At 44.5% G+C, this 72089-nt stretch overlaps 4 protein-coding genes across 4 annotated transcripts in view; 3 read left to right on the top strand and 1 right to left on the bottom strand.

The window, feature by feature from the left end:
• Positions 1-6927, top strand: part of LOC120019065 (zinc finger protein 239-like) — a 12522-nt gene extending 5595 nt beyond the window's left edge. The window contains exon 2 of the mRNA XM_038962302.1: positions 6017-6927. Coding sequence (XP_038818230.1) covers positions 6017-6795 — 779 coding nt within the window. The 3' untranslated portion in view covers positions 6796-6927. The remainder of the gene's footprint in view (positions 1-6016) is intronic.
• Positions 6928-26039: 19112 nt separating this feature from the next.
• Positions 26040-27996, top strand: LOC120023605 (zinc finger protein 239-like). The gene is made up of 2 exons (XM_038967649.1): positions 26040-26103; positions 27086-27996. Exons 1-2 carry the CDS (start codon positions 26040-26042, stop codon positions 27862-27864), a joined length of 843 nt encoding a protein of 280 aa, XP_038823577.1. The 3' UTR covers positions 27865-27996.
• A 19081-nt stretch (positions 27997-47077) lies between these two features.
• Positions 47078-49034, top strand: LOC120023613 (zinc finger protein 239-like). Its single transcript, XM_038967660.1, has 2 exons — positions 47078-47141; positions 48124-49034. The coding sequence occupies exons 1-2, from the start codon at positions 47078-47080 to the stop codon at positions 48900-48902; spliced, it is 843 nt and encodes a 280-aa protein (XP_038823588.1). The 3' UTR covers positions 48903-49034.
• Positions 49035-67603: 18569 nt separating this feature from the next.
• LOC120019092 (adhesion G protein-coupled receptor E5-like) overlaps positions 67604-72089 on the bottom strand; it is a 19253-nt gene continuing 14767 nt past the window's right edge. Inside the window, exons 7-9 of the mRNA XM_038962347.1 lie at positions 68278-68449; positions 68014-68115; positions 67604-67776 (exon numbers count right to left, since the gene is read on the bottom strand). Of these exons, the coding sequence (XP_038818275.1) occupies positions 67735-67776; positions 68014-68115; positions 68278-68449 (316 nt within the window). The 3' untranslated portion in view covers positions 67604-67734. The remainder of the gene's footprint in view (positions 67777-68013; positions 68116-68277; positions 68450-72089) is intronic.

Raw genomic sequence — 72089 nt, forward strand, 5'->3', positions numbered from 1 at the left:
GACTCTGTACCGGTACCCCCTGTATATAGCCTCCACATTGACTCTGTACCGGTACCCCCTGTATATAGCCTCCACATTGACTCTATACCGGTTCCCCCTGTATATAGCCTCCACATTGACTCTGTACCGGTACCCCCTGTATATAGCCTCCACATTGACTCTGTACCGGTTCCCCCTGTATATAGTCTCCACATTGACTCTGTACTGGTACCCCCTGTATATAGCCTCCACATTGACTCTGTACCGGTACCCCCTGTATATAGCCTCCACATTGACTCTGTATCGGTACCCCCTGTATATAGCCTCCACATTGACTCTGTACTGGTACCCCCTGTATATAGCCTCCACATTGACTCTGTACTGGTACCCCCTGTATATAGCCTCCACATTGACTCTGTATCGGTACCCCCTGTATATAGCCTCCACATTGACTCTGTACCGGTACCCCCTGTATATAGCCTCCACATTGACTCTGTACCGGTACCCCCTGTATATAGCCTCCACATTGACTCTGTACAGGTACCCCCTGTATATAGCCTCCACATTGACTCTGTATCGGTACCCCCTGTATATAGCCTCCACATTGACTCTGTACTGGTACCCCTGTATATAGCCTCCACATTGACTCTGTACCGGTACCCCCTGTATATAGCCTCCACATTGACTCTGTACAGGTACCCCCTGTATATAGCCTCCACATTGACTCTGTATCGGTACCCCCTGTATATAGCCTCCACATTGACTCTGTACTGGTACCCCCTGTATATAGCCTCCACATTGACTCTGTACTGGTACCCCCTGTATATAGCCTCCACATTGACTCTGTACCGGTACCCCCTGTATATAGCCTCCACATTGACTCTGTACAGGTACCCCCTGTATATAGCCTCCACATTGACTCTGTATCGGTACCCCCTGTATATAGCCTCCACATTGACTCTGTATCGGTACCCCCTGTATATAGCCTCCACATTGACTCTGTACTGGTACCCCCTGTATATAGCCTCCACATTGACTCTGTACTGGCACCCCCTGTATATAGCCTCCACATTGACTCTGTACTGGTACCCCCTGTATATAGCCTCCACATTGACTCTGTACCGGTACCCCCTGTATATAGCCTCCACATTGACTCTGTATCGGTACCCCCTGTATATAGCCTCCACATTGACTCTGTATCGGTACCCCCTGTATATAGCCTCCACATTGACTCTGTACTGGTACCCCCTGTATATAGCCTCCACATTGACTCTGTATCGGTACCCCCTGTATATAGTCTCCACATTGACTCTGTACCGGTACCCCCTGTATATAGCCTCCACATTGACTCTGTACCGGTACCCCCTGTATATAGCCTCCACATTGACTCTGTACCGGTGCCTCCTGTATATAGCCTCCACATTGACTCTGTACCGGTACCCCCTGTATATAGTCTCCACATTGACTCTGTACCCCCTGTATATAGTCTCCACATTGACTCTGTACCGGTACCCCTTGTATATAGCCTCCACATTGACTCTGTACCGGTACCCCTTGTATATAGCCTCCACATTGACTCTGTACCGGTACCCCCTGTATATAGCCTCCACATTGACTCTGTACCGGTACCCCCTGTATATAGCCTCCACATTGCTTCTGTATCGGTACCCCCTGTATATAGCCTCCACATTGACTCTGTACTGGTACCCCCTGTATATAGCCTCCACATTGACTCTGTACTGGTACCCCCTGTATATAGCCTCCACATTGACTCTGTATCGGTACCCCCTGTATATAGCCTCCACATTGACTCTGTACCGGTACCCCCTGTATATAGCCTCCACATTGACTCTGTACCGGTACCCCCTGTATATAGCCTCCACATTGACTCTGTACAGGTACCCCCTGTATATAGCCTCCACATTGACTCTGTATCGGTACCCCCTGTATATAGCCTCCACATTGACTCTGTACTGGTACCCCCTGTATATAGCCTCCACATTGACTCTGTATCGGTACCCCCTGTATATAGCCTCCACATTGACTCTGTACTGGTACCCCCTGTATATAGCCTCCACATTGACTCTGTACTGGTACCCCCTGTATATAGCCTCCACATTGACTCTGTACCGGTACCCCCTGTATATAGCCTCCACATTGACTCTGTACAGGTACCCCCTGTATATAGCCTCCACATTGACTCTGTATCGGTACCCCCTGTATATAGCCTCCACATTGACTCTGTATCGGTACCCCCTGTATATAGCCTCCACATTGACTCTGTACTGGTACCCCCTGTATATAGCCTCCACATTGACTCTGTACCGGTGCCTCCTGTATATAGCCTCCACATTGACTCTGTACCGGTACCCCCTGTATATAGTCTCCACATTGACTCTGTACCCCCTGTATATAGTCTCCACATTGACTCTGTACCGGTACCCCTTGTATATAGCCTCCACATTGACTCTGTACCGGTACCCCTTGTATATAGCCTCCACATTGACTGGGTACCGGTACCCCCTGTATATAGCCTCCACATTGACTCTGTACCGGTACCCCCTGTATATAGCCTCCACATTGACTCTGTACCGGAACCCCCTGTATATAGCCTCCACATTGACTCTGTACCGGTACCCCCTGTATATAGCCTCCACATTGACTGGGTACCGGTACCCCCTGTATATAGCCTCCACATTGACTCTGTACCGGTACCCCCTGTATATAGCCTCCACATTGACTGGGTACCGGTACCCCCTGTATATAGCCTCCACATTGACTCTGTACCGGTACCCCCTGTATATAGCCTCCACATTGACTGGGTACCGGTACCCCCTGTATATAGCCTCCACATTGACTGGGTACCGGTACCGACTGTATATAGCCTCCACATTGACTCTGTACCGGTACCCCCTGTATATAGCCTCCACATTGACTGGGTACCGGTACCCCCTGTATATAGCCTCCACATTGACTCTGTACCGGTACCCCCTGTATATAGCCTCCACATTGACTGGGTACCGGTACCCCCTGTATATAGCCTCCACATTGACTCTGTACCGGTACCCCCTGTATATAGCCTCCACATTGACTGGGTACCGGTACCCCCTGTATATAGCCTCCACATTGACTCTGTACCGGTACCCCCTGTATATAGCCTCCACATTGACTGGGTACCGGTACCCCCTGTATATAGCCTCCACATTGACTCTGTACCGGTACCCCCTGTATATAGCCTCCACATTGACTGGGTACCGGTACCCCCTGTATATAGCCTCCACATTGACTGGGTACCGGTACCCCCTGTATATAGCCTCCACATTGACTGGGTACCGGTACCCCCTGTATATAGCCTCCACATTGACTGGGTACCGGTACCCCCTGTATATAGCCTCCACATTGACTCTGTACCGGTACCCCCTGTATATAGCCTCCACATTGACTGGGTACCGGTACCCCCTGTACATAGCCTCCACATTGTTATTTACTGCTGCGCTTTAATTATGTGTTGTTCTTATCTCTTACTTTTTTTGTTGGTATTTTCTTAAACCTGCATTGTTGTTAAGGGCTTGTAAGTAAGCATTTCAATGTAAGGTCTACACCTGTTGTATTCGGTGCCTGTGACAAATAAAATGTTTATTTTCATTTTATTTGCAAAAAAGTTAGGGGTCAAAATTTTGGACACCTCTGTTTTCATTACCTTTCAATACCTCACATTGTGAGAATAACGGCATTGAGCCTGTTTCTAAAATGTGTTTCTAAAAAGTGTTATTGGGAGGGATCTTGGACTATTCCTCCGTACAGAAACCTTCCAGATGTTTGAAATCTTTTTGTCTCTTATGGACAGTTCTTTTCAATTCAAACCACAGGTTTTCAATAGCTTTCAAGTCATTGAGATGAATTGAAACATTTTAGGTTTTTGTGGCCAATTCTACATGTATTTTCAGATGTTGATATACGCTTGGAGTTATTGTCTTGCTGGAAGATCCACTTGCAGCCAAGTGTCAGCCTCCTGGCCGAGGCAACAAGGTTTCTGGCTAAAATGTCCTGGTAATATGTGAAGTACCAGGATATGATGGCGTTGACCTTAACAAAGGACCCAGGACCAGTAGAAGCAAAACAGCCCCATAACATCAAATATCCACCACCATATTTTACAGTAGCTATGGGGTTATTTTCTGCTCATGCATTCTAATTTCGACGCCTAACCCACCGCTGGCGTACGTGGCCAAACGGCTCTGTCTTCATGTCATTCATTACATGTAAACGCCTGGAGTTTTTAACCAGCATTGGCACTTGTATTGGAATCGGTGCTTTGGTCAGATGACAGGAAAATAGAGCTCTTTGGCCACGCCCACCAGTGGTATTGAGAACAGAGGTGTCCATTTCAGGAATTGAAAACCGAGATGTCCATAATTTTAACCCCTTCCTTTTGGAGAATGTGTTATTATTTGTTAAACAAAATCTCTTTCTCTGAGCAATTGTAATTAGTATAAAATAATATAATTTCCCAAATTTCTCTCAGTATTTTAATGATTTATTGTAGACAGTCATTATTGTTCATCTCTGTCAGCGGTGTACACACTTTAACAGCGGCACAAACTCTGCAGTTTGCCCACGAGAGCAAAATTCATATTTTTTAAAACATGATTTAATTCATTTGTTTTTAAAATCTCAATGGTGTTAATAGTTTTTTAGTTATCAGGTAAGACGGTCTGTCCTACTTCTGAGGTTGAGAGACGAAAGCTTCTGTAAGCATAGTTTCTAGCCAACCACACTGGTTGTCCATTCTAAACAGAAATTGTTTCTATGCTGGCAGTCTAATTTTCTTTTCCCTTGCTAGCTCGCCAACTAAAGCTAACACAGTCGCATCAAGTTCACCTTTGTTTATTTGTTATATACACATGATGAACGACGGGGTAAACAGTGCCATTAATTTTTTATTTAACCTTTAACTAGGCAAGTCAGTTAAGAACAAATTCTTATTTACAATGACGGCCTACACCGGCAATAAGATGCTTCGTTACAAGTTTATCTCTGGACAGTGCAACAACAGTACACAATTAAATGAGAGAGAAACAGGATTCTGCAAGAATAAATATAATAGAAGATAGTCAACTAATTACAACTGATATTCCCAACCTGTGCTGGGGAATTGTGCAGTAGACCGTGTTAGTTGTGGGACATTGATCAGTATAATGAAGGAAAATACCATTCACTTATGCATGTTGATCGATGTACGGACCAATTATGTTCATGTCTTATCATAATCTTTAGCAAATCAATACATTTTTAATTAGTTCAATACATTTAGTTGATTTCCTACTATGATCAATACATTTTCTAATATTGCTGAATTCTGTTTTAATGTCTGGAATCTGTGATTCCGTTCTGCACATCGGATATTTTATTGGGTCTTACAAATGGCAAGGTTTATACAATTCCCCTCTGTTACAAACCAAATGTTAGGCAAGAAGCATGGGGTAAAAATGGAGATTAGTTTATTAATTGCCAGGCTGGGCTATGGGACAGTGGATGCATAGGGATAATTCAAATGGAACTATTAAAGCGATGCATCAGGATTTTATCAACGAGGCCCTGTATCTACTTCCCTAGAGGCAGATGAACTTGTGAATACCATTTTTATGTCTCTGTGTCAAGTATGAAGGAAGTTACAGTTAGTTTCTGCTAGCATGCTAGCAGATACTATAGACTTCCAGTGATTATGCTAATGCTAGTTAGCAATTGCGCTACGGCTAGTTAGAAACTTACGTCAAACTGCACGCATAGACATACAAATGGTATCCATGAGTTCATCTGAGTCTGGGGAAGTAGATATTGTGAAAATTCTGAAATATCCCTTTAACAGGCATTACCTGTGGATTATTGTGGATGACTAACAGCTGTCAACCAATCAGCATCCAGGATCCAAATGTACCGTTTGGGATCTAGTCTGGATTAAACCTCATAGGAAGACGGTTTAATCATGTGGAGGTTTCATTTCTGTTGAACTAAATACTCTGTTTGTTTTTGGCAGGAGAGAGGCCAGACAGCGGGAAGAGTCCCTCAGGGGAACCAGACCCAGAGACACCCAAACCAGTGAGACCACACCACTGCTCCCACTGTGGAAAGAGTTTTACCTGGTTATCAAAGCTGAAAGAGCATGAGAGAACACACACTGGAGAAAAGCCTTACCAATGTGCCATTTGTGGAAAAACTTTTACCCAGTTAGGGGGCTTTCAATATCATGAGCGGACACACAGAGAAAAAAATACCTACCACTGCTCTCAGAATGGAAAGACATTTACCCAGTTAGGGAACCTGAAAAAGAATGAGAGAATACTCACACAGGGAGAGAAGACAAACCACTGCTCCCAGTGCGGAAAGAGTTTTAAATGGTTATCAAAGCTGAAAGAGCACGAGAGGACCCACACAGGAGAAAAGCCTTTTCAATGCTCCCATTGTGACAAGAAATTTAACCAGTCATCGCATCTGAAAGAGCATGAGAGAACACACACAGGAGAGAAGCCTTTCCGATGTTCCCAGTGTGGAAAGGGTTTTACCTGGTTATGGAACCTGAAAACACACGAGAGGACACACACAGGAGAAAAGCCGTACCAATGCTCCCTGTGTGGAAAGACTTTTACCCAGTTAGGGGGCTTTAAATATCACGAGAGAACACACACAGAAAAAAAGACCTATCACTGCTCTCATTGTGAAAAGACATTTACCCGGTTAGGGAACCTAAAAAAGCATGAGACAATACACACACAGGAGGAGAAGGCTCCCAGTGCGGACATACTTTTAGTCAGTTAGGGAACCTGAAAAAGAAATAACACATACAGGATAGAAGCCAGGGGCGAATTCGCCATCCGAGACATGAAAGAGACATGAAAATAGCTGTGCAGCAACGCTCCCCATCCAACCTGACAGAGCTTGAGAGGATCTGCAGAGAAAAATGGGAGCAACTTCCCAAATACAGGTGTGCCAAGCTTGTATCATCATACCCAAGAAGACTCAAGGTTGTAATCGCTGCCAAAGGTGCTTCAACAAAGTACTGAGTAAAGTGTCTGAATACTTATGTAAATGTAATATTTCAGTTTTTTTTTATTTTAATAAATGAGTAAACATTTCTAAAAACCTGTTTCTGCTTTGTCTTTATGGGGTATTGTGATGTCATTATGGGGTATTGTGATGTCATTATGGGGTATTGTGTATAGATTGATGAGGGGATAAAAAAAAAATAAAAAAAAAAATGTAGAATAAGGCTGGAATGTAACAAAATGTGGAAAAAGTCAAGGGGTCTGAATACTTTCCGAACTCACTGTATCTAGGATATATAAGCAAGCTCAGAAGTCAAAAAAAGTTGGGGACAAATATTTAACCCCTTTAGTTGTTGGCACAAAACTCCCATACATGATTTAAATCGGTTACCTTCAGACGAGTCCCATGACAGCCTCCACTGATCTCCAGTGGTGTTTTTCCATATTGTATTAGTTTTAAACATGAGCTGGTTAGAAAAGAGAAGGACCGTGTCTCGCCAGTCACTGGTACAGAAATGGTTGAGAAACGCTGTACTGTACCGCCCGCTCAAGTGACTGTGCGAAATCGTTGAGGGAGGCGCCCCATGGTCAAATGGAACAGTCATCTGCCCTGCTGTCATTTTGTCAACAATCCAGCATGGGTAAATGGCTGTATAAAGAATAAACAAAACCATCGATCACGTGACTCCATTCATTCCTATAGGAAGAGTCAATAGCGCATGACACGCTCAGTTTGAGCTACTCCAGGAAGTGACGTTGCAGGCTAGCTCAGTGCTGCCCCCTCTGAGGAACTGAAGTTGAAGGCCGACCGGGGTACTGCAGGATGCCAGTACGATTTTAAAATAGTCGGTTAAAGGACATACATCTGGTGTATTAGAAGCAATTATTGGTACTATGATTGTATTCGATTTTTTTTTGTGGGGGGGGGGGGGGGGTTGCCATTTCCCCATTCCTATAATGAGGGATCCTGTTTTCTGCTAACAACGTCTGCAGTACCGCGGTCGGCATTGACTTCCGTGGCTTCAATGAGAGGGAATCGTTCTCCCCTGAGTATGCTGCGTCGTTAAGAAACATACAAACATCTCTTTTCCACAAAATATATGTTGACATTTTTTTTAAACTATTTTGCATTGTGGAGGTAGATAAAGTGTTTATCATAGTCAATCATGTAAGAAATTGTAATAGATAATGGTAACTTGTTTTACAACTTCTCAACACAAGCTATACTTGACACAACAGGCACCCATCCCCTCTCCTCCCCACACATGTTGTTCTCATCAGATAACAGCCACAGACCCACACACACTCCCCTCCCCCATGAATAGGGCCCTGTGAAAACAAACGCACATGGAAGGATGCTTTTGGATGAGACTAAGACAAAGAACTGTGTGAAGAGCCAATGGAATGTCGACATCAGGCCCGGACAGGACTACCCACGACCCAGATCGACCAATCGGAAGGCCAGACTACAAGATCAACCTACTTTGCTTGTTGCCTATATAATCTGTATGAACTGTTTAGAGCGCTCTCTTTTCCGACGATTCCATACGAATCAGACAGAAGGGGCCGTGCTGCACGATTTACTAAGATATTTTTACATGTGATTAAACGGCCTTATTATACAAATATCCACCTCGTCCTATGTCTCCACTTGATCTCCTGTCTCCAGTAAACGTTTTATCAACAATCACCTTTGTATTTTTTTTATTTGATTTATTTGGATTGGGGACAAACACATTGACACATTGAACAACAATCGTCTGATGCACTGAAGTATTACTAGCAAATGTTCAACACCAGACCCAATGGGCTTTTATGGAAACAAACATAAAGAATGAAAAATAAAGTTTACATCTATTGTATTGTGATACGCTGGTTGTCATTCTTCCTGCTGCCCACCAGGGGGAGCTGAACTCTTCACTGGGGAAGCTGCTAGGGAAGAGCAGGAGGTTTGAGAAGGTTACACGGATCTTTGAACACGCCTCCCAACACAACCAGGTACGACTTGCATTGTCGGTCTGTCAATGAATCAATCACAATTAAACAATCAATGTATTTATAAAGCCCCTTTTACATGAGTTGTCACAAATCAGGTGTCACAAAGTTATCAGATCTGTGCACCCTCCCTCCCTGACTCCCCACTCCGTTCCTCCCTTCCTCCCCCAGAGCCATGCCCAGCAGACAGAGAGACAGATAAAGGAGGAGTTTGAGAAGCTGCACCAGTTCCTGAGAGAGGAGGAAGAGGCCAGGCTAGCCAGGCTGAGGGAGGAAGAGGAGGAGAGGAATAGAGTGATGAAGGAGAAGAAAGAGAGATTGGGGAAAGAGATGGAGCTGCTGGCTAAAACCATCCGAGAGATAGAGGAAGAGATGAAGGAAGACAGAGATGACATCGCCTTTCTGCAGGTGTGTGTGTGTGTGTGTGTGTGTGTGTGTGTGTGTGTGTGTGTGTGTGTGTGTGTGTGTGTGTGTGTGTGTGTGTGTGTGTGTGTGTGTGTGTGTGTGTGTGTGTGTGTGTGATGGCATACTGTGCATTGGCATAAATGTGATAAGACATTGCTTTGTCTTCCAGAATTACCAGGAGACAGTAAAGAGGTATGCAGACTCTCCTTCTCTCTCTCTCTCTCTCTCTCTCTCTCTCTCTCTCTGTCTCTCTCTCTCTCTCTCTCTCTCTCTCTCTCTCTCTCTCTCTCTCTCTCTCTCTCTCTCTCTCTGTCTCTCTCTCTCTCCTCTCTCTCTCTCTCTCTCTCTCTCTCTCTCTCTCTCTGTGTGTTTCTCTCTCTCTCTGTTTCTCTCTCTCTCTCTCTCTCTCTCTCTCTCTCTCTCTCTCTCTCTGTGTGTTTCTCTCTCTCTCTGTTTCTCTCTCTCTCTCTCTGTTTCTCTCTCTCTCGCTCTGTGCTTCTCTTTTTGTTTTATTTTTTGGCACAAATCACACACAGACACACACAGAGCCCTGTAACAGAATAGAGTTTGTGTGTGTGTGTGTAGGACGTGGCAGAGTCATGAGGAGCCAGAGGAGGTGTGTGGTCCTCTGATAGACGTGTCCAAACACCTGACCAACCTCCTCTACACCGTCTGGAACGACATGCTGCACATAGCCCCTTACAGTGAGTCTGGGGGAGGGACGGAGTGTGTCCTATCTCCCCCTCTCACTTTCCCTCCCCCTGTCCCCCTCTTCCCCCAACCCCTCCCTTCCAGCTCCGGTAACCCTGGACCCGACCACGTCCTGCCCATCTCTGGTCCTCTCCCCTGGGCTAACCTCTGTCCAGCTGGGAAAGGAGAGGATCCAGATCCAGCCCGCTAACCCGGAGAGATTTGACCCGATCGACTGCACTCTGGGCTGGGAAGGATTCAGCGCCGGCACCCACTGCTGGACCGTGGAGGTGGGGCACTCACTGACTGAGGATGGGTTACAAATGGCACACTGTTCACTATTTGGTGCTTTTGACCAGGGCCCATAAACACACTCTGATGGAGGTTCTTGGTGCTTTTGACCAGGGCCCATACACACACACTGATGGAGGAATATTATATATATATCTGTCTTTCAGGAATGTTACTTTTGTCGGTACAATTCAAAATATTATTTTAACTATACATGAGTATAATAATAACACATTTATCCTGCTTCAAGGTTGGAGAGAGCAGCAACTGGACAGTTGGTGTGGCCAGCCAATCGGTGCGTAGGTGCGAGGAGTTTGAGGCGTGTCCGGAGGAGGGGCTATGGACCCTCAGCCTACGGAATGGGACGTACCGTGCCATGACCACACCCTGTACCACCCTCCCTCTGGACTGGTCCCGCCCCTTTCACAGGATCAAGGTGGGGCAATAGTTAGCTAAGAGGGTGTACTTGAGAGAGGGGGAGGCACACCCACAAGTATTAGAATAGAATGAAATAGATTTAATGAATTAACTGTTGACCCTGTGTGTCTAACTTAGTCTTCTGTTTCTGTAGTTTTACCCTGTAGGACAGAGCGCCAACAACAGATTTCCTTTATTCTTCATTGATCATTTGTTACAGATAATCCATCTTCTCCTCTCGCCTGAAGGGCTACAAGAAAAAATAACCAATTTCCGTTTAGTGCCTAATGGACAATGACGTTTTATGTTATTTCTTTAGGTGTTTCTGGATTGGGAGAAGGGTCAGGTGGAATTCTGGGACGCGATGAGGGACAAACTCCTGTTCACCTTCACGCACCGCTTCACAGAGACGCTGTATCCGTACTTCCAGAGCAGCTGTTCTAAGTGCTGGCTAGTGGTGTTACCCAAGAGAGTGTGTGTGGAGGTAGAGCTAGATCCTATCCCTGGGGATGACGATGGAGACCAGATCCCACACGACGGATCATCCAATGAGGGAGAGGATACCAAGACTAGATCCACTGATGACAGCGAGCTGACAGAAACCGGATCCCCTGTCGAAGCCCAGATCCCAATGACCGGATCTCCCAATATCTCAACCACAGACCAGAACAAAGAGACAAGCTGCCCTGACAAAACGTCAAACACCGGATCCGCTCAAAGGATGGGCCGGATCCCAAAGACAAAATCCACCGGAAAGGGAAAGATCCCACAGACTGGATCCGCTGTTCAGAAGCAGATCAAAAACACCAGATCCAATGGAAGCTACCACATCACGAAGGATAGGCCGCTAGTCCAGGTCAGGAGGACAGAATCCACTGAGTGATCCACTGAGAGATCCACTGAGAGATCCACAAGCAACAACACAGAGATCAAGTTGCCCTGCAGCCCAGCCCAGATCATCCAACACACAAGAGATCACCCAACACAGACTAGATCCCGTACCTCCACAGACTAGATCCCCTACCTCCACAGACAAGATCTCCTACCTCCACAGACTAGATTCCCTACCTCCACAGACTAGATTCCCTACCTCCACAGACTAGATTCCTTACCTCCACAGACTAGATCCCCTACCTCCATAGACTAGATCTTCTACGTCCACAGACTAGATCCCCTACCTCCACAGACTAGATCCCCTACCTCCACAGACTAGATCTCCTACCTCCACAGACTAGATCCCCTACCTCCACAGACTAGATCCCCTACCTCCACAGACTAGATCCCCTACCTCCACAGACTAGATCCCCTACCTCCACAGACTAGATCCCCTACCTCCACAGACTAGATCCCCCACCTCCACAGACTAGATCTCCTACCTCCACAGACTAGATCCCCTACCCCACAGACTAGATCCCCTACCTCCACAGACTAGATCCCCTACCTCCACAGACTAGATCTCCTAGATCTGCTGTCATTGACTAGATCACCTAACACACAATATTTTATATCTCTTACAGGCATTTCTGTGTAATGTTGTAATACACAGTGTATTATAGTGGAGGTAATGTTGTAATATACAGTGTATTATAGTGGAGGTAATGTTGTAATACACAGTGTATTATAGTGGAGGTAATGTTGTAATACAGGGTGTATTATAGTGGAGGTAATGTTGTAATACACAGTGTATTATAGTGGAGGTAATGTTGTAATACACAGTGTATTATAGTGGAGGTAATGTTGTAATACACAGTGTATTATAGTGGAGGTAATGTTGTAATACACAGTGTATTATAGTGGAGGTAATGTTGTAATACACAGTGTATTATAGTGGAGGTAATGTTGTAATACACAGTGTATTATAGTGGAGGTCATGTTGTAATACACAGTGTATTATAGTGGAGGTAATGTTGTAATACACATTGTATTATAGTGGAGGTAATGTTGTAATACACAGTGTATTATAGTGGAGGTAATGTTGTAATACACAGTGTATTATAGTGGAGGTAATGCTGTAATACACAGTGTATTATAGTGGAGGTAATGTTGTAACACACAGTGTATTATAGTGGAGGTAATGTTGTAACACACAGTGTATTATAGTGGAGGTAATGTTGTAATACAATTAAAATTTTAGGTTAAAATTGCAACAATTGTGTTCCAATAAAAATTATTAAACTATTTTATTTTGTATTATTAATTAATTAATTATCAAAAAATTAGTAAGTAGTTGAAAAGTTGCTAATTAGCTAAATGTTCCATGATGAGATTCGAACTCGCAACCTTGGGGTTTATACCTGGATGTTTATAGATGCCCTGGAGCCAGTGGGTCTGGCGACGAATATGTAGCGAGGGCCAGCCGACTAGAGCATACAGGTCACAGTGGTGGGTGGTATAAGGGGCTTTGGTAACAAAACGGATGGCACTGTGATAGACTACATCCAATTTGCTCAGTAGAGTATTGGAAGCTATTTTGTAGATGACATCGCCGAAGTCGAGGATCAGTAGGATGGTCAGTTTTACTAGGGTAAGTTTTGCGGCGTGAGCGAAGGAGGCTTTGTTGCGAAATAGAAAGCCGATTCTAGATTTGATTTTGGATTGGAGATGTTTGATATGAGTCTGGAAGGAGAGTTTACAGTCTAGCCAGACACTTAGGTATTTGTAGTTGTCCACGTATTCTAGGTCAGAACCGTCCAGGGTAGTGATGCTAGTCGGGCGGGCGGGTTGCGGGCAGCGAACGGTTGAAAAGCATGCATTTGGTTTTACTAGCGTTGAAGAGCAGTTGGAGGCCACGGAAGGAGTGTTGTATGGCATTGAAGCTCGTTTGGAGGTTACTCCGCCTGTCTGCCTCCCTTTCTGTCTTGACTTGAACTAGTGAAGTGCAACATTGTATCAAATCAATCAACCGGCAACGGCCCCAACATGAATGTCCAGCAGAAGTTGTCGCTAACGAACTTGCAACATTGTATCAACTAGCCTATTCCGGGCCCTCAGAGTTTCCTGCCTCTATTCCGGGCCCTCAGAGTTTCCTGCACCTATTCCGGCCATCAGAGTTTCCTGCCTCTATAGGCCCTCAGAGTTTCCTGCCCCTATTCCGGGCCCTCAGAGTTTCCTGCCCCTACAGGTGAGCACCACTATTCATAAACATTGGGGGTAGACCAGTAGTAGAGCCAAATTCATGATATTAATAATAAACATTTACATTTGGATATTGTTTTTTTTTAACAGTGACATGTATAGACCATTTGGAGCAGGGATGGGCAACTTTGATGGCGGTGGGGCCACAAAATATCAGTGGAGAGAACATTTTATCGTTCTAGAGAACATTTTATCGTTCTCGAGTTCATTTCATGCAATTCTACACATTTTGCCATTGGGTGTACAGAAAATGTTACAGTTTTAAAGCAAGTTTGTTGCAATTCTACACATTTTACCATGGGTCAGAGAGAAGATTTAGCAATTTAATTTCCTGAAATTCTACACATTTTGGTGTGAAGAGAAATGTTTGCAGTTTATAATATTATATCTGAGTGAGACTAACAAAATCAATGGGAGCCCAGCAGTTAATTCAACCAGTATAACAAGTTTAGATAGCTGGCCGCAAAACTAACTTAGCAATCTAAAAAAATGTTAGCCTACATGCCATGAGCTAATACTGTAACAGGATAAACACTGCTGATGCACAGCCACATTTAGAAATGTCACCTTGTGTAGTATTCCACTATTCTAATTCACAACAGTAAGTTGAGACCCTGACAAGCCTTAACCACACCGAGAGTGTTTTCACAACAGTAAGTTGAGACCCTGACAAGCCTTAACCCCACCGAGAGTGTCTTCACAACAGTAAGTTGAGACCCTGACAAGCCTTAACCACACCGAGAGTGTTTTCACAACAGTAAGTTGAGACCCTGACAAGCCTTAACCACACCGAGAGTGTTTTCACAACAGTAAGTTGAGACCCTGACAAGCCTTAAACCACACCGAGAGTGTTTTCACAACAGTAAGTTGAGACCCTGACAAGCCTTAACCCCACCGAGAGTGTTTTCACAACAGTAAGTTGAGACCCTGACAAGCCTTAACCCCACCGAGAGTGTTTTCACAACAGTAAGTTGAGACCCTGACAAGCCTTAACCACACCGAGAGTGTTTTCACAACAGTAAGTTGAGACCCTGACAAGCCTTAACCACACCGAGAGTGTTTTCACAACAGTAAGTTGAGACCCTGACAAGCCTTAACCACACCGAGAGTGTTTTCACAACAGTAAGTTGAGACCCTGACAAGCCTTAACCACACCGAGAGTGTTTTCACAACAGTAAGTTGAGACCCTGACAAGCCTTAACCACACCGAGAGTGTTTTCACAACAGTAAGTTGAGACCCTGACAAGCCTTAACCACACCGAGAGTGTTTTCACAACAGTAAGTTGAGACCCTGACAAGCCTTAACCACACCGAGAGTGTTTTCACAACAGTAAGTTGAGACCCTGACAAGCCTTAACCACACCGAGAGTGTTTTCACAACAGTAAGTTGAGACCCTGACAAGCCTTAACCCCACCGAGAGTGTTTACCCTAAATGTTACACAGCATCATCTGGATATGTATGAAACCAAAGTTTAACATTCACCTTCTGCTACCATTTCTGTCAAACCGTCTACACATACTGTTCTGACGCATACATTCGATAAATCCAACGTATGCACCACACCGAACGCACTGCCACTGCCTCTGCAACGCAATGCTGCAAGGCAAACGCAGCATTCCATAGGAAGTGAATGTACTTCTGGTGTACCAAAACACAATGAGGTGATCAAAGCGTAAGTTCCCCCCCCCCCCAAAAAAGAGCGTTGCACGTCCCTGATTCAGAGCTACTGTGGGGGTTGATATTGTTATAATCTATGGGATAATAGTCTGTCTGGGTGACCTGTGTACCATATGGATAGTTATTGGATATGATGGTGGTTTTTAATCCTCTATGATGTTTTTAATGTGTGATTAGTTGTAGGCTAATCTGTCTACTGGAAATGTGTCATAAACAGTTAGTGTATAGACAGTCAGTGTATAGACAGTTAGTGTATAGACAGTCAGTGTATAGACAGTTAGTGTATAGACAGTCATTCATAGACAGTTAGTGTATAGACAGTTAGTGTATAGACAGTTAGTGTATAGACAGTCAGTGTATAGACAGTCAGTGTATAGACAGTCATTCATAGACAGTTAGTGTATAGACAGTTAGTGTATAGACAGTTAGTGTATAGACAGTCAGTGTATAGACAGTCAGTGTATAGACAGTCATTCATAGACAGTCAGTGTATAGACAGTCAGTGTATAGACAGTTAGTGTATAGACAGTCAGTGTATAGACAGTTAGTGTATAGACAGTTAGTGTATAGACAGTTAGTGTATAGACAGTCAGTGTATAGACAGTTAGTGTATAGACAGTCAGTCATTCATAGACAGTTAGTGCACTAGACCAGAGTGCACTAACTAATTTTAACCTCCTATAGCTCCCCCCACCAGCCTCCACTGCTGTACACTGTTTTAATTGTTTTAACCATAGAGAATGATAGAGGCCTCTAGTGGCCAGAAGACTGTACTAGCATGGGGCAGCGTCATTGAAGGCTTCCATCATTTTAATGTAGTCAACTGGGTGGGACTTCCAACTTCATTGGCTGAGCCCTCCTGGTGACCCAGTTGGAGTCACGTCCAACCGGGTTATCAGGAGGGATCAGCCAATCGTAAAGAAGAAAATGGACTACTTCAAATGGAGATAGCCTCAATGGCGCTGCCCATAAAGCTGCCACAGACACTATAATGGCACAGATACAATGAGGAATACTCTCTCTCTATAAAGCTGTCACAGACACCATAATGGCACAGATACAATGAGGAATACTCTCTCTCTATAAAGGTGTCACAGACAGCATAATGGCACAGATACAATGAGGAATACTCTATCTCTATAAAGGTGCCACAGACAGCATAATGGCACAGATACAATGAGGAATACTCTCTCTCTATAAAGCTGTCACAGACAGCATAATGGCACAGATACAATGAGGAATACTCTCTCTCTATAAAGCTGTCACAGACAGCATAATGGCACAGATACAATGAGGAATACTCTCTCTATAAAGCTGTCACAGACAGCATAATGGCACAGATACAATGAGGAATACTCTCTCTCTATAAAGGTGCCACAGACAGCATAATGGCACAGATACAATGAGGAATACTCTCTCTCTATAAAGCTGTCACAGACAGCATAATGGCACAGATACAATGAGGAATACTCTCTCTATAAAGGTGTCACAGACACTATAATGGCACAGATACAATGAGGAATACTCTCTCTCTATAAAGCTGTCACAGACAGCATAATGGCACAGATACAATGAGGAATACTCTCTCTATAAAGGTGTCACAGACAGCATAATGGCACAGATACAATGAGGAATACTCTCTCTATAAAGGTGTGTCACTGTAACCTTTTTTCATTTTGTATTTAATTTCTTGCTGATATGAAAAACAAGGTCCTCATGCTTCCAAAACCGTACCTTAACAAGCGATGCGTGTTAATGTTCAGACCGAGCGTCTGGCCTCTTAACAAAACTCCCCCGTACAGAAGACGCCTCCATCCAATGACTCTTATCACATTTTATTGGTCACACATTTAGCAGATGTTATTGGTCACACATTTAGTAGATGTTATTGGTCACATACACATATTTAGCAGATGTTATTGGTCACATACACATATTTAGAAGATGTTATTGCGGGTGTAGCGAAATGCTTGTGTTTCTAGCTCCAACAGTGGAGTAGTATCTAACTATTCACAACAACAATAATACACACACATATCTAAAATAATGGAATTCTGTGTAACATAATGGAACTGAGAGTCATGATCAAGTCCCTGACGGTTGATGAAAAAAACAATACATTATTCAAATACTGAGCTAGCCTATAGTGTATGCTCACAAAGGGGAGGAATTATATTTCTCAAAGGTAATATGTACCGGAGCACCAAGTCTAGGTCCAAGAGGCTTCTTAACAGCTTCTACCCTCAAGCCATACGACTCCTGAACAGCTAATCAAATAGCTACCCAGACTATTTGCATTGCCCAGACCCCCCACCCCACCCCCTCTTCTACACGGCTGCTACTCTCTGTTAGTATCTATGCATAGTCACTTTAATACCTCTACCTACATGTACATATTACCTCAATTACCTCAACACCCGTGCCCCCGCACATTGACTCTGTACCGGTACCTCCTGTATATAGCCTCCACATTGACTCTGTACTGGTACCCCCTGTATATAGCCTCCACATTGACTCTGTACCGGTACCCCCTGTATATAGCCTCCACATTGACTCTGTACCGGTACCCCCTGTATATAGCCTCCACATTGACTCTGTACCGGTACCCCCTGTATATAGCCTCCACATTGATTCTGTACCGGTACCCCCTGTATATAGCCTCCACATTGACTCTGTACCGGTACCCCCTGTATATAGCCTCCACATTGACTGGGTACCGGTACCCCCTGTATATCGCCTCCACATTGACTCTGTACCGGTTCCCCCTGTATATAGCCTCCACATTGACTGGGTACCGGTACCCCCTGTATATAGCCTCCACATTGACTCTGTACCGGTACCCCCTGTATATAGCCTCCACATTGACTGGGTATCGGTACCCCCTGTATATAGCCTCCACATTGACTCTGTACCGGTACCCCCTGTATATAGCCTCCACATTGACTGGGTACCGGTACCCCCTGTATTTAGCCTCCACATTGACTCTGTATCGGTACCCCCTGTATATAGCCTCCACATTGACTGGGTACCGGTACCCCCTGTATATAGCCTCCACATTGACTCTGTACTGGTACCCCCTGTATATAGCCTCCACATTGACTGGGTACCGGTACCCCCTGTATATAGCCTCCACATTGACCCAGTACTGGTACCCCCTGTATATAGCCTCCACATTGACTCTGTACCGGTACCCCCTGTATATAGCCTCCACATTGACTCTGTACCGGTACCCCCTGTATATAGCCTCCACATTGACTCTGTACTGGTACCCCCTGTATATAGCCTCCACATTGACTGGGTATCGGTACCCCCTGTATATAGCCTCCACATTGACTCTGTACCGGTACCCCCTGTATATAGCCTCCACATTGACTCTGTACTGGTACCCCCTGTATATAGCCTCCACATTGACTGGGTATCGGTACCCCCTGTATATAGCCTCCACATTGACTGGGTATCGGTACCCCCTGTATATAGCCTCCACATTGACTCTGTACCGGTACCCCCTGTATATAGTCTCCACATTGACTCTGTACCGGTACCCCTTGTATACAGTCTCCACATTGACTCTGTACTGGTACCCCTTGTATATAGTCTCCACATTGACTCTGTACCGGTACCCCCTGTATATAGCCTCCACATTGACTCTGTACCGGTACCCCCTGTATATAGCCTCCACATTGACTCTGTACTGGTACCCCCTGTATATAGCCTCCACATTGACTGGGTATCGGTACCCCCTGTATATAGCCTCCACATTGATTCTGTACTGGTACCCCCTGTATATAGCCTCCACATTGACTCTGTACCGGTACCCCCTGTATATAGTCTCCACATTGACTCTGTACCGGTACCCCTTGTATACAGTCTCTACATTGACTCTGTACCGGTACCCCTTGTATATAGTCTCCACATTGACTCTGTACCGGTACCCCTGTATATAGCCTCCACATTGACTCTGTAGTGGTACCCCCTGTATATATCCTCCACATTGACTCTGTACCGGTACCCCCCTGTATATAGTCTCCACATTGACTCTGTACCGGTACCCCTTGTATACAGTCTCCACATTGACTCTGTACCGGTACCCCTTGTATACAGTCTCCACATTGACTCTGTACCGGTACCCCCTGTATATAGTCTCCACATTGACTCTGTACCGGTACCCCCTGTATATAGCCTCCACATTGACTCTGTACCGGTACCCCCTGTATATAGCCTCCACATTGACTCTGTACCGGTACCCCTTGTATACAGTCTCCACATTGACTCTGTACGGTACCCCTTGTATACAGTCTCCACATTGACTCTGTACGGTACCCCCTGTATATAGCCTCCACATTGACTCTGTACCGGTACCCCCTGTATATAGCCTCCACATTGACTCTGTACCGGTACCCCCTGTATATAACCTCCACATTGACTGGGTACCGGTACCCCCCTGTATATAGCCTCCACATTGACTCTGTACTGGTACCCCCTGTATATAGCCTCCACATTGACTCTGTACTGGTACCCCCTGTATATAGCCTCCACATTGACTCTGTACCGGTACCCCCTGTATATAACCTCCACATTGACTGGGTACCGGTACCCCCTGTATATAGCCTCCACATTGACTCTGTACTGGTACCCCCTGTATATAGCCTCCACATTGACTCTGTACCGGTACCCCCTGTATATAGCCTCCACATTGACTCTGTACCGGTACCCCCTGTATATAGCCTCCACATTGACTCTGTACCGGTACCCCCTTGTATATAGCCTCCACATTGACTGGGTACTGGTACCCCCTGTATATAGCCTCCACATTGACTCTGTACCGGTACCCCCTGTATATAGCCTCCACATTGACTCTGTACTGGTACCCCCTGTATATAGCCTCCACATTGACTCTGTACCGGTACCTCCTGTATATAGCCTCCACATTGACTGGGTACCGGTACCTCCTGTATATAGCCTCCACATTGACTCTGTACCGGTACCCCCTGTATATAGCCTCCACATTGACTCTGTACCGGTACCCCCTGTATATAGCCTCCACATTGACTCTGTACCGGTACCCCCTGTATAATAGCCTCCACATTGACTCTGTACCGGTACCCCCTGTATATAGCCTCCACATTGACTCTGTACCGGTACCCCCTGTATATAGCCTCCACATTGACTCTGTACCGGTACCCCCTGTATATAGCCTCCACATTGACTCTGTACCGGTACCTCCTGTATATAGCCTCCACATTGACTCTGTACCGGTACCCCCTGTATATAGCCTCCACATTGACTCTGTACCGGTACCCCCTGTATATAGCCTCCACATTGACTCTGTACTGGTACCCCCTGTATATAGCCTCCACATTGACTCTGTACCGGTACCCCCTGTATATAGCCTCCACATTGACTCTGTACCGGTACCCCCTGTATATAGCCTCCACATTGACTCTGTACCGGTACCCCCTGTATATAGCCTCCACATTGACTCTGTACCGGTACCCCCTGTATATAGCCTCCACATTGACTCTATACCGGTTCCCCCTGTATATAGCCTCCACATTGACTCTGTACCGGTACCCCTGTATATAGCCTCCACATTGACTCTGTACCGGTTCCCCCTGTATATAGTCTCCACATTGACTCTGTACTGGTACCCCCTGTATATAGCCTCCACATTGACTCTGTACCGGTACCCCCCTGTATATAGCCTCCACATTGACTCTGTATCGGTACCCCCTGTATATAGCCTCCACATTGACTCTGTACTGGTACCCCCTGTATATAGCCTCCACATTGACTCTGTACTGGTACCCCCTGTATATAGCCTCCACATTGACTCTGTATCGGTACCCCCCTGTATATAGCCTCCACATTGACTCTGTACCGGTACCCCCTGTATATAGCCTCCACATTGACTCTGTACCGGTACCCCCTGTATATAGCCTCCACATTGACTCTGTACAGGTACCCCCTGTATATAGCCTCCACATTGACTCTGTATCGGTACCCCCTGTATATAGCCTCCACATTGACTCTGTACTGGTACCCCTGTATATAGCCTCCACATTGACTCTGTACCGGTACCCCCTGTATATAGCCTCCACATTGACTCTGTACAGGTACCCCCTGTATATAGCCTCCACATTGACTCTGTATCGGTACCCCCTGTATATAGCCTCCACATTGACTCTGTACTGGTACCCCCTGTATATAGCCTCCACATTGACTCTGTACTGGTACCCCCTGTATATAGCCTCCACATTGACTCTGTACCGGTACCCCCTGTATATAGCCTCCACATTGACTCTGTACAGGTACCCCCTGTATATAGCCTCCACATTGACTCTGTATCGGTACCCCCTGTATATAGCCTCCACATTGACTCTGTATCGGTACCCCCTGTATATAGCCTCCACATTGACTCTGTACTGGTACCCCTGTATATAGCCTCCACATTGACTCTGTACTGGCACCCCCTGTATATAGCCTCCACATTGACTCTGTACTGGTACCCCCTGTATATAGCCTCCACATTGACTCTGTACCGGTACCCCCTGTATATAGCCTCCACATTGACTCTGTATCGGTACCCCCTGTATATAGCCTCCACATTGACTCTGTATCGGTACCCCCTGTATATAGCCTCCACATTGACTCTGTACTGGTACCCCCTGTATATAGCCTCCACATTGACTCTGTATCGGTACCCCCTGTATATAGTCTCCACATTGACTCTGTACCGGTACCCCCTGTATATAGCCTCCACATTGACTCTGTACCGGTACCCCCTGTATATAGCCTCCACATTGACTCTGTACCGGTGCCTCCTGTATATAGCCTCCACATTGACTCTGTACCGGTACCCCCTGTATATAGTCTCCACATTGACTCTGTACCCCCTGTATATAGTCTCCACATTGACTCTGTACCGGTACCCCTTGTATATAGCCTCCACATTGACTCTGTACCGGTACCCCTTGTATATAGCCTCCACATTGACTCTGTACCGGTACCCCCTGTATATAGCCTCCACATTGACTCTGTACCGGTACCCCCTGTATATAGCCTCCACATTGCTTCTGTATCGGTACCCCCTGTATATAGCCTCCACATTGACTCTGTACTGGTACCCCCTGTATATAGCCTCCACATTGACTCTGTACTGGTACCCCCTGTATATAGCCTCCACATTGACTCTGTATCGGTACCCCCTGTATATAGCCTCCACATTGACTCTGTACCGGTACCCCCTGTATATAGCCTCCACATTGACTCTGTACCGGTACCCCCTGTATATAGCCTCCACATTGACTCTGTACAGGTACCCCCTGTATATAGCCTCCACATTGACTCTGTATCGGTACCCCCTGTATATAGCCTCCACATTGACTCTGTACTGGTACCCCCTGTATATAGCCTCCACATTGACTCTGTATCGGTACCCCCTGTATATAGCCTCCACATTGACTCTGTACTGGTACCCCCTGTATATAGCCTCCACATTGACTCTGTACTGGTACCCCCTGTATATAGCCTCCACATTGACTCTGTACCGGTACCCCCTGTATATAGCCTCCACATTGACTCTGTACAGGTACCCCCTGTATATAGCCCCACATTGACTCTGTATCGGTACCCCCCTGTATATAGCCTCCACATTGACTCTGTATCGGTACCCCCTGTATATAGCCTCCACATTGACTCTGTACTGGTACCCCCTGTATATAGCCTCCACATTGACTCTGTACCGGTGCCTCCTGTATATAGCCTCCACATTGACTCTGTACCGGTACCCCCTGTATATAGTCTCCACATTGACTCTGTACCCCCTGTATATAGTCTCCACATTGACTCTGTACCGGTACCCCTTGTATATAGCCTCCACATTGACTCTGTACCGGTACCCCTTGTATATAGCCTCCACATTGACTGGGTACCGGTACCCCCTGTATATAGCCTCCACATTGACTCTGTACCGGTACCCCCTGTATATAGCCTCCACATTGACTCTGTACCGGAACCCCCTGTATATAGCCTCCACATTGACTCTGTACCGGTACCCCCTGTATATAGCCTCCACATTGACTGGGTACCGGTACCCCCTGTATATAGCCTCCACATTGACTCTGTACCGGTACCCCCTGTATATAGCCTCCACATTGACTGGGTACCGGTACCCCCTGTATATAGCCTCCACATTGACTCTGTACCGGTACCCCTGTATATAGCCTCCACATTGACTGGGTACCGGTACCCCCTGTATATAGCCTCCACATTGACTGGGTACCGGTACCGACTGTATATAGCCTCCACATTGACTCTGTACCGGTACCCCCTGTATATAGCCTCCACATTGACTGGGTACCGGTACCCCCTGTATATAGCCTCCACATTGACTCTGTACCGGTACCCCCTGTATATAGCCTCCACATTGACTGGGTACCGGTACCCCCTGTATATAGCCTCCACATTGACTCTGTACCGGTACCCCCTGTATATAGCCTCCACATTGACTGGGTACCGGTACCCCCTGTATATAGCCTCCACATTGACTCTGTACCGGTACCCCCTGTATATAGCCTCCACATTGACTGGGTACCGGTACCCCTGTATATAGCCTCCACATTGACTCTGTACCGGTACCCCCTGTATATAGCCTCCACATTGACTGGGTACCGGTACCCCCTGTATATAGCCTCCACATTGACTGGGTACCGGTACCCCCTGTATATAGCCTCCACATTGACTGGGTACCGGTACCCCCTGTATATAGCCTCCACATTGACTGGGTACCGGTACCCCCTGTATATAGCCTCCACATTGACTCTGTACCGGTACCCCTGTATATAGCCTCCACATTGACTGGGTACCGGTACCCCCTGTACATAGCCTCCACATTGTTATTTACTGCTGCGCTTTAATTATGTGTTGTTCTTATCTCTTACTTTTTTTGTTGGTATTTTCTTAAACCTGCATTGTTGTTAAGGGCTTGTAAGTAAGCATTTCAATGTAAGGTCTACACCTGTTGTATTCGGTGCCTGTGACAAATAAAATGTTTATTTTCATTTTATTTGCAAAAAAGTTAGGGGTCAAAATTTTGGACACCTCTGTTTTCATTACCTTTCAATACCTCACATTGTGAGAATAACGGCATTGAGCCTGTTTCTAAAATGTGTTTCTAAAAAGTGTTATTGGGAGGGATCTTGGACTATTCCTCCGTACAGAAACCTTCCAGATGTTTGAAATCTTTTTGTCTCTTATGGACAGTTCTTTTCAATTCAAACCACAGGTTTTCAATAGCTTTCAAGTCATTGAGATGAATTGAAACATTTTAGGTTTTTGTGGCCAATTCTACATGTATTTTCAGATGTTGATATACGCTTGGAGTTATTGTCTTGCTGGAAGATCCACTTGCAGCCAAGTGTCAGCCTCCTGGCCGAGGCAACAAGGTTTCTGGCTAAAATGTCCTGGTAATATGTGAAGTACCAGGATATGATGGCGTTGACCTTAACAAAGGACCCAGGACCAGTAGAAGCAAAACAGCCCCATAACATCAAATATCCACCACCATATTTTACAGTAGCTATGGGGTTATTTTCTGCTCATGCATTCTAATTTCGACGCCTAACCCACCGCTGGCGTACGTGGCCAAACGGCTCTGTCTTCATGTCATTCATTACATGTAAACGCCTGGAGTTTTTAACCAGCATTGGCACTTGTATTGGAATCGGTGCTTTGGTCAGATGACAGGAAAATAGAGCTCTTTGGCCACGCCCACCAGTGGTATTGAGAACAGAGGTGTCCATTTCAGGAATTGAAAACCGAGATGTCCATAATTTTAACCCCTTCCTTTTGGAGAATGTGTTATTATTTGTTAAACAAAATCTCTTTCTCTGAGCAATTGTAATTAGTATAAAATAATATAATTTCCCAAATTTCTCTCAGTATTTTAATGATTTATTGTAGACAGTCATTATTGTTCATCTCTGTCAGCGGTGTACACACTTTAACAGCGGCACAAACTCTGCAGTTTGCCCACGAGAGCAAAATTCATATTTTTTAAAACATGATTTAATTCATTTGTTTTTAAAATCTCAATGGTGTTAATAGTTTTTTAGTTATCAGGTAAGACGGTCTGTCCTACTTCTGAGGTTGAGAGACGAAAGCTTCTGTAAGCATAGTTTCTAGCCAACCACACTGGTTGTCCATTCTAAACAGAAATTGTTTCTATGCTGGCAGTCTAATTTTCTTTTCCCTTGCTAGCTCGCCAACTAAAGCTAACACAGTCGCATCAAGTTCACCTTTGTTTATTTGTTATATACACATGATGAACGACGGGGTAAACAGTGCCATTAATTTTTTATTTAACCTTTAACTAGGCAAGTCAGTTAAGAACAAATTCTTATTTACAATGACGGCCTACACCGGCAATAAGATGCTTCGTTACAAGTTTATCTCTGGACAGTGCAACAACAGTACACAATTAAATGAGAGAGAAACAGGATTCTGCAAGAATAAATATAATAGAAGATAGTCAACTAATTACAACTGATATTCCCAACCTGTGCTGGGGAATTGTGCAGTAGACCGTGTTAGTTGTGGGACATTGATCAGTATAATGAAGGAAAATACCATTCACTTATGCATGTTGATCGATGTACGGACCAATTATGTTCATGTCTTATCATAATCTTTAGCAAATCAATACATTTTTAATTAGTTCAATACATTTAGTTGATTTCCTACTATGATCAATACATTTTCTAATATTGCTGAATTCTGTTTTAATGTCTGGAATCTGTGATTCCGTTCTGCACATCGGATATTTTATTGGGTCTTACAAATGGCAAGGTTTATACAATTCCCCTCTGTTACAAACCAAATGTTAGGCAAGAAGCATGGGGTAAAAATGGAGATTAGTTTATTAATTGCCAGGCTGGGCTATGGGACAGTGGATGCATAGGGATAATTCAAATGGAACTATTAAAGCGATGCATCAGGATTTTATCAACGAGGCCCTGTATCTACTTCCCTAGAGGCAGATGAACTTGTGAATACCATTTTTATGTCTCTGTGTCAAGTATGAAGGAAGTTACAGTTAGTTTCTGCTAGCATGCTAGCAGATACTATAGACTTCCAGTGATTATGCTAATGCTAGTTAGCAATTGCGCTACGGCTAGTTAGAAACTTACGTCAAACTGCACGCATAGACATACAAATGGTATCCATGAGTTCATCTGAGTCTGGGGAAGTAGATATTGTGAAAATTCTGAAATATCCCTTTAACAGGCATTACCTGTGGATTATTGTGGATGACTAACAGCTGTCAACCAATCAGCATCCAGGATCCAAATGTACCGTTTGGGATCTAGTCTGGATTAAACCTCATAGGAAGACGGTTTAATCATGTGGAGGTTTCATTTCTGTTGAACTAAATACTCTGTTTGTTTTTGGCAGGAGAGAGGCCAGACAGCGGGAAGAGTCCCTCAGGGGAACCAGACCCAGAGACACCCAAACCAGTGAGACCACACCACTGCTCCCACTGTGGAAAGAGTTTTACCTGGTTATCAAAGCTGAAAGAGCATGAGAGAACACACACTGGAGAAAAGCCTTACCAATGTGCCATTTGTGGAAAAACTTTTACCCAGTTAGGGGGCTTTCAATATCATGAGCGGACACACAGAGAAAAAAATACCTACCACTGCTCTCAGAATGGAAAGACATTTACCCAGTTAGGGAACCTGAAAAAGAATGAGAGAATACTCACACAGGGAGAGAAGACAAACCACTGCTCCCAGTGCGGAAAGAGTTTTAAATGGTTATCAAAGCTGAAAGAGCACGAGAGGACCCACACAGGAGAAAAGCCTTTTCAATGCTCCCATTGTGACAAGAAATTTAACCAGTCATCGCATCTGAAAGAGCATGAGAGAACACACACAGGAGAGAAGCCTTTCCGATGTTCCCAGTGTGGAAAGGGTTTTACCTGGTTATGGAACCTGAAAACACACGAGAGGACACACACAGGAGAAAAGCCGTACCAATGCTCCCTGTGTGGAAAGACTTTTACCCAGTTAGGGGGCTTTAAATATCACGAGAGAACACACACAGAAAAAAAGACCTATCACTGCTCTCATTGTGAAAAGACATTTACCCGGTTAGGGAACCTAAAAAAGCATGAGACAATACACACACAGGAGGAGAAGGCTCCCAGTGCGGACATACTTTTAGTCAGTTAGGGAACCTGAAAAAGAAATAACACATACAGGATAGAAGCCAGGGGCGAATTCGCCATCCGAGACATGAAAGAGACATGAAAATAGCTGTGCAGCAACGCTCCCCATCCAACCTGACAGAGCTTGAGAGGATCTGCAGAGAAAAATGGGAGCAACTTCCCAAATACAGGTGTGCCAAGCTTGTATCATCATACCCAAGAAGACTCAAGGTTGTAATCGCTGCCAAAGGTGCTTCAACAAAGTACTGAGTAAAGTGTCTGAATACTTATGTAAATGTAATATTTCAGTTTTTTTTTATTTTAATAAATGAGTAAACATTTCTAAAAACCTGTTTCTGCTTTGTCTTTATGGGGTATTGTGATGTCATTATGGGGTATTGTGATGTCATTATGGGGTATTGTGTATAGATTGATGAGGGGATAAAAAAAAAATAAAAAAAAAAAATGTAGAATAAGGCTGGAATGTAACAAAATGTGGAAAAAGTCAAGGGGTCTGAATACTTTCCGAACTCACTGTATCTAGGATATATAAGCAAGCTCAGAAGTCAAAAAAAGTTGGGGACAAATATTTAACCCCTTTAGTTGTTGGCACAAAACTCCCATACATGATTTAAATCGGTTACCTTCAGACGAGTCCCATGACAGCCTCCACTGATCTCCAGTGGTGTTTTTCCATATTGTATTAGTTTTAAACATGAGCTGGTTAGAAAAGAGAAGGACCGTGTCTCGCCAGTCACTGGTACAGAAATGGTTGAGAAACGCTGTACTGTACCGCCCGCTCAAGTGACTGTGCGAAATCGTTGAGGGAGGCGCCCCATGGTCAAATGGAACAGTCATCTGCCCTGCTGTCATTTTGTCAACAATCCAGCATGGGTAAATGGCTGTATAAAGAATAAACAAAACCATCGATCACGTGACTCCATTCATTCCTATAGGAAGAGTCAATAGCGCATGACACGCTCAGTTTGAGCTACTCCAGGAAGTGACGTTGCAGGCTAGCTCAGTGCTGCCCCCTCTGAGGAACTGAAGTTGAAGGCCGACCGGGGTACTGCAGGATGCCAGTACGATTTTAAAATAGTCGGTTAAAGGACATACATCTGGTGTATTAGAAGCAATTATTGGTACTATGATTGTATTCGATTTTTTTTGTGGGGGGGGGGGGGGGGGTTGCCATTTCCCCATTCCTATAATGAGGGATCCTGTTTTCTGCTAACAACGTCTGCAGTACCGCGGTCGGCATTGACTTCCGTGGCTTCAATGAGAGGGAATCGTTCTCCCCTGAGTATGCTGCGTCGTTAAGAAACATACAAACATCTCTTTTCCACAAAATATATGTTGACATTTTTTTTAAACTATTTTGCATTGTGGAGGTAGATAAAGTGTTTATCATAGTCAATCATGTAAGAAATTGTAATAGATAATGGTAACTTGTTTTACAACTTCTCAACACAAGCTATACTTGACACAACAGGCACCCATCCCCTCTCCTCCCCACACATGTTGTTCTCATCAGATAACAGCCACAGACCCACACACACTCCCCTCCCCCATGAATAGGGCCCTGTGAAAACAAACGCACATGGAAGGATGCTTTTGGATGAGACTAAGACAAAGAACTGTGTGAAGAGCCAATGGAATGTCGACATCAGGCCCGGACAGGACTACCCACGACCCAGATCGACCAATCGGAAGGCCAGACTACAAGATCAACCTACTTTGCTTGTTGCCTATATAATCTGTATGAACTGTTTAGAGCGCTCTCTTTTCCGACGATTCCATACGAATCAGACAGAAGGGGCCGTGCTGCACGATTTACTAAGATATTTTTACATGTGATTAAACGGCCTTATTATACAAATATCCACCTCGTCCTATGTCTCCACTTGATCTCCTGTCTCCAGTAAACGTTTTATCAACAATCACCTTTGTATTTTTTTTATTTGATTTATTTGGATTGGGGACAAACACATTGACACATTGAACAACAATCGTCTGATGCACTGAAGTATTACTAGCAAATGTTCAACACCAGACCCAATGGGCTTTTATGGAAACAAACATAAAGAATGAAAAATAAAGTTTACATCTATTGTATTGTGATACGCTGGTTGTCATTCTTCCTGCTGCCCACCAGGGGGAGCTGAACTCTTCACTGGGGAAGCTGCTAGGGAAGAGCAGGAGGTTTGAGAAGGTTACACGGATCTTTGAACACGCCTCCCAACACAACCAGGTACGACTTGCATTGTCGGTCTGTCAATGAATCAATCACAATTAAACAATCAATGTATTTATAAAGCCCCTTTTACATGAGTTGTCACAAATCAGGTGTCACAAAGTTATCAGATCTGTGCACCCTCCCTCCCTGACTCCCCACTCCGTTCCTCCCTTCCTCCCCCAGAGCCATGCCCAGCAGACAGAGAGACAGATAAAGGAGGAGTTTGAGAAGCTGCACCAGTTCCTGAGAGAGGAGGAAGAGGCCAGGCTAGCCAGGCTGAGGGAGGAAGAGGAGGAGAGGAATAGAGTGATGAAGGAGAAGAAAGAGAGATTGGGGAAAGAGATGGAGCTGCTGGCTAAAACCATCCGAGAGATAGAGGAAGAGATGAAGGAAGACAGAGATGACATCGCCTTTCTGCAGGTGTGTGTGTGTGTGTGTGTGTGTGTGTGTGTGTGTGTGTGTGTGTGTGTGTGTGTGTGTGTGTGTGTGTGTGTGTGTGTGTGTGTGTGTGTGTGTGTGTGTGTGTGTGTGTGTGTGTGTGTGATGGCATACTGTGCATTGGCATAAATGTGATAAGACATTGCTTTGTCTTCCAGAATTACCAGGAGACAGTAAAGAGGTATGCAGACTCTCCTTCTCTCTCTCTCTCTCTCTCTCTCTCTCTCTCTCTGTCTCTCTCTCTCTCTCTCTCTCTCTCTCTCTCTCTCTCTCTCTCTCTCTCTCTCTCTCTCTCTGTCTCTCTCTCTCTCTCTCTCTCTCTCTCTCTCTCTCTCTCTCTCTCTCTGTGTGTTTCTCTCTCTCTCTGTTTCTCTCTCTCTCTCTCTCTCTCTCTCTCTCTCTCTCTCTCTCTCTCTCTGTGTGTTTCTCTCTCTCTCTGTTTCTCTCTCTCTCTCTCTGTTTCTCTCTCTCTCGCTCTGTGCTTCTCTTTTTGTTTTATTTTTTGGCACAAATCACACACAGACACACACAGAGCCCTGTAACAGAATAGAGTTTGTGTGTGTGTGTGTAGGACGTGGCAGAGTCATGAGGAGCCAGAGGAGGTGTGTGGTCCTCTGATAGACGTGTCCAAACACCTGACCAACCTCCTCTACACCGTCTGGAACGACATGCTGCACATAGCCCCTTACAGTGAGTCTGGGGGGAGGGACGGAGTGTGTCCTATCTCCCCCTCTCACTTTCCCTCCCCCTGTCCCCCTCTTCCCCCAACCCCTCCCTTCCAGCTCCGGTAACCCTGGACCCGACCACGTCCTGCCCATCTCTGGTCCTCTCCCCTGGGCTAACCTCTGTCCAGCTGGGAAAGGAGAGGATCCAGATCCAGCCCGCTAACCCGGAGAGATTTGACCCGATCGACTGCACTCTGGGCTGGGAAGGATTCAGCGCCGGCACCCACTGCTGGACCGTGGAGGTGGGGCACTCACTGACTGAGGATGGGTTACAAATGGCACACTGTTCACTATTTGGTGCTTTTGACCAGGGCCCATAAACACACTCTGATGGAGGTTCTTGGTGCTTTTGACCAGGGCCCATACACACACACTGATGGAGGAATATTATATATATATCTGTCTTTCAGGAATGTTACTTTTGTCGGTACAATTCAAAATATTATTTTAACTATACATGAGTATAATAATAACACATTTATCCTGCTTCAAGGTTGGAGAGAGCAGCAACTGGACAGTTGGTGTGGCCAGCCAATCGGTGCGTAGGTGCGAGGAGTTTGAGGCGTGTCCGGAGGAGGGGCTATGGACCCTCAGCCTACGGAATGGGACGTACCGTGCCATGACCACACCCTGTACCACCCTCCCTCTGGACTGGTCCCGCCCCTTTCACAGGATCAAGGTGGGGCAATAGTTAGCTAAGAGGGTGTACTTGAGAGAGGGGGAGGCACACCCACAAGTATTAGAATAGAATGAAATAGATTTAATGAATTAACTGTTGACCCTGTGTGTCTAACTTAGTCTTCTGTTTCTGTAGTTTTACCCTGTAGGACAGAGCGCCAACAACAGATTTCCTTTATTCTTCATTGATCATTTGTTACAGATAATCCATCTTCTCCTCTCGCCTGAAGGGCTACAAGAAAAAATAACCAATTTCCGTTTAGTGCCTAATGGACAATGACGTTTTATGTTATTTCTTTAGGTGTTTCTGGATTGGGAGAAGGGTCAGGTGGAATTCTGGGACGCGATGAGGGACAAACTCCTGTTCACCTTCACGCACCGCTTCACAGAGACGCTGTATCCGTACTTCCAGAGCAGCTGTTCTAAGTGCTGGCTAGTGGTGTTACCCAAGAGAGTGTGTGTGGAGGTAGAGCTAGATCCTATCCCTGGGGATGACGATGGAGACCAGATCCCACACGACGGATCATCCAATGAGGGAGAGGATACCAAGACTAGATCCACTGATGACAGCGAGCTGACAGAAACCGGATCCCCTGTCGAAGCCCAGATCCCAATGACCGGATCTCCCAATATCTCAACCACAGACCAGAACAAAGAGACAAGCTGCCCTGACAAAACGTCAAACACCGGATCCGCTCAAAGGATGGGCCGGATCCCAAAGACAAAATCCACCGGAAAGGGAAAGATCCCACAGACTGGATCCGCTGTTCAGAAGCAGATCAAAAACACCAGATCCAATGGAAGCTACCACATCACGAAGGATAGGCCGCTAGTCCAGGTCAGGAGGACAGAATCCACTGAGTGATCCACTGAGAGATCCACTGAGAGATCCACAAGCAACAACACAGAGATCAAGTTGCCCTGCAGCCCAGCCCAGATCATCCAACACACAAGAGATCACCCAACACAGACTAGATCCCGTACCTCCACAGACTAGATCCCCTACCTCCACAGACAAGATCTCCTACCTCCACAGACTAGATTCCCTACCTCCACAGACTAGATTCCCTACCTCCACAGACTAGATTCCTTACCTCCACAGACTAGATCCCCTACCTCCATAGACTAGATCTTCTACGTCCACAGACTAGATCCCCTACCTCCACAGACTAGATCCCCTACCTCCACAGACTAGATCTCCTACCTCCACAGACTAGATCCCCTACCTCCACAGACTAGATCCCCTACCTCCACAGACTAGATCCCCTACCTCCACAGACTAGATCCCCTACCTCCACAGACTAGATCCCCTACCTCCACAGACTAGATCCCCCACCTCCACAGACTAGATCTCCTACCTCCACAGACTAGATCCCCTACCCCACAGACTAGATCCCCTACCTCCACAGACTAGATCCCCTACCTCCACAGACTAGATCTCCTAGATCTGCTGTCATTGACTAGATCACCTAACACACAATATTTTATATCTCTTACAGGCATTTCTGTGTAATGTTGTAATACACAGTGTATTATAGTGGAGGTAATGTTGTAATATACAGTGTATTATAGTGGAGGTAATGTTGTAATACACAGTGTATTATAGTGGAGGTAATGTTGTAATACAGGGTGTATTATAGTGGAGGTAATGTTGTAATACACAGTGTATTATAGTGGAGGTAATGTTGTAATACACAGTGTATTATAGTGGAGGTAATGTTGTAATACACAGTGTATTATAGTGGAGGTAATGTTGTAATACACAGTGTATTATAGTGGAGGTAATGTTGTAATACACAGTGTATTATAGTGGAGGTAATGTTGTAATACACAGTGTATTATAGTGGAGGTCATGTTGTAATACACAGTGTATTATAGTGGAGGTAATGTTGTAATACACATTGTATTATAGTGGAGGTAATGTTGTAATACACAGTGTATTATAGTGGAGGTAATGTTGTAATACACAGTGTATTATAGTGGAGGTAATGCTGTAATACACAGTGTATTATAGTGGAGGTAATGTTGTAACACACAGTGTATTATAGTGGAGGTAATGTTGTAACACACAGTGTATTATAGTGGAGGTAATGTTGTAATACAATTAAAATTTTAGGTTAAAATTGCAACAATTGTGTTCCAATAAAAATTATTAAACTATTTTATTTTGTATTATTAATTAATTAATTATCAAAAAATTAGTAAGTAGTTGAAAAGTTGCTAATTAGCTAAAATGTTCCATGATGAGATTCGAACTCGCAACCTTGGGGTTTATACCTGGATGTTTATAGATGCCCTGGAGCCAGTGGGTCTGGCGACGAATATGTAGCGAGGGCCAGCCGACTAGAGCATACAGGTCACAGTGGTGGGTGGTATAAGGGGCTTTGGTAACAAAACGGATGGCACTGTGATAGACTACATCCAATTTGCTCAGTAGAGTATTGGAAGCTATTTTGTAGATGACATCGCCGAAGTCGAGGATCAGTAGGATGGTCAGTTTTACTAGGGTAAGTTTTGCGGCGTGAGCGAAGGAGGCTTTGTTGCGAAATAGAAAGCCGATTCTAGATTTGATTTTGGATTGGAGATGTTTGATATGAGTCTGGAAGGAGAGTTTACAGTCTAGCCAGACACTTAGGTATTTGTAGTTGTCCACGTATTCTAGGTCAGAACCGTCCAGGGTAGTGATGCTAGTCGGGCGGGCGGGTGCGGGCAGCGAACGGTTGAAAAGCATGCATTTGGTTTTACTAGCGTTGAAGAGCAGTTGGAGGCCACGGAAGGAGTGTTGTATGGCATTGAAGCTCGTTTGGAGGTTACTCCGCCTGTCTGCCTCCCTTTCTGTCTTGACTTGAACTAGTGAAGTGCAACATTGTATCAAATCAATCAACCGGCAACGGCCCAACATGAATGTCCAGCAGAAGTTGTCGCTAACGAACTTGCAACATTGTATCAACTAGCCTATTCCGGGCCCTCAGAGTTTCCTGCCTCTATTCCGGGCCCTCAGAGTTTCCTGCACCTATTCCGGCCATCAGAGTTTCCTGCCTCTATAGGCCCTCAGAGTTTCCTGCCCCTATTCCGGGCCCTCAGAGTTTCCTGCCCCTACAGGTGAGCACCACTATTCATAAACATTGGGGGTAGACCAGTAGTAGAGCCAAATTCATGATATTAATAATAAACATTTACATTTGGATATTGTTTTTTTTAACAGTGACATGTATAGACCATTTGGAGCAGGGATGGGCAACTTTGATGGCGGTGGGGCCACAAAATATCAGTGGAGAGAACATTTTATCGTTCTAGAGAACATTTTATCGTTCTCGAGTTCATTTCATGCAATTCTACACATTTTGCCATTGGGTGTACAGAAAATGTTACAGTTTTAAAGCAAGTTTGTTGCAATTCTACACATTTTACCATGGGTCAGAGAGAAGATTTAGCAATTTAATTTCCTGAAATTCTACACATTTTGGTGTGAAGAGAAATGTTTGCAGTTTATAATATTATATCTGAGTGAGACTAACAAAATCAATGGGAGCCCAGCAGTTAATTCAACCAGTATAACAAGTTTAGATAGCTGGCCGCAAAACTAACTTAGCAATCTAAAAAAATGTTAGCCTACATGCCATGAGCTAATACTGTAACAGGATAAACACTGCTGATGCACAGCCACATTTAGAAATGTCACCTTGTGTAGTATTCCACTATTCTAATTCACAACAGTAAGTTGAGACCCTGACAAGCCTTAACCACACCGAGAGTGTTTTCACAACAGTAAGTTGAGACCCTGACAAGCCTTAACCCCACCGAGAGTGTCTTCACAACAGTAAGTTGAGACCCTGACAAGCCTTAACCACACCGAGAGTGTTTTCACAACAGTAAGTTGAGACCCTGACAAGCCTTAACCACACCGAGAGTGTTTTCACAACAGTAAGTTGAGACCCTGACAAGCCTTAACCACACCGAGAGTGTTTTCACAACAGTAAGTTGAGACCCTGACAAGCCTTAACCCCACCGAGAGTGTTTTCACAACAGTAAGTTGAGACCCTGACAAGCCTTAACCCCACCGAGAGTGTTTTCACAACAGTAAGTTGAGACCCTGACAAGCCTTAACCACACCGAGAGTGTTTTCACAACAGTAAGTTGAGACCCTGACAAGCCTTAACCACACCGAGAGTGTTTTCACAACAGTAAGTTGAGACCCTGACAAGCCTTAACCACACCGAGAGTGTTTTCACAACAGTAAGTTGAGACCCTGACAAGCCTTAACCACACCGAGAGTGTTTTCACAACAGTAAGTTGAGACCCTGACAAGCCTTAACCACACCGAGAGTGTTTTCACAACAGTAAGTTGAGACCCTGACAAGCCTTAACCACACCGAGAGTGTTTTCACAACAGTAAGTTGAGACCCTGACAAGCCTTAACCACACCGAGAGTGTTTTCACAACAGTAAGTTGAGACCCTGACAAGCCTTAACCACACCGAGAGTGTTTTCACAACAGTAAGTTGAGACCCTGACAAGCCTTAACCCCACCGAGAGTGTTTACCCTAAATGTTACACAGCATCATCTGGATATGTATGAAACCAAAGTTTAACATTCACCTTCTGCTACCATTTCTGTCAAACCGTCTACACATACTGTTCTGACGCATACATTCGATAAATCCAACGTATGCACCACACCGAACGCACTGCCACTGCCTCTGCAACGCAATGCTGCAAGGCAAACGCAGCATTCCATAGGAAGTGAATGTACTTCTGGTGTACCAAAACACAATGAGGTGATCAAAGCGTAAGTTCCCCCCCCCCCCAAAAAAGAGCGTTGCACGTCCCTGATTCAGAGCTACTGTGGGGGTTGATATTGTTATAATCTATGGGATAATAGTCTGTCTGGGTGACCTGTGTACCATATGGATAGTTATTGGATATGATGGTGGTTTTTAATCCTCTATGATGTTTTTAATGTGTGATTAGTTGTAGGCTAATCTGTCTACTGGAAATGTGTCATAAACAGTTAGTGTATAGACAGTCAGTGTATAGACAGTTAGTGTATAGACAGTCAGTGTATAGACAGTTAGTGTATAGACAGTCATTCATAGACAGTTAGTGTATAGACAGTTAGTGTATAGACAGTTAGTGTATAGACAGTCAGTGTATAGACAGTCAGTGTATAGACAGTCATTCATAGACAGTTAGTGTATAGACAGTTAGTGTATAGACAGTTAGTGTATAGACAGTCAGTGTATAGACAGTCAGTGTATAGACAGTCATTCATAGACAGTCAGTGTATAGACAGTCAGTGTATAGACAGTTAGTGTATAGACAGTCAGTGTATAGACAGTTAGTGTATAGACAGTTAGTGTATAGACAGTTAGTGTATAGACAGTCAGTGTATAGACAGTTAGTGTATAGACAGTCAGTCATTCATAGACAGTTAGTGCACTAGACCAGAGTGCACTAACTAATTTTAACCTCCTATAGCTCCCCCCACCAGCCTCCACTGCTGTACACTGTTTTAATTGTTTTAACCATAGAGAATGATAGAGGCCTCTAGTGGCCAGAAGACTGTACTAGCATGGGGCAGCGTCATTGAAGGCTTCCATCATTTTAATGTAGTCAACTGGGTGGGACTTCCAACTTCATTGGCTGAGCCCTCCTGGTGACCCAGTTGGAGTCACGTCCAACCGGGTTATCAGGAGGGATCAGCCAATCGTAAAGAAGAAAATGGACTACTTCAAAATGGAGATAGCCTCAATGGCGCTGCCCATAAAGCTGCCACAGACACTATAATGGCACAGATACAATGAGGAATACTCTCTCTCTATAAAGCTGTCACAGACACCATAATGGCACAGATACAATGAGGAATACTCTCTCTCTATAAAGGTGTCACAGACAGCATAATGGCACAGATACAATGAGGAATACTCTATCTCTATAAAGGTGCCACAGACAGCATAATGGCACAGATACAATGAGGAATACTCTCTCTCTATAAAGCTGTCACAGACAGCATAATGGCACAGATACAATGAGGAATACTCTCTCTCTATAAAGCTGTCACAGACAGCATAATGGCACAGATACAATGAGGAATACTCTCTCTATAAAGCTGTCACAGACAGCATAATGGCACAGATACAATGAGGAATACTCTCTCTCTATAAAGGTGCCACAGACAGCATAATGGCACAGATACAATGAGGAATACTCTCTCTCTATAAAGCTGTCACAGACAGCATAATGGCACAGATACAATGAGGAATACTCTCTCTATAAAGGTGTCACAGACACTATAATGGCACAGATACAATGAGGAATACTCTCTCTCTATAAAGCTGTCACAGACAGCATAATGGCACAGATACAATGAGGAATACTCTCTCTATAAAGGTGTCACAGACAGCATAATGGCACAGATACAATGAGGAATACTCTCTCTATAAAGGTGTGTCACTGTAACCTTTTTTCATTTTGTATTTAATTTCTTGCTGATATGAAAAACAAGGTCCTCATGCTTCCAAAACCGTACCTTAACAAGCGATGCGTGTTAATGTTCAGACCGAGCGTCTGGCCTCTTAACAAAACTCCCCCGTACAGAAGACGCCTCCATCCAATGACTCTTATCACATTTTATTGGTCACACATTTAGCAGATGTTATTGGTCACACATTTAGTAGATGTTATTGGTCACATACACATATTTAGCAGATGTTATTGGTCACATACACATATTTAGAAGATGTTATTGCGGGTGTAGCGAAATGCTTGTGTTTCTAGCTCCAACAGTGGAGTAGTATCTAACTATTCACAACAACAATAATACACACACATATCTAAAATAATGGAATTCTGTGTAACATAATGGAACTGAGAGTCATGATCAAGTCCCTGACGGTTGATGAAAAAAACAATACATTATTCAAATACTGAGCTAGCCTATAGTGTATGCTCACAAAGGGGAGGAATTATATTTCTCAAAGGTAATATGTACCGGAGCACCAAGTCTAGGTCCAAGAGGCTTCTTAACAGCTTCTACCCTCAAGCCATACGACTCCTGAACAGCTAATCAAATAGCTACCCAGACTATTTGCATTGCCCAGACCCCCCACCCCACCCCCTCTTCTACACGGCTGCTACTCTCTGTTAGTATCTATGCATAGTCACTTTAATACCTCTACCTACATGTACATATTACCTCAATTACCTCAACACCCGTGCCCCCGCACATTGACTCTGTACCGGTACCTCCTGTATATAGCCTCCACATTGACTCTGTACTGGTACTCCCTGTATATAGCCTCCACATTGACTCTGTACCGGTACCCCCTGTATATAGCCTCCACATTGACTCTGTACCGGTACCCCCTGTATATAGCCTCCACATTGACTCTGTACCGGTACCCCCTGTATATAGCCTCCACATTGATTCTGTACCGGTACCCCCTGTATATAGCCTCCACATTGACTCTGTACCGGTACCCCCTGTATATAGCCTCCACATTGACTGGGTACCGGTACCCCCTGTATATCGCCTCCACATTGACTCTGTACCGGTTCCCCCTGTATATAGCCTCCACATTGACTGGGTACCGGTACCCCCTGTATATAGCCTCCACATTGACTCTGTACCGGTACCCCCTGTATATAGCCTCCACATTGACTGGGTATCGGTACCCCCTGTATATAGCCTCCACATTGACTCTGTACCGGTACCCCCTGTATATAGCCTCCACATTGACTGGGTACCGGTACCCCCTGTATTTAGCCTCCACATTGACTCTGTATCGGTACCCCCTGTATATAGCCTCCACATTGACTGGGTACCGGTACCCCCTGTATATAGCCTCCACATTGACTCTGTACTGGTACCCCCTGTATATAGCCTCCACATTGACTGGGTACCGGTACCCCCTGTATATAGCCTCCACATTGACCCAGTACTGGTACCCCCTGTATATAGCCTCCACATTGACTCTGTACCGGTACCCCCTGTATATAGCCTCCACATTGACTCTGTACCGGTACCCCCTGTATATAGCCTCCACATTGACTCTGTACTGGTACCCCCTGTATATAGCCTCCACATTGACTGGGTATCGGTACCCCCTGTATATAGCCTCCACATTGACTCTGTACCGGTACCCCCTGTATATAGCCTCCACATTGACTCTGTACTGGTACCCCCTGTATATAGCCTCCACATTGACTGGGTATCGGTACCCCTGTATATAGCCTCCACATTGACTGGGTATCGGTACCCCCTGTATATAGCCTCCACATTGACTCTGTACCGGTACCCCCTGTATATAGTCTCCACATTGACTCTGTACCGGTACCCCTTGTATACAGTCTCCACATTGACTCTGTACTGGTACCCCTTGTATATAGTCTCCACATTGACTCTGTACCGGTACCCCCTGTATATAGCCTCCACATTGACTCTGTACCGGTACCCCCTGTATATAGCCTCCACATTGACTCTGTACTGGTACCCCCTGTATATAGCCTCCACATTGACTGGGTATCGGTACCCCCTGTATATAGCCTCCACATTGATTCTGTACTGGTACCCCCTGTATATAGCCTCCACATTGACTCTGTACCGGTACCCCCTGTATATAGTCTCCACATTGACTCTGTACCGGTACCCCTTGTATACAGTCTCTACATTGACTCTGTACCGGTACCCCTTGTATATAGTCTCCACATTGACTCTGTACCGGTACCCCCTGTATATAGCCTCCACATTGACTCTGTAGTGGTACCCCCTGTATATATCCTCCACATTGACTCTGTACCGGTACCCCCTGTATATAGTCTCCACATTGACTCTGTACCGGTACCCCTTGTATACAGTCTCCACATTGACTCTGTACCGGTACCCCTTGTATACAGTCTCCACATTGACTCTGTACCGGTACCCCCTGTATATAGTCTCCACATTGACTCTGTACCGGTACCCCCTGTATATAGCCTCCACATTGACTCTGTACCGGTACCCCCTGTATATAACCTCCACATTGACTGGGTACCGGTACCCCCTGTATATAGCCTCCACATTGACTCTGTACTGGTACCCCCTGTATATAGCCTCCACATTGACTCTGTACTGGTACCCCCTGTATATAGCCTCCACATTGACTCTGTACCGGTACCCCCTGTATATAACCTCCACATTGACTGGGTACCGGTACCCCCTGTATATAGCCTCCACATTGACTCTGTACTGGTACCCCCTGTATATAGCCTCCACATTGACTCTGTACCGGTACCCCCTGTATATAGCCTCCACATTGACTCTGTACCGGTACCCCCTGTATATAGCCTCCACATTGACTCTGTACCGGTACCCCTTGTATATAGCCTCCACATTGACTGGGTACTGGTACCCCCTGTATATAGCCTCCACATTGACTCTGTACCGGTACCCCCTGTATATAGCCTCCACATTGACTCTGTACTGGTACCCCCTGTATATAGCCTCCACATTGACTCTGTACCGGTACCTCCTGTATATAGCCTCCACATTGACTGGGTACCGGTACCTCCTGTATATAGCCTCCACATTGACTCTGTACCGGTACCCCCTGTATATAGCCTCCACATTGACTCTGTACCGGTACCCCCTGTATATAGCCTCCACATTGACTCTGTACCGGTACCCCCTGTATATAGCCTCCACATTGACTCTGTACCGGTACCTCCTGTATATAGCCTCCACATTGACTCTGTACCGGTACCCCCTGTATATAGCCTCCACATTGACTCTGTACCGGTACCCCCTGTATATAGCCTCCACATTGACTCTGTACCGGTACCCCCTGTATATAGCCTCCACATTGACTCTGTACTGGTACCCCCTGTATATAGCCTCCACATTGACTCTGTACCGGTACCCCCTGTATATAGCCTCCACATTGACTCTGTACCGGTACCCCCTGTATATAGCCTCCACATTGACTCTGTACCGGTACCCCCTGTATATAGCCTCCACATTGACTCTGTACCGGTACCTCCTGTATATAGCCTCCACATTGACTCTGTACCGGTACCCCCTGTATATAGCCTCCACATTGACTCTGTACCGGTACCCCCTGTATATAGCCTCCACATTGACTCTGTACTGGTACCCCCTGTATATAGCCTCCACATTGACTCTGTACCGGTACCCCCTGTATATAGCCTCCACATTGACTCTGTACCGGTACCCCCTGTATATAGCCTCCACATTGACTCTGTACCGGTACCCCCTGTATATAGCCTCCACATTGACTCTGTACCGGTACCCCCTGTATATAGCCTCCACATTGACTCTGTACCGGTTCCCCCTGTATATAGCCTCCACATTGACTCTGTACCGGTACCCCCTGTATATAGCCTCCACATTGACTCTGTACCGGTTCCCCCTGTATATAGTCTCCACATTGACTCTGTACTGGTACCCCCTGTATATAGCCTCCACATTGACTCTGTACCGGTACCCCCTGTATATAGCCTCCACATTGACTCTGTATCGGTACCCCCTGTATATAGCCTCCACATTGACTCTGTACTGGTACCCCCTGTATATAGCCTCCACATTGACTCTGTACTGGTACCCCCTGTATATAGCCTCCACATTGACTCTGTATCGGTACCCCCTGTATATAGCCTCCACATTGACTCTGTACCGGTACCCCCTGTATATAGCCTCCACATTGACTCTGTACCGGTACCCCCTGTATATAGCCTCCACATTGACTCTGTACAGGTACCCCCTGTATATAGCCTCCACATTGACTCTGTATCGGTACCCCCTGTATATAGCCTCCACATTGACTCTGTACTGGTACCCCTGTATATAGCCTCCACATTGACTCTGTACCGGTACCCCCTGTATATAGCCTCCACATTGACTCTGTACAGGTACCCCCTGTATATAGCCTCCACATTGACTCTGTATCGGTACCCCCTGTATATAGCCTCCACATTGACTCTGTACTGGTACCCCCTGTATATAGCCTCCACATTGACTCTGTACTGGTACCCCCTGTATATAGCCTCCACATTGACTCTGTACCGGTACCCCCTGTATATAGCCTCCACATTGACTCTGTACAGGTACCCCCTGTATATAGCCTCCACATTGACTCTGTATCGGTACCCCCTGTATATAGCCTCCACATTGACTCTGTATCGGTACCCCCTGTATATAGCCTCCACATTGACTCTGTACTGGTACCCCCTGTATATAGCCTCCACATTGACTCTGTACTGGCACCCCCTGTATATAGCCTCCACATTGACTCTGTACTGGTACCCCCTGTATATAGCCTCCACATTGACTCTGTACCGGTACCCCCTGTATATAGCCTCCACATTGACTCTGTATCGGTACCCCCTGTATATAGCCTCCACATTGACTCTGTATCGGTACCCCCTGTATATAGCCTCCACATTGACTCTGTACTGGTACCCCCTGTATATAGCCTCCACATTGACTCTGTATCGGTACCCCCTGTATATAGTCTCCACATTGACTCTGTACCGGTACCCCCTGTATATAGCCTCCACATTGACTCTGTACCGGTACCCCCTGTATATAGCCTCCACATTGACTCTGTACCGGTGCCTCCTGTATATAGCCTCCACATTGACTCTGTACCGGTACCCCCTGTATATAGTCTCCACATTGACTCTGTACCCCCTGTATATAGTCTCCACATTGACTCTGTACCGGTACCCCTTGTATATAGCCTCCACATTGACTCTGTACCGGTACCCCTTGTATATAGCCTCCACATTGACTCTGTACCGGTACCCCCTGTATATAGCCTCCACATTGACTCTGTACCGGTACCCCCTGTATATAGCCTCCACATTGCTTCTGTATCGGTACCCCCTGTATATAGCCTCCACATTGACTCTGTACTGGTACCCCCTGTATATAGCCTCCACATTGACTCTGTACTGGTACCCCCTGTATATAGCCTCCACATTGACTCTGTATCGGTACCCCCTGTATATAGCCTCCACATTGACTCTGTACCGGTACCCCCTGTATATAGCCTCCACATTGACTCTGTACCGGTACCCCCTGTATATAGCCTCCACATTGACTCTGTACAGGTACCCCCTGTATATAGCCTCCACATTGACTCTGTATCGGTACCCCCTGTATATAGCCTCCACATTGACTCTGTACTGGTACCCCCTGTATATAGCCTCCACATTGACTCTGTACCGGTACCCCCTGTATATAGCCTCCACATTGACTCTGTACAGGTACCCCCTGTATATAGCCTCCACATTGACTCTGTATCGGTACCCCCTGTATATAGCCTCCACATTGACTCTGTATCGGTACCCCCTGTATATAGCCTCCACATTGACTCTGTACTGGTACCCCCTGTATATAGCCTCCACATTGACTCTGTACTGGTACCCCCTGTATATAGCCTCCACATTGACTCTGTACCGGTACCCCCTGTATATAGCCTCCACATTGACTCTGTACAGGTACCCCCTGTATATAGCCTCCACATTGACTCTGTATCGGTACCCCCTGTATATAGCCTCCACATTGACTCTGTATCGGTACCCCCTGTATATAGCCTCCACATTGACTCTGTACTGGTACCCCCTGTATATAGCCTCCACATTGACTCTGTACCGGTGCCTCCTGTATATAGCCTCCACATTGACTCTGTACCGGTACCCCCTGTATATAGTCTCCACATTGACTCTGTACCCCCTGTATATAGTCTCCACATTGACTCTGTACCGGTACCCCTTGTATATAGCCTCCACATTGACTCTGTACCGGTACCCCTTGTATATAGCCTCCACATTGACTGGGTACCGGTACCCCCTGTATATAGCCTCCACATTGACTCTGTACCGGTACCCCCTGTATATAGCCTCCACATTGACTCTGTACCGGAACCCCCTGTATATAGCCTCCACATTGACTCTGTACCGGTACCCCCTGTATATAGCCTCCACATTGACTGGGTACCGGTACCCCCTGTATATAGCCTCCACATTGACTCTGTACCGGTACCCCCTGTATATAGCCTCCACATTGACTGGGTACCGGTACCCCCTGTATATAGCCTCCACATTGACTCTGTACCGGTACCCCCTGTATATAGCCTCCACATTGACTGGGTACCGGTACCCCCTGTATATAGCCTCCACATTGACTGGGTACCGGTACCCCCTGTATATAGCCTCCACATTGACTCTGTACCGGTACCCCCTGTATATAGCCTCCACATTGACTGGGTACCGGTACCCCCTGTATATAGCCTCCACATTGACTCTGTACCGGTACCCCCTGTATATAGCCTCCACATTGACTGGGTACCGGTACCCCCTGTATATAGCCTCCACATTGACTCTGTACCGGTACCCCCTGTATATAGCCTCCACATTGACTGGGTACCGGTACCCCCTGTATATAGCCTCCACATTGACTGGGTACCGGTACCCCCTGTATATAGCCTCCACATTGACTGGGTACCGGTACCCCCTGTATATAGCCTCCACATTGACTGGGTACCGGTACCCCCTGTATATAGCCTCCACATTGACTCTGTACCGGTACCCCCTGTATATAGCCTCCACATTGACTGGGTACCGGTACCCCCTGTACATAGCCTCCACATTGTTATTTACTGCTGCGCTTTAATTATGTGTTGTTCTTATCTCTTACTTTTTTTGTTGGTATTTTCTTAAACCTGCATTGTTGTTAAGGGCTTGTAAGTAAGCATTTCAATGTAAGGTCTACACCTGTTGTATTCGGTGCCTGTGACAAATAAAATGTTTATTTTCATTTTATTTGCAAAAAAGTTAGGGGTCAAAATTTTGGACACCTCTGTTTTCATTACCTTTCAATACCTCACATTGTGAGAATAACGGCATTGAGCCTGTTTCTAAAATGTGTTTCTAAAAAGTGTTATTGGGAGGGATCTTGGACTATTCCTCCGTACAGAAACCTTCCAGATGTTTGAAATCTTTTTGTCTCTTATGGACAGTTCTTTTCAATTCAAACCACAGGTTTTCAATAGCTTTCAAGTCATTGAGATGAATTGAAACATTTTAGGTTTTTGTGGCCAATTCTACATGTATTTTCAGATGTTGATATACGCTTGGAGTTATTGTCTTGCTGGAAGATCCACTTGCAGCCAAGTGTCAGCCTCCTGGCCGAGGCAACAAGGTTTCTGGCTAAAATGTCCTGGTAATATGTGAAGTACCAGGATATGATGGCGTTGACCTTAACAAAGGACCCAGGACCAGTAGAAGCAAAACAGCCCCATAACATCAAATATCCACCACCATATTTTACAGTAGCTATGGGGTTATTTTCTGCTCATGCATTCTAATTTCGACGCCTAACCCACCGCTGGCGTACGTGGCCAAACGGCTCTGTCTTCATGTCATTCATTACATGTAAACGCCTGGAGTTTTTAACCAGCATTGGCACTTGTATTGGAATCGGTGCTTTGGTCAGATGACAGGAAAATAGAGCTCTTTGGCCACGCCCACCAGTGGTATTGAGAACAGAGGTGTCCATTTCAGGAATTGAAAACCGAGATGTCCATAATTTTAACCCCTTCCTTTTGGAGAATGTGTTATTATTTGTTAAACAAAATCTCTTTCTCTGAGCAATTGTAATTAGTATAAAATAATATAATTTCCCAAATTTCTCTCAGTATTTTAATGATTTATTGTAGACAGTCATTATTGTTCATCTCTGTCAGCGGTGTACACACTTTAACAGCGGCACAAACTCTGCAGTTTGCCCACGAGAGCAAAATTCATATTTTTTAAAACATGATTTAATTCATTTGTTTTTAAAATCTCAATGGTGTTAATAGTTTTTTAGTTATCAGGTAAGACGGTCTGTCCTACTTCTGAGGTTGAGAGACGAAAGCTTCTGTAAGCATAGTTTCTAGCCAACCACACTGGTTGTCCATTCTAAACAGAAATTGTTTCTATGCTGGCAGTCTAATTTTCTTTTCCCTTGCTAGCTCGCCAACTAAAGCTAACACAGTCGCATCAAGTTCACCTTTGTTTATTTGTTATATACACATGATGAACGACGGGGTAAACAGTGCCATTAATTTTTTATTTAACCTTTAACTAGGCAAGTCAGTTAAGAACAAATTCTTATTTACAATGACGGCCTACACCGGCAATAAGATGCTTCGTTACAAGTTTATCTCTGGACAGTGCAACAACAGTACACAATTAAATGAGAGAGAAACAGGATTCTGCAAGAATAAATATAATAGAAGATAGTCAACTAATTACAACTGATATTCCCAACCTGTGCTGGGGAATTGTGCAGTAGACCGTGTTAGTTGTGGGACATTGATCAGTATAATGAAGGAAAATACCATTCACTTATGCATGTTGATCGATGTACGGACCAATTATGTTCATGTCTTATCATAATCTTTAGCAAATCAATACATTTTTAATTAGTTCAATACATTTAGTTGATTTCCTACTATGATCAATACATTTTCTAATATTGCTGAATTCTGTTTTAATGTCTGGAATCTGTGATTCCGTTCTGCACATCGGATATTTTATTGGGTCTTACAAATGGCAAGGTTTATACAATTCCCCTCTGTTACAAACCAAATGTTAGGCAAGAAGCATGGGGTAAAAATGGAGATTAGTTTATTAATTGCCAGGCTGGGCTATGGGACAGTGGATGCATAGGGATAATTCAAATGGAACTATTAAAGCGATGCATCAGGATTTTATCAACGAGGCCCTGTATCTACTTCCCTAGAGGCAGATGAACTTGTGAATACCATTTTTATGTCTCTGTGTCAAGTATGAAGGAAGTTACAGTTAGTTTCTGCTAGCATGCTAGCAGATACTATAGACTTCCAGTGATTATGCTAATGCTAGTTAGCAATTGCGCTACGGCTAGTTAGAAACTTACGTCAAACTGCACGCATAGACATACAAATGGTATCCATGAGTTCATCTGAGTCTGGGGAAGTAGATATTGTGAAAATTCTGAAATATCCCTTTAACAGGCATTACCTGTGGATTATTGTGGATGACTAACAGCTGTCAACCAATCAGCATCCAGGATCCAAATGTACCGTTTGGGATCTAGTCTGGATTAAACCTCATAGGAAGACGGTTTAATCATGTGGAGGTTTCATTTCTGTTGAACTAAATACTCTGTTTGTTTTTGGCAGGAGAGAGGCCAGACAGCGGGAAGAGTCCCTCAGGGGAACCAGACCCAGAGACACCCAAACCAGTGAGACCACACCACTGCTCCCACTGTGGAAAGAGTTTTACCTGGTTATCAAAGCTGAAAGAGCATGAGAGAACACACACTGGAGAAAAGCCTTACCAATGTGCCATTTGTGGAAAAACTTTTACCCAGTTAGGGGGCTTTCAATATCATGAGCGGACACACAGAGAAAAAAATACCTACCACTGCTCTCAGAATGGAAAGACATTTACCCAGTTAGGGAACCTGAAAAAGAATGAGAGAATACTCACACAGGGAGAGAAGACAAACCACTGCTCCCAGTGCGGAAAGAGTTTTAAATGGTTATCAAAGCTGAAAGAGCACGAGAGGACCCACACAGGAGAAAAGCCTTTTCAATGCTCCCATTGTGACAAGAAATTTAACCAGTCATCGCATCTGAAAGAGCATGAGAGAACACACACAGGAGAGAAGCCTTTCCGATGTTCCCAGTGTGGAAAGGGTTTTACCTGGTTATGGAACCTGAAAACACACGAGAGGACACACACAGGAGAAAAGCCGTACCAATGCTCCCTGTGTGGAAAGACTTTTACCCAGTTAGGGGGCTTTAAATATCACGAGAGAACACACACAGAAAAAAAGACCTATCACTGCTCTCATTGTGAAAAGACATTTACCCGGTTAGGGAACCTAAAAAAGCATGAGACAATACACACACAGGAGGAGAAGGCTCCCAGTGCGGACATACTTTTAGTCAGTTAGGGAACCTGAAAAAGAAATAACACATACAGGATAGAAGCCAGGGGCGAATTCGCCATCCGAGACATGAAAGAGACATGAAAATAGCTGTGCAGCAACGCTCCCCATCCAACCTGACAGAGCTTGAGAGGATCTGCAGAGAAAAATGGGAGCAACTTCCCAAATACAGGTGTGCCAAGCTTGTATCATCATACCCAAGAAGACTCAAGGTTGTAATCGCTGCCAAAGGTGCTTCAACAAAGTACTGAGTAAAGTGTCTGAATACTTATGTAAATGTAATATTTCAGTTTTTTTTTATTTTAATAAATGAGTAAACATTTCTAAAAACCTGTTTCTGCTTTGTCTTTATGGGGTATTGTGATGTCATTATGGGGTATTGTGATGTCATTATGGGGTATTGTGTATAGATTGATGAGGGGATAAAAAAAAATTAAAAAAAATAAATGTAGAATAAGGCTGGAATGTAACAAAATGTGGAAAAAGTCAAGGGGTCTGAATACTTTCCGAACTCACTGTATCTAGGATATATAAGCAAGCTCAGAAGTCAAAAAAAGTTGGGGACAAATATTTAACCCCTTTAGTTGTTGGCACAAAACTCCCATACATGATTTAAATCGGTTACCTTCAGACGAGTCCCATGACAGCCTCCACTGATCTCCAGTGGTGTTTTTCCATATTGTATTAGTTTTAAACATGAGCTGGTTAGAAAAGAGAAGGACCGTGTCTCGCCAGTCACTGGTACAGAAATGGTTGAGAAACGCTGTACTGTACCGCCCGCTCAAGTGACTGTGCGAAATCGTTGAGGGAGGCGCCCCATGGTCAAATGGAACAGTCATCTGCCCTGCTGTCATTTTGTCAACAATCCAGCATGGGTAAATGGCTGTATAAAGAATAAACAAAACCATCGATCACGTGACTCCATTCATTCTTATAGGAAGAGTCAATAGCGCATGACACGCTCAGTTTGAGCTACTCCAGGAAGTGACGTTGCAGGCTAGCTCAGTGCTGCCCCCTCTGAGGAACTGAAGTTGAAGGCCGACCGGGGTACTGCAGGATGCCAGTACGATTTTAAAATAGTCGGTTAAAGGACATACATCTGGTGTATTAGAAGCAATTATTGGTACTATGATTGTATTCGATTTTTTTTTGTGGGGGGGGGGGGGGGGGGTTGCCATTTCCCCATTCCTATAATGAGGGATCCTGTTTTCTGCTAACAACGTCTGCAGTACCGCGGTCGGCATTGACTTCCGTGGCTTCAATGAGAGGGAATCGTTCTCCCCTGAGTATGCTGTGTCGTTAAGAAACATACAAACATCTCTTTTCCACAAAATATATGTTGACATTTTTTTTAAACTATTTTGCATTGTGGAGGTAGATAAAGTGTTTATCATAGTCAATCATGTAAGAAATTGTAATAGATAATGGTAACTTGTTTTACAACTTCTCAACACAAGCTATACTTGACACAACAGGCACCCATCCCCTCTCCTCCCCACACATGTTGTTCTCATCAGATAACAGCCACAGACCCACACACACTCCCCTCCCCCATGAATAGGGCCCTGTGAAAACAAACGCACATGGAAGGATGCTTTTGGATGAGACTAAGACAAAGAACTGTGTGAAGAGCCAATGGAATGTCGACATCAGGCCCGGACAGGACTACCCACGACCCAGATCGACCAATCGGAAGGCCAGACTACAAGATCAACCTACTTTGCTTGTTGCCTATATAATCTGTATGAACTGTTTAGAGCGCTCTCTTTTCCGACGATTCCATACGAATCAGACAGAAGGGGCCGTGCTGCACGATTTACTAAGATATTTTTACATGTGATTAAACGGCCTTATTATACAAATATCCACCTCGTCCTATGTCTCCACTTGATCTCCTGTCTCCAGTAAACGTTTTATCAACAATCACCTTTGTATTTTTTTTATTTGATTTATTTGGATTGGGGACAAACACATTGACACATTGAACAACAATCGTCTGATGCACTGAAGTATTACTAGCAAATGTTCAACACCAGACCCAATGGGCTTTTATGGAAACAAACATAAAGAATGAAAAATAAAGTTTACATCTATTGTATTGTGATACGCTGGTTGTCATTCTTCCTGCTGCCCACCAGGGGGAGCTGAACTCTTCACTGGGGAAGCTGCTAGGGAAGAGCAGGAGGTTTGAGAAGGTTACACGGATCTTTGAACACGCCTCCCAACACAACCAGGTACGACTTGCATTGTCGGTCTGTCAATGAATCAATCACAATTAAACAATCAATGTATTTATAAAGCCCCTTTTACATGAGTTGTCACAAATCAGGTGTCACAAAGTTATCAGATCTGTGCACCCTCCCTCCCTGACTCCCCACTCCGTTCCTCCCTTCCTCCCCCAGAGCCATGCCCAGCAGACAGAGAGACAGATAAAGGAGGAGTTTGAGAAGCTGCACCAGTTCCTGAGAGAGGAGGAAGAGGCCAGGCTAGCCAGGCTGAGGGAGGAAGAGGAGGAGAGGAATAGAGTGATGAAGGAGAAGAAAGAGAGATTGGGGAAAGAGATGGAGCTGCTGGCTAAAACCATCCGAGAGATAGAGGAAGAGATGAAGGAAGACAGAGATGACATCGCCTTTCTGCAGGTGTGTGTGTGTGTGTGTGTGTGTGTGTGTGTGTGTGTGTGTGTGTGTGTGTGTGTGTGTGTGTGTGTGTGTGTGTGTGTGTGTGTGTGTGTGTGTGTGTGTGTGTGTGTGTGTGTGTGTGTGATGGCATACTGTGCATTGGCATAAATGTGATAAGACATTGCTTTGTCTTCCAGAATTACCAGGAGACAGTAAAGAGGTATGCAGACTCTCCTTCTCTCTCTCTCTCTCTCTCTCTCTCTCTCTCTCTGTCTCTCTCTCTCTCTCTCTCTCTCTCTCTCTCTCTCTCTCTCTCTCTCTCTCTCTCTCTCTCTCTCTCTCTCTCTCTCTCTCTCTCTCTCTCTCTCTCTCTCTCTCTCTCTCTCTGTGTGTTTCTCTCTCTCTCTGTTTCTCTCTCTCTCTCTCTCTCTCTCTCTCTCTCTCTCTCTCTCTCTCTCTGTGTTTCTCTCTCTCTCTGTTTCTCTCTCTCTCTCTCTGTTTCTCTCTCTCTCGCTCTGTGCTTCTCTTTTTGTTTTATTTTTTGGCACAAATCACACACAGACACACACAGAGCCCTGTAACAGAATAGAGTTTGTGTGTGTGTGTGTAGGACGTGGCAGAGTCATGAGGAGCCAGAGGAGGTGTGTGGTCCTCTGATAGACGTGTCCAAACACCTGACCAACCTCCTCTACACCGTCTGGAACGACATGCTGCACATAGCCCCTTACAGTGAGTCTGGGGGGAGGGACGGAGTGTGTCCTATCTCCCCCTCTCACTTTCCCTCCCCCTGTCCCCCTCTTCCCCCAACCCCTCCCTTCCAGCTCCGGTAACCCTGGACCCGACCACGTCCTGCCCATCTCTGGTCCTCTCCCCTGGGCTAACCTCTGTCCAGCTGGGAAAGGAGAGGATCCAGATCCAGCCCGCTAACCCGGAGAGATTTGACCCGATCGACTGCACTCTGGGCTGGGAAGGATTCAGCGCCGGCACCCACTGCTGGACCGTGGAGGTGGGGCACTCACTGACTGAGGATGGGTTACAAATGGCACACTGTTCACTATTTGGTGCTTTTGACCAGGGCCCATAAACACACTCTGATGGAGGTTCTTGGTGCTTTTGACCAGGGCCCATACACACACACTGATGGAGGAATATTATATATATATCTGTCTTTCAGGAATGTTACTTTTGTCGGTACAATTCAAAATATTATTTTAACTATACATGAGTATAATAATAACACATTTATCCTGCTTCAAGGTTGGAGAGAGCAGCAACTGGACAGTTGGTGTGGCCAGCCAATCGGTGCGTAGGTGCGAGGAGTTTGAGGCGTGTCCGGAGGAGGGGCTATGGACCCTCAGCCTACGGAATGGGACGTACCGTGCCATGACCACACCCTGTACCACCCTCCCTCTGGACTGGTCCCGCCCCTTTCACAGGATCAAGGTGGGGCAATAGTTAGCTAAGAGGGTGTACTTGAGAGAGGGGGAGGCACACCCACAAGTATTAGAATAGAATGAAATAGATTTAATGAATTAACTGTTGACCCTGTGTGTCTAACTTAGTCTTCTGTTTCTGTAGTTTTACCCTGTAGGACAGAGCGCCAACAACAGATTTCCTTTATTCTTCATTGATCATTTGTTACAGATAATCCATCTTCTCCTCTCGCCTGAAGGGCTACAAGAAAAAATAACCAATTTCCGTTTAGTGCCTAATGGACAATGACGTTTTATGTTATTTCTTTAGGTGTTTCTGGATTGGGAGAAGGGTCAGGTGGAATTCTGGGACGCGATGAGGGACAAACTCCTGTTCACCTTCACGCACCGCTTCACAGAGACGCTGTATCCGTACTTCCAGAGCAGCTGTTCTAAGTGCTGGCTAGTGGTGTTACCCAAGAGAGTGTGTGTGGAGGTAGAGCTAGATCCTATCCCTGGGGATGACGATGGAGACCAGATCCCACACGACGGATCATCCAATGAGGGAGAGGATACCAAGACTAGATCCACTGATGACAGCAAGCTGACAGAAACCGGATCCCCTGTCGAAGCCCAGATCCCAATGACCGGATCTCCCAATATCTCAACCACAGACCAGAACAAAGAGACAAGCTGCCCTGACAAAACGTCAAACACCGGATCCGCTCAAAGGATGGGCCGGATCCCAAAGACAAAATCCACCGGAAAGGGAAAGATCCCACAGACTGGATCCGCTGTTCAGAAGCAGATCAAAAACACCAGATCCAATGGAAGCTACCACATCACGAAGGATAGGCCGCTAGTCCAGGTCAGGAGGACAGAATCCACTGAGTGATCCACTGAGAGATCCACTGAGAGATCCACAAGCAACAACACAGAGATCAAGTTGCCCTGCAGCCCAGCCCAGATCATCCAACACACAAGAGATCACCCAACACAGACTAGATCCCGTACCTCCACAGACTAGATCCCCTACCTCCACAGACAAGATCTCCTACCTCCACAGACTAGATTCCCTACCTCCACAGACTAGATTCCCTACCTCCACAGACTAGATTCCTTACCTCCACAGACTAGATCCCCTACCTCCATAGACTAGATCTTCTACGTCCACAGACTAGATCCCCTACCTCCACAGACTAGATCCCCTACCTCCACAGACTAGATCTCCTACCTCCACAGACTAGATCCCCTACCTCCACAGACTAGATCCCCTACCTCCACAGACTAGATCCCCTACCTCCACAGACTAGATCCCCTACCTCCACAGACTAGATCCCCTACCTCCACAGACTAGATCCCCCACCTCCACAGACTAGATCTCCTACCTCCACAGACTAGATCCCCTACCCCACAGACTAGATCCCCTACCTCCACAGACTAGATCCCCTACCTCCACAGACTAGATCTCCTAGATCTGCTGTCATTGACTAGATCACCTAACACACAATATTTTATATCTCTTACAGGCATTTCTGTGTAATGTTGTAATACACAGTGTATTATAGTGGAGGTAATGTTGTAATATACAGTGTATTATAGTGGAGGTAATGTTGTAATACACAGTGTATTATAGTGGAGGTAATGTTGTAATACAGGGTGTATTATAGTGGAGGTAATGTTGTAATACACAGTGTATTATAGTGGAGGTAATGTTGTAATACACAGTGTATTATAGTGGAGGTAATGTTGTAATACACAGTGTATTATAGTGGAGGTAATGTTGTAATACACAGTGTATTATAGTGGAGGTAATGTTGTAATACACAGTGTATTATAGTGGAGGTAATGTTGTAATACACAGTGTATTATAGTGGAGGTCATGTTGTAATACACAGTGTATTATAGTGGAGGTAATGTTGTAATACACATTGTATTATAGTGGAGGTAATGTTGTAATACACAGTGTATTATAGTGGAGGTAATGTTGTAATACACAGTGTATTATAGTGGAGGTAATGCTGTAATACACAGTGTATTATAGTGGAGGTAATGTTGTAACACACAGTGTATTATAGTGGAGGTAATGTTGTAACACACAGTGTATTATAGTGGAGGTAATGTTGTAATACAAGGTGTATTATAGTGGAGGTAATGCTGTAATACACAGTGTATTATAGTGGAGGTAATGTTGTAATACACAGTGTATTATAGTGGAGGTAATGTTGTAATACACAGTGTATTATAGTGGAGGTAATGTTGTAACACACAGTGTATTATAGTGGAGGTTATGTTGTAATACACAGTGTATTATAGTGGAGGTAATGTTGTAACACACAGTGTATTATAGTGGAGGTAATGTTGTAACACACAGTGTATTATAGTGGAGGTAATGTTGTAACACACAGTGTATTATAGTGGAGGTAATGTTGTAACACACAGTGTATTATAGTGGAGGTAATATTGTAATACACAGTGTATTATAGTGGAGGTCATGTTGTAATACACAGTGTATTATAGTGGAGGTAATGTTGTAACACACAGTGTATTATAGTGGAGGTAATGTTGTAACACACAGTGTATTATAGTGGAGGTAATGTTGTAACACACAGTGTATTATAGTGGAGGTAATGTTGTAATACACAGTGTATTATAGTGGAGGTAATGAAGCATCTGTTCTCCCAATGTAATGTGTTTTGAATAAAGAACAAATAAAGAATGATACTGTTTAAGTGATAAAAAATGTTTTTGAACTAGGCGAGTCAGTTAAGAACAAATGATTATTTACAATGACGGCCTACTGGGGAACAACTGCCTTGTTCAAGGGCAGAACAACAGATTTTTACTTTGGGGATTTGATCCAGCAACCTTTCGGTTACAGGCCCAACGCTCTAACCACTAGGCTACCTGCCACACATACAAACACTATGACATATTCACACCAAAATGAATACATCCCATTAAATGGTCACTTTTTTTACACAAACATTTACTCACATCAAATTCATAATTCTCCCCCCAACCTGAAGACAATAGATAACAGACTACTAGACGCTACAGTAAAGTGCAGTGTAGTGTCTCACAAGCACAGCTAACACAGAATATATTGTTTGTCCCAAATTATACCCTATTCCCTATGGGCTAAGTTCAGAAGTAGTGCACTACTGTATGTAGGGAATAGGGCTCTGGTCTAAAGTAGTGCACTACTGTATGTAGGGAATAGGGCTCTGGTCTAAAGTAGTGCACTACTGTATGTAGGGAATAGGGCTCTGGTCTAAAGTAGTACACTACTGTATGTAGGGAATAGGGCTCTGGTCTAAAGTAGTGGACTACTGTGTGTAGGGAATAGGGCTCTGGTCTAAAGTAGTGCACTACTGTATGTAGGGAATAGGGCTCTGGTCTAAAGTAGTGCACTACTGTGTGTAGGGAATAGGGCTCTGGTCTAAAGTAGTGCACTACTGTATGTAGGGAATAGGGCTCTGGTCTAAAGTAGTGCACTACTGTGTGTAGGGAATCGGGCTCTGGTCTAAAGTAGTGCACTACTGTATGTAGGGAATAGGGCTCTGGTCTAAAGTAGTGCACTACTGTGTGTAGGGAATAGGGCTCTGGTCTAAAGTACTGCACTACTGTGTGTAAGGAATAGGGCTCTGGTCTAAAGTAGTGCACTACTGTATATAGGGAATAGGGCTCTGGTCTAAAGTAGTGCACTACTGTATATAGGGAATAGGGCTCTGGTCTAGTGCACTAACTGTCTATGAATGACTGACTGTCTATACACTAACTGTCTATACACTGACTGTCTATACACTAACTGTCTATACACTAACTGTCTATACACTAACTGTCTATACACTGACTGTCTATACACTAACTGTCTATACACTGACTGTCTATACACTGACTGTCTATGAATGACTGTCTATACACTGACTGTCTATACACTGACTGTCTATACACTAACTGTCTATACACTAACTGTCTATACACTAACTGTCTATGAATGACTGTCTATACACTGACTGTCTATACACTGACTGTCTATACACTAACTGTCTATACACTAACTGTCTATACACTAACTGTCTATGAATGACTGTCTATACACTAACTGTCTATACACTGACTGTCTATACACTAACTGTCTATACACTGACTGTCTATACACTAACTGTTTATGACACATTTCCAGTAGACAGATTAGCCTACAACTAATCACACATTAAAAACATCATAGAGGATTAAAAACCACCATCATATCCAATAACTATCCATATGGTACACAGGTCACCCAGACAGACTATTATCCCATAGATTATAACAATATCAACCCCCACAGTAGCTCTGAATCAGGGACGTGCAACGCTCTTTTTTGGGGGGGGGGGAACTTACGCTTTGATCACCTCATTGTGTTTTGGTACACCAGAAGTACATTCACTTCCTATGGAATGCTGCGTTTGCCTTGCAGCATTGCGTTGCAGAGGCAGTGGCAGTGCGTTCGGTGTGGTGCATACGTTGGATTTATCGAATGTATGCGTCAGAACAGTATGTGTAGACGGTTTGACAGAAATGGTAGCAGAAGGTGAATGTTAAACTTTGGTTTCATACATATCCAGATGATGCTGTGTAACATTTAGGGTAAACACTCTCGGTGGGGTTAAGGCTTGTCAGGGTCTCAACTTACTGTTGTGAAAACACTCTCGGTGTGGTTAAGGCTTGTCAGGGTCTCAACTTACTGTTGTGAAAACACTCTCGGTGTGGTTAAGGCTTGTCAGGGTCTCAACTTACTGTTGTGAAAACACTCTCGGTGTGGTTAAGGCTTGTCAGGGTCTCAACTTACTGTTGTGAAAACACTCTCGGTGTGGTTAAGGCTTGTCAGGGTCTCAACTTACTGTTGTGAAAACACTCTCGGTGTGGTTAAGGCTTGTCAGGGTCTCAACTTACTGTTGTGAAAACACTCTCGGTGTGGTTAAGGCTTGTCAGGGTCTCAACTTACTGTTGTGAAAACACTCTCGGTGTGGTTAAGGCTTGTCAGGGTCTCAACTTACTGTTGTGAAAACACTCTCGGTGTGGTTAAGGCTTGTCAGGGTCTCAACTTACTGTTGTGAAAACACTCTCGGTGGGGTTAAGGCTTGTCAGGGTCTCAACTTACTGTTGTGAAAACACTCTCGGTGGGGTTAAGGCTTGTCAGGGTCTCAACTTACTGTTGTGAAAACACTCTCGGTGTGGTTAAGGCTTGTCAGGGTCTCAACTTACTGTTGTGAAAACACTCTCGGTGTGGTTAAGGCTTGTCAGGGTCTCAACTTACTGTTGTGAAAACACTCTCGGTGTGGTTAAGGCTTGTCAGGGTCTCAACTTACTGTTGTGAAGACACTCTCGGTGGGGTTAAGGCTTGTCAGGGTCTCAACTTACTGTTGTGAAAACACTCTCGGTGTGGTTAAGGCTTGTCAGGGTCTCAACTTACTGTTGTGAATTAGAATAGTGGAATACTACACAAGGTGACATTTCTAAATGTGGCTGTGCATCAGCAGTGTTTATCCTGTTACAGTATTAGCTCATGGCATGTAGGCTAACATTTTTTTAGATTGCTAAGTTAGTTTTGCGGCCAGCTATCTAAACTTGTTATACTGGTTGAATTAACTGCTGGGCTCCCATTGATTTTGTTAGTCTCACTCAGATATAATATTATAAACTGCAAACATTTCTCTTCACACCAAAATGTGTAGAATTTCAGGAAATTAAATTGCTAAATCTTCTCTCTGACCCATGGTAAAATGTGTAGAATTGCAACAAACTTGCTTTAAAACTGTAACATTTTCTGTACACCCAATGGCAAAATGTGTAGAATTGCATGAAATGAACTCGAGAACGATAAAATGTTCTCTAGAACGATAAAATGTTCTCTCCACTGATATTTTGTGGCCCCACCGCCATCAAAGTTGCCCATCCCTGCTCCAAATGGTCTATACATGTCACTGTTAAAAAAAACAATATCCAAATGTAAATGTTTATTATTAATATCATGAATTTGGCTCTACTACTGGTCTACCCCCAATGTTTATGAATAGTGGTGCTCACCTGTAGGGGCAGGAAACTCTGAGGGCCCGGAATAGGGGCAGGAAACTCTGAGGGCCTATAGAGGCAGGAAACTCTGATGGCCGGAATAGGTGCAGGAAACTCTGAGGGCCCGGAATAGAGGCAGGAAACTCTGAGGGCCCGGAATAGGCTAGTTGATACAATGTTGCAAGTTCGTTAGCGACAACTTCTGCTGGACATTCATGTTGGGCCGTTGCCGGTTGATTGATTTGATACAATGTTGCACTTCACTAGTTCAAGTCAAGACAGAAAGGGAGGCAGACAGGCGGAGTAACCTCCAAACGAGCTTCAATGCCATACAACACTCCTTCCGTGGCCTCCAACTGCTCTTCAACGCTAGTAAAACCAAATGCATGCTTTTCAACCGTTCGCTGCCCGCACCCGCCCGCCCGACTAGCATCACTACCCTGGACGGTTCTGACCTAGAATACGTGGACAACTACAAATACCTAAGTGTCTGGCTAGACTGTAAACTCTCCTTCCAGACTCATATCAAACATCTCCAATCCAAAATCAAATCTAGAATCGGCTTTCTATTTCGCAACAAAGCCTCCTTCGCTCACGCCGCAAAACTTACCCTAGTAAAACTGACCATCCTACTGATCCTCGACTTCGGCGATGTCATCTACAAAATAGCTTCCAATACTCTACTGAGCAAATTGGATGTAGTCTATCACAGTGCCATCCGTTTTGTTACCAAAGCCCCTTATACCACCCACCACTGTGACCTGTATGCTCTAGTCGGCTGGCCCTCGCTACATATTCGTCGCCAGACCCACTGGCTCCAGGGCATCTATAAACATCCAGGTATAAACCCCAAGGTTGCGAGTTCGAATCTCATCATGGAACATTTTAGCTAATTAGCAACTTTTCAACTACTTACTAATTTTTTGATAATTAATTAATTAATAATACAAAATAAAATAGTTTAATAATTTTTATTGGAACACAATTGTTGCAATTTTAACATCTCACCACCAGGTGGTGCTGCAGCACCTTCAACCCCCGTATTTCCCGCTGGGTATATTTACAATGACAGGTTATGGAGAGAGAAGGAGAGAGACAGTCAGACAGAGAGAGAGGGTGGGAGAGGGATAGAGAGAGAGAGGGGAAGAGATAGAGCATTCGGACAGAGAAAGAGAAAGGGTGGAGGAGAGAGAGAGAGAGGGGAAGAGAGAGAGAGTCAGACAGACAGAGAGGAGAAGAGGTAGGGGGAGGGAGAGAGAGAAGAGAGAGAGAAGGTGGGGTAGGGGGAGGGAGAGAGATAGAAGAGAGAGAGGTAGGGGGAGAGCGAGAGAGAGAGAGAGAGAGAGAGAGGGTGGAGGAGTGGTAGGGGGAAGGAGAGAGAGAGAAGAGGGAGAGGTAGGGGGAGAGCGAGAGAGAGAGAGAGGGTGGAGGAGAGGTAGGGGGAGGGAGAGAGAGAGAGAAGAGAGAGAGGGTAGAGGAGAGGTAGGGGAGGGAGAGAGAGAGAAGAGAGAGAGAGAGAGAGGGTGGAGGAGAGGTAGGGGGAGAGAGAGAGAGAGAGAAGAGAGAGAGAGAGAGAGAGGGTGGAGGGAGAGAGAGAGAGAAGAGAGCGAGAGAGAGAGGGTGGAGGAGAGGTAGGGGAGGGAGAGAGTGAGAAGAGAAAGAGATGAGAGGGTGGAGGAGAGGTAGGGGGAGTGAGAGAGCGAGAGGAGAGAGAGAGAGAGGGTGGAGGAGAGGTAGGGGGAGGGAGAGAGAGAGAGAGAGAGGGTGGAGGAGAGGTAGGGGAGGGAGAGAGTGAGAAGAGAAAGAGAGATGAGAGAGAGAGGGTGGAGGAGAGGTAGGGGGAGGGAGAGAGCGAGAGGAGAGAGAGAGAAAGAGAGGGTGGAGGAGAGGTAGGGGGAGGGAGAGAGAGAGAGAGAGAGGGTGGAGGAGCAACTTTTTCCCCACTCCTATCAATAAAATAATTGTATTAAGTCATACAAATGTTTTACAGTTCGTAAAGTTGCAAATGCATTGTGTTATTACTAAATAATGTGATAGGTATTTTAAAATTGTACCATTTAACATTTTTTTGGGAATAATAATAAAAATGATCAGCTGTCTTGAAGGGGATGATAACGCAAGAGGGAGGGAATCTAATTTCATTGGTCATCAACTCGCAGCTCAGTCATTTCATTCAGGGTAAGTGTAGTTAGCCGTGAGTTACCGTGCCTCGAAACAGTCATTTCATTCAGGGTAAGTGTAGTTAGCCATGAGTTACCGTGCCTCGAAACAGTCATTTCATTCAGGGTAAGTGTAGTTAGCCGTGAGTTACCCTGCCTCGAAAGTCATTTCATTCAGGGTAAGTGTAGTTAGCCGTGAGTTACCCTACCTCGAAACAGTCATTTCATTCAGGGTAAGTGTAGTTAGCCGTGAGTTACCCTGCCTCGAAACAGTCATTTCATTCAGGGTAAGTGTAGTTAGCCGTGAGTTACCCTGCCTCGAAAGAGTCATTTCATTCAGGGTAAGTGTAGTTAGCCATGAGTTACCCTGCCTCGAAACAGTCATTTCATTCAGGGTAAGTGTAGTTAGCCGTGAGTTACCGTGCCTCGAAACAGTCATTTCATTCAGGGTAAGTGTAGTTAGCCGTGAGTTACCGTGCCTCGAAACAGGTTAGTTCTGAAGGATTCGTTGCCATAGAAATTGACCTGGCTTAAAACCTCTTGACACTACAGGGGGTGCTGTTTCCACTTTGGAAAATATCGTCTCCAAATTAAACTGCCTCATACTCAATTCTTGCTCGTACAATATGCATATTATTATTACTATTGGATAGAAAACAATCTCTAGTTTCTAAAACCGTTTGAATTATGTCTGTGGGTGAACCAGAACTCTTTCTGCAGCGAAATTCATGACAGGAACTCTGTTCTCAGATCAGTTTAAAGCTCTGTATGTATCCTATGGGTCGACATGAACTGCACCCGCCTTCCCCTGGATGTCAGTAACCAATGAGAAGTGGAATGGAGTGTCTACGTAGTTCTCAGAGCTTATAAAAGGCCAAGGAACGAAGGGAGCTCTCTTTTCGTCGTTCGTCATTGCGCAAAGCAAGATCTCAGGATGGCATTTTGAAACGCTCAGTTATCGGCCTTAGCTATATCCGTCTGTAATTTAATTCGATATAGGTGTTAGAAACATCATAACGAAGTTATTTTAAACCGAGTTATATCAGTTTATGCGAGTATATTGCTATTTTCGGAATTTCCTTAGTATTGCGTTTTGGGGATTTGGGCATGTTGTGGCCACATAGCTATTGTTAGCTGCTAATTCCGAAGTTGAAGACGACGTTTTACAACCAAGCAACGATTCTTTTGGACAAAGGACACCGTGCCCAAGATTCTGATGGAAGCTCGTCCAAAAGTAAGAGCTATTTATGATGTTATTCCGTATTTATGTGGAAAAATTTAAACGGATTTGTCCGCCATTATTGCGGCACTAGTCTGGCTGTAACGCACACTGTATGTCTAGTAACGTTAATTTTAAAAATCTAACTCAGCGGTTGCATTAATAACTAATGCATCTTTCATTTGCTGTCCAACCTGTATTTTTTAGTCAATCTAATCGATAAATAATCGTAAACTTAGGTGCCTTTCCAAGATGGCGCCGGCCAGAATGCATGACCTGTTGCCACTGATCACATTGTATAACCACGATTTGTGCTGCTAAATATGCACATTTTCGAACAAAACCTATATGCATTGTGTAATATGATGTTACAGGACTGTCATCTGACGAAGTATATCAAGGTTAGTCCAAAATTATATATATTTTGCTGGATTGTTACGATCGCTAACCTGTGCTGCTGGTAAATTGCTTGTGTTTCTGGCTATTGTGCTAAGCTAATATAATGCTATATTGTGTTTTCGCTGTAAAACACTTAAAAAATCTGACATATTGGCTGGATTCACAAGATGTTGGGCTTTCATTTGCTGTACGCTGTGTATTTTTCAGAAATGTTTTAAGATGAGTAATTAGGTATTTGACGTTGGTCTCTGTAATTATTCTGGCAGCTTCGGCACTATTTCAGATTGCAGCTGCAATGTAGAACTGTGATTTATACCTGAAATGTGCACATTTTTCTAAAAAAACATATGCTATACAATAAATATGTTATCAGACTGTCATCTTATGAAGTTGTTTCTTGGTTAGTGGCTATTTATATCTTTATTTGGTCGAATTAGTGATGGCTACTGATGGAGTAAAAAAGTGGTGGAGTAAAAAAAGTGGTGTCTTTTGCTAACGTGGTTAGCTAATAGATTTACATATTGTGTCTTCCCTGTAAAACATTTTAAAAATCAGAAATGATGGCTGGATTCACAAGATGTGTATCTTTCATCTGGTGTCTTGGACTTGTGATTTAATGATATTTAGATGCTAGTATTTACTTGTGACGCTATGCTAGGCTATGCTAGTCAGCTTTTTTACTGTGGGGGGTGCTCCCGGATCCGGGTTTGGGAGGAATTAGAGGTTAAAGGTGAGCCACTTTCGTATGACTGGTTATCCTGAGTTGAACTCAGAGTTGACCAAAGATACCTCGCTAACTTCTCAAATCAAGCTTTGTAGGATACCCCTCAGTCGTCCTTACAGGATAGTAAAACAAGGAAAATTCTGACAAGTGGGGACATTTCAACAGACCCCACAAGGAAAAAGGCTTTTTTGGGCTTAGAGGTTAGGGTTACAATCAGGGTTAGAATTTGGGTTAGGGGTTATGTTTAGGGTTATAATTTTGAATGGGGATCAGTTGTTTGGTCCCCAAAAGGATAGTAAAACAAGTGTGTGTGTGTGTGTGTGTGTGTGTGTGTGTGTGTGTGTGTGTGTGTGTGTGTGTGTGTGTGTCTGTGTGTCTGTGTGTCTGTGTGTCTGTGTGTGTGTGTGTGTGTGTGTGTGTGTGTGTGTGTGTGTGCGTGCGTGCGTGCGTGCGTGCGTGCGTGCGTGCGTGCGTGCGGTAAGAAGACATCTACAGTAGGTTCTTTGTAACAATGATTTAATTGTGGCTAAAATTACAGATATACCCAAAAACACCCACACCCACTGACACACCCACACAGACCCCCACCCAGCCATACAGACCCCCACCCACACAGACCCCACCCAGCCATACAGACCCCCGCAGTCAAGTACAACAATAAGTGCTTACATTCAGAACTCTGCTCATAGAAGGACATAAAATGTATACATTCTAAAAAAAATACACAATTGCTTTTGAATTATTTGTCATTTAATACACATACATTTTTTAAATAAACTAAACCAAACCGATTGTTGAAGTAAAAGTGCAAAATAATAGAATAAAAAAAAAATATTGATTGCAGACATTGTTTTGACAAATTCTTGAAGACAGCTGAGTATCTCGTGTCACCCACTACTTGTTTTGGTTATCAGCTGAGGGATGATGTAACCACTTTCAAAAGGGGTTCCACCCCCACCCTCCTCTTGTTTTGGTTATCAGCTGAGCGATGATGTAACCACTTTCAAAAGGGGTTCCCCCCCCCCCCCCCCCTCCTCTTGTTTTGTTTATCAGCTGAGCGATGATGTAACCACTTTCAAAAGGGGTTCCCCCCCCCCCCACCCTCCACTTGTTTTGTTTATCAGCTGAGCGATGATGTAACCACTTTCAAAAGGGGTTCCCCCCCCCCCCCACCCTCCACTTGTTTTGTTTATCAGCTGAGCGATGATGTAACCACTTTCAAAAGGGGTTCCCCCCCGACCCTCCTCTTGTTTTGGTTATCAGCTGAGCGATGATGTAACCACTTTCAAAAGGGGTTCCACCCCCCCCACCCTCCTCTTGTTTTGGTTATCAGCTGAGCGATGATGTAACCACTTTCAAAAGGGGTTCCCCCCCCCCACCTTCCTCTTGTTTTGGTTATCAGCTGAGCGATGATGTAACCACTTTCAAATAATAGACTGAGCTATGAATGCAAGAACATCCGTGAGCTCAAAATTATGTTTTTTTAACCATGTGACATTGTTTATAAACAATGGATTAACACAAGCTTATATTTTGGGTTCTGATTGTCACGTTCGTTGAAATGAGCGGACCAAGGTGCAGCGTGCATGGAGTTCCACATGTTTATTTAAATGAAACTCACCAACAAAAACAATAAACAGCAAACGAGACGTAACGACTGGAGTGCTCACAGGCACTACACAAAAACAAGATCCCACAAACTAGAGGTGGAAAAAAGGCTGTCTAAGTATGATCCCCAATCAGAGACAACGATAGACAGCTGCCTCTGATTGGGAACCATATCCGGCCAACAAAGAAATAGAAAAACTAGAATGCCCACCCAAATCACACCCCGACCTAACCAAATAGAGAAATAAAAAGGCTCTCTAAGGTCAGGGCGTGACACTGATGTTGAACTTGAACAGTTGAACTTCACTTATTAGGCAGTTATAAGTCATATTCTTCAAGAATCAATGGCTATACATCACTCATTTAAAAGTAAAAAAAATTATAATTTGATGTACCTTAGATCTGTACCTAAGGACCTCTACCATGGCAGAACTGTACAGTACATTACTGTATTCTGGTCCTAGATCTGTACCTAAGGACAACCTCTACCATGGCAGAACTGTACAGTACATTACTGTATTCTGGTCCTAGATCTGTACCTAAGGACCTCTACTACTTTATTCATGATATTATAATATTATCTATGGTAGCGACCTCGCCAGGAGGTTGGGTTCTCTTGGCGTAACAACTAAGGTGTTGGGTTCACAGTCGCTGGACCCGGGTTCTGTTGGTCAGAAGTAAACAAACCTTCCTGTGTACAGGAAAACGCCCGTAGGGTATCACATTTTCTTTAACCTTTCAAACAAATGTCCAGGTTTTCCCCCAAATCCCGATTGGAGAATTCCAGATTTCCTGCTTATTTCCTCCTGATTCCGGGAATCTTTCAACTGGGATTTCTGAAAAAAAACTGTTGATAAACGCTGTTTTTGGACAAAAGCAGTGTGATTGATGAAGCCATGTTCTACTCAAAGACTCTATTCTATTCTCTCATTATATGCATAGAGGTCAAAGGTCAGAGGTATCATGCCCACAGGGGACACAGGGGCTTATCCTGTGTGTTAACTATCTCAGCTGGCATGCCTGCTGGCAGGGTTGGTAGACTTTGGAAAAGCAAGCAATAACTAAATGTACTGAAGACTCATATTGCATTGAATATTTTAGGCAGATTTTAAAAAGTGATGCATAATAATAATAATCACCAGTCAGGAGGGTACAGACAGCTCAATAAGTAAACTTAGACACGCAAAAAATATATATTCTATGTAAAATATATACATTTGACATAGAATTAAGCATAATGGTTATGGCTCTAGATAGCAGGAAAAAGCTTTTTCAGGTGTTTGAAAAATTCAAAATGATTCAACTAGCCCCCTTCCGGACCACCCACCAGCCATCCTCTCATAGTCTGTGTCCCGTCAGATTATTGGGGTGCATGAAGGCCCTGATAGAGGTTGCTATGGTAACACTGCATAATAACTATAACGAATAAGCGTTTTAATAAACAATTTATGAACTATAAAAAAATATATGTTTTTTAAGCGTTTATAAACATTTATAAGAATGTGTAAGCATTACAAGCCTTCCATTACATTAGCATTTAAACAACGTTTGAAATATTTATTATAAGTATTAATAAATATGTATAATAATTTGAAAAGGCCTATTCTTGAAAGTTATTATGAAGTATTAATGACTGCAGAAAATACACACATTTACAGTATAACACTCCATTAGGTCACAACTAACACATATGTTCACATAATGTTAGGTTTTTCTAAATCCCTCTGGATTTATTTGTGTAGAAAAGTCACCCTCTCTTGTGCTCTTGGTAATAAATATTACTATAAATCTATCACATGAATGTAAAGGAAGAAAGCTTCTGTTTGTGGTTTCATCTATTTGATGACGTGGTGTAAAATAGTACTGATCTTCTGTGGCTGTAAAAATGACATAAAGAGGATATAACTTCTGATTGGATGACATAAGATCATATGGATTCCTATTTGATGACATTAAGATCATATGGATTCCTATTGGATGACAGGAAGATCATATGGTCCTTCTTTCTTTTCTGTCTGTAAAATGCTCTGCATATGAACATCTGCTTAATGACTGAAATGTAAATGTTACGTCGGTGAAAATGAAACTACTGTGACATCATTGCATCATTGTCACTTCCTTCTCCCTCTTATCCTATTGGATGATATAAAGAGGATATGGATTCCTATTGGATGGCATGAAGATCATATAACTTCTGTTTGGATAACGTAACGCTTGATAAGACAGGTGTCTAATCAGGGGTGGAATTTAAGGATTCCAAGCACTGATCAGCCGGGCTAGTAAGGTACATTTTCTGCTGACCAGCCGGGCTAGTACACGCTTAGAAAAAGGGGGTTCCAAAAGGGTTCTTTGGCTGTCCACATACAAGCACCTTTATGGTTCCAGGTAGAACCCTCTGTGGAAAGGTATCTAGATGGAATCCAAAAAGGTTCTACCTAGAACAAAAAAAAAGTTCTATCCGGAACCAAAAAAGGGTTATTCAAAGGGTTCTCCTACAGGGACAGCCGAAGAACCATTTTAGGTTCGAGATAGAGCACATTTTTACTAACCAGCCGGGCTAGTAGGGCACATTTTCTACTAACCAGGCCTGAAAAGGGAAGGGGAGTAAAGAGGTGCATTGTGGGGGTTCGGTGATGTCATCATATCTGCAACCCCCCTGTATTTTGGGGATCCCTTGACCCCTAGGACACACAATGGTACAATGACAGAGGTTAACATACTGAAAGTGCTCTCTGTCTCTGTCTCTCTGTGTCTCTCTGTGTCTCTCTGTGTCTCTCTGTGTCTCTCTGTGTCTCTCTGTCTCTCTCTCTCTCTCTCTCTCTCTCTCTCTCTCTCTCTCTCTCTCTCTCTCTCTCTCTCTCTCTCTCTCTCTCTCTCTCTCTCTCTCTCTCTCTCTCTCTCTGTGTGTGTGTGTGTACCTGGGATTGGCTGGAGGAAGGGTTGGTAGTGCTGAACTCTGAGTATCTCTTCTTCTGTGGTGTGCAGATACAGGACAGGAGCTTGCCATACTCCTCTCTAACCTGATGAGGGCAGCAGAGCACAGTGTTACACACACACACACACACACACACACACACACACACACACACACACACACACACACACACACACACACACACACACACACACACACACACACACACACACACACACACACACACACACACACACACACACCATACCGTTTTGTTCAATAGGCAGTGCATGATGAACAGAAGTGCTCCCTGTAGAGAGTTGAGGATAGTGAAGAGATATGTCATGACCACTGTCCCCTCCTCTTGGAACTGGAACACTCCAAATGTCCACATAGTACCCAACACACACAGCTGGGCCACTGCTGTCACTGTGAACACCCTGGAGAGAGAGAGGGAGCAGGAGGGAATGAGGGGGGAGGAGGGGAGGGAGGACGGGAGGGAGGGGAGAGGAGAGGAGGAGGGGAGGAAGGAGGGAGGACGGGAAGGAGGGGGGAGGGGGGAGGAGGGGAGAGGGGAGGAGGGGGGGAAGAGGGGGAGGGAGGGAGGAGGGAGGAGGAGGGAGATAAGGGGAAGAAGGGAGGGGAGGGGAGGAGGGGTGGAGGGGGAGGAAGGGAGGGAAGACAAGGGGAGAAAGACAGTTTTAGAAGTTATATTTCACAAATAAAATCTGAATTGCATTAGTTAATTCATTCACACACCAAGGATTTTGGGCTGTTCTAATATTCCCTTTATTTCTCCATTCCTCTCTCTCTCTGTCTCTGTCTCTCTCTCCATTCCTCTCTCCATTAATTACTTAAAAATCATACAATGTCTCTCACAGTTGAAGTGTACCTATGATAAAAATTACAGACCTCTACATGCTTTGTAAGTAGGAAAACCTGCAAAATCGGCAGTGTTTCAAATACTTGCTCTCCCCACTGTATATATATATATATATATATATTGATTAGTTTAGTTGTTTTAAGGGTATATTGTCTCACTATCACTAAGCACGTATAGGGGTGGTGGGATCGTTGAGGTTGGTTCTCTCCAGGGCGTAACCAGCGGGAGGGGCTGGTTGTAATGGCCACTCGTGGAGGTGTCTGAAAAACTAAGTCGGCGGCATGGGGTGAAGATTCCCGCTGCAGACAGGTTGTTCGGTGGAAGAATGTAGTTTAGCGGTGGGCGCTATCATTGGGTGGGATCGCATAAAATCAGGCTCAAGGATGAATAGCGCTGTAGTAATATTGTTAGATTGTATTGAAAAGGTGAATACCATAGTTGAGAGTGGTGTTGTGTTGCGGGAGACACGGACGTCGGTGTTCCCTCTCATGAATCTGGCGAAGAAAGTTAGACTTTCTAACGTTGCCCGCTGTTGTTAGAGAAGTGTTGGAGCGAGAGTTATCTCCTCGTGGACAACTTGTTTCTACAATAATTGTTTTTATTTTTGGACGCAAATCGCCTTTGTTGAAACATGTCGTGTCTCATAGGAGACGAGTGCACATGATTTTAAAGAAGGATACTGACGAACTGAATTTAGCGTTCAGTTTCAAGATTGATGCGTTTGATTATGTGTTCAACGCTTCTACTGAATCAATGTAATGCTTTGGTTTTGGAAGAGAGGGGTACTTGGTGCGTAATTGTCCAGAGAACGAGCGTGTAGAGCCCGGTAGCAGCTCTAGCGCTGGTGCAGCTTAAGCACCACTGAGAAGGGATGAACAGGGTAAGGGTTCAGGAGAAGGGAAGAACAGGCTGAGGGTTCAGTAGAAGGGAAGAACAGGCTGAGGGTTCAGTAGAAGGGAAGAACAGGCTGAGGGTTCAGGAGAAGGGATGAACAGGCTGAGGGTTCAGGAGAAGGGAGAAGATGGGCAGATGTGGTGGGAGAAATAGGAAAGGAGAGCAATGTGGCTACGGGGGAAGTTGTGGTAGAGCAGGGAAAAGAGGCAGTAGGTGAGACTGCGACGGAGGTCGCTGAGGAGGTGCTGGAGAATGAAATGGGAGTTCAAGAGGAGAGTGAAACAATGGAAAATGAAGCAGCTGTTTTCAAAGCACCGAGGAGGAAGAGTAAGAATTTAAGGGGTGGTGAAGGTTCTAATTCTAAGAGGAAGGTAGAGATGATAGATTCGTTGAGGATTAACAGGTTGTGCAGATTGATAAATCAGTTGAGGATTAACAGGTTGTACAGATTGATAAATCAGTTGAGGATAAACAGGTTGTACAGATTGATAAATCAGTTGAGGATAAACAGGTTGTGCAGATTGATAAATCAGTTGAGGAATAACAGGTTGTACAGATTGATAAATCAGTTGAGGAATAACAGGTTGTACAGATTGATAAATCAGTTGAGGATAAACAGGTTGTACAGATGCTTCTGATGCATCACAACAACATAGCGAGAGAATTGGGGTGGAAGGGAGGTAAGGGATTGAAAAGGTAAGTCAATTTCTGAATTTGACAAAAGGGAAGAAATATATGCAGGATTATAATGTAACAGATTTTTTTTCCTGAAAGTGAATTGTTTATTGAATCGGCAAAGTTACTGATGTCAAAAATAACGGGTGGAGGTTTGACGAGCCCAGAAATTGCTAGATTAAAGGGGCGGCAGGGTAGTCTAGTGGTTAGAGTGTTGGACTCATAACCGGAAGGTTGCGAGATTGAATCCCCGAGCTGACAAGGTAAAACAAATCTGTTGCTCTGCCCCTGAATCAGTTAACCCGCTGTTCCTAAGCCATAATTGAAAATAAGAATTTGTTCTTAACTGACTTGCCTAGTTAAATAAAAAAGAAAGTGTTGACAAGTGAGGTAAATTCAAAAGGAAATGAAAGAGTCTTAACTCTGTATTTTGTTTTCAGCCATGAGCAGTTTTAGGATTTCTTCTTCTAAAGTAAATGGTGCAAGAGACGGGAAAAAAGAGTCGTAGTGTATGAGTTAATAAAGGGAAAGGGAAGTGACATAAGTGTTCTACAAGAAACGCATAGTAATATGGAAAATTAAGTTATGTGGCAACAGGAGTGGGGGGGGGGGTAGTGGTGTGTAGTCATAAAAACTCAAAGTGGGGGTGTGGCCATCCTGTTCTCAAAAGGTGTTTTGCCTTTGTCATATAAGGTTGAAGAGGTAGTGGGGGAGGGGAGGTTATTAAACGTTAGAGTGAGATATGAAAACCTCACTATGTGTTTAATAAATGTATTTGCCCCAGTAGTGGCAGTTGAGAGGGTATGTTTTTTAGAGACATTATCAAATACCTTTGAGAAATGTAATACTGAGGATGATTTACTTCTTGCTGGGGATTTTAACTGCACTGTCAGTGATTTAGATAGAAATCACAAAGAACCTCATATAGCTTTGTTAGGACTTTAAAATAAATTAAAATGTAACGCCTTATTGTAAAACATGAACTATGTGATATTTGGCGGAGACGAAATGGAGGCACGAGACAGTATACATGGGCTAATGTGAGAGAGAACACCATCTCTCTAGCCAGGTTAGCCAGCATCTCTCCAGCCAGCATCAATCTCAGGTTTGTAAATCAAGTGTGATGAAACCCCAGTGGGATGTTCTGATCATTGTTTAGTAACAGAGATGGAGGACATTAACGCTGTAAAACCCACAAGTGCATACTGGCATTTTAATATAACTTGATTGAGTGATGCTCACTTCAGGAAATGTTTTAGTTTCTCTGGGTGAGGTGGAGGTCTGAAGAGGACAGTATTGTATCTCTTCAACAGCGGTGGGATAAAGGGGAACATCCAGATTCAACAATTCTGTTATCAATACACCATGAATGTCCCCAAAGATATCAGCAGATCAATGAACGCCCTAGAGTCTGAAATAGTGGAAACTTGGCAGACCTGCTGGGTATCAGAGTACAGGGGGCATTGGCAGACCTGCTGGGTATCAGAGTACAGGGGGCATTGGCAGACCTGCTGGGTATCAGAGTACAGGGGGCATTGGCAGACCTGCTGGGTATCAGAGCACAGGGGGCATTGGCAGACCTGCTGGGTATCAGAGTACAGGGGGCATTGGCAGACCTGCTGGGTATC

This window comes from Salvelinus namaycush, chromosome 2, assembly GCF_016432855.1.
Source record: "Salvelinus namaycush isolate Seneca chromosome 2, SaNama_1.0, whole genome shotgun sequence".
Lineage (NCBI taxonomy): Eukaryota > Metazoa > Chordata > Actinopteri > Salmoniformes > Salmonidae > Salvelinus > Salvelinus namaycush.

What these genes read in the sequence shown, in the direction of transcription:
- LOC120023605 (XM_038967649.1), top strand. Translation starts at nt 26,040, where the DNA reads ATGACGGCCTACACCGGCAATAAGATGCTTCGTTACAAGTTTATCTCT. An exon ending in CTCTGGACAGTGCAACAACA is followed by an intron (nt 26,104 to 27,085) that starts GTACACAATTAA and finishes TGTTTTTGGCAG; the next exon opens with GAGAGAGGCCAGACAGCGGG.
- LOC120023613 (XM_038967660.1), top strand. Translation starts at nt 47,078, where the DNA reads ATGACGGCCTACACCGGCAATAAGATGCTTCGTTACAAGTTTATCTCT. An exon ending in CTCTGGACAGTGCAACAACA is followed by an intron (nt 47,142 to 48,123) that starts GTACACAATTAA and finishes TGTTTTTGGCAG; the next exon opens with GAGAGAGGCCAGACAGCGGG.